This window comes from Diadema antillarum, unplaced genomic scaffold (assembly GCF_040938485.1).
Source record: "Diadema antillarum isolate AM-2024a unplaced genomic scaffold, OU_Dant_1.0 scf00000045, whole genome shotgun sequence".
NCBI lineage: Eukaryota > Metazoa > Echinodermata > Echinoidea > Diadematoida > Diadematidae > Diadema > Diadema antillarum.
In genome coordinates, this window is record NW_027270934.1 from 430251 (window position 1) to 496546 (window position 66296).

At 39.0% G+C, this 66296-nt stretch overlaps 1 protein-coding gene across 1 annotated transcript; it reads left to right on the forward strand.

Annotated features, from left to right (window-relative positions):
* Positions 1-3376: 3376 nt before the first annotated feature.
* LOC139714853 (zinc finger protein 704-like) lies at positions 3377-59309 on the forward strand. The gene is given in 9 exon segments (XM_071626503.1): positions 3377-4097; positions 8067-8188; positions 23241-23393; positions 24308-24480; positions 41588-41688; positions 50137-50497; positions 52596-52654; positions 52656-52695; positions 53670-59309. Coding segments are annotated over 9 exon segments (1683 nt in total). The 5' UTR covers positions 3377-3609; the 3' UTR covers positions 53856-59309.
* The last annotated feature ends 6987 nt before the right edge of the window (positions 59310-66296 follow it).

The following is a 66296-nucleotide window of genomic DNA, read 5'->3' on the forward strand; positions in this document are numbered from 1 at the left end:
ATGTCACCTTGGAGCTATACGTCACGCCAGGTATAGGCCTGTTGTACCAGGGAAGTGGACTCTCTTTCACTTCCCTGGTTGAAATACATGTTTGTACTTGGCTGAGAATGTGAGGCCAATAGCCCCTGTGTTTGCATCACTCCTACCGCCACGCTCTACATGGATGATGAAATCATAAAATCGTGCCCAGTCGGGGAATTTTAAGTCCACACCCATGGCGGGGATTTTCTCTCCTACCATGCACAGTGTTTGCGACACATGGCTCGGCCCGGCGATAACATGCAGTCTATTCGTGATATCACTATCAGTGTGCTGTATAGCTCCATGGTGAGATATAATTCCTTGTGGATATATGATGTCATTAATATTTCCCTTCTTGTGAACAACACATTACTGTTCGCGCTAAACTGAAAATTTACAAATAATGCGTAATATTCACATGCTGATAGATACTTGTCTCCCCCTCCCCCTCCCCATTTCGAGAAACAAAAACACAGATTTGTCACTGGTCGCCCTACAATAATGGTCCCTTTTACGTTTAAAAAAGCTTTATTGCAAGAAAGATAAAAAAATCTAATCATAATATCATACTAAATAGTGTAAGAAAGGCATTTTGTTTTTCCTTTTTGCGGTGAGAGGATTTCAACATCCGAATGACACTTTTTGTTTTGTTTTGGGTTTCCGGATGGCCACTCAGATGACGTCACGTAACGTGTTCAGTTTTTGGATTCAGACGATAAATCAATTGCTTTCGACGAATAACCTATAGACATATCCGAAAGCCATCCCCATTCATGAAAACGATATGGTGGGTTCAGTACTCATCTGTAATGTTCGACAGCAGAGCTTGCGTCGGTTTCCCGGGAAGCATTACGTAACACCCGGCGCGTCTTTATTTACCTCTCTCTCTGCGATCGCCTCATACCTGCTAGTCTCAATTTCTAAACTTATTTATCCTAACGAAATCATTATCTTGGCTGAGAGATCAGATACTACTTATCAAGTTAAAGGTAAAGATATCTTTTTGTTTGTTTGAGGATGACAAACACAACAAACATGTTTATAAATTGTAGCCTAAGTTCATGAAACAAAGGAAAGCAGGGGAACGATTTACACTTGAACACAAAAATAGCATTCGTCATTCATTTCGTAGGTTTTCGCACTGTTTTTTTACTGTTTAGCACCGCACCCACTCCACGCTCAACCCCCTCTCCCGCCCCCATACACACAAAAAAATGAAAAACGAGAAAGAAAGTCTGAAAAGGAGAGATGGGAGAAAGGGTCGCAACAGGTAGACTAGAGGGAGAGGGGAGGATAGAAAGAGGAAAAATACAGTGAAATGGTCGTTCGTTGAGAGTTTTTTGGCACGATCCCAAATAATAAACCGAACCATAATAACACTGGCCTGGTGCAGCACGATTTTTTCCCTTTATGGTGTTTGTGGAGATTATCTCCTTCGCCTCTCCGCCCTCTGGTATTCCCTCGTTCCCCGCCATGTGGTCGCTCGCTCCCTTCTCTGCGCTCGTGTTTCACTTACGCGCAGAAAAGGGCTTGGCAACTGGCGAAGACCGGCGTACCAGCCGGTTTTCAGAGGGGGGAGTCGGATCAGGTGGAACTAACCTCCAACGGAACAGCGCTCTGACCTCGTAAATACCAAATCGAGAGACAAAACTCCTCCAGCTTAGGCATGTGTCACGCGCAAGTGGGATGACAACAATCGTTCGTCGCAAAAGGAGTATCTGATTTATGTCCCCGCAACATGTTTCGCTCTCTTCTATTGTTATCCTGCCCATCTTACACTGTGTTCATAAATGATATCATGCGAAAGAAGTGAACATATAACTATATACCTCGAGGACTAAAAAAAGTGACAAGAGTTGCAATTCCCTTCACTTTCGCCCTAGGCGCTTTACACATGGGTCAGTAAGAACCTTTATTTACATGCATCAATCTCACTCTAAATGTAGTGCAGGTTTTCATGCCACACGAATTTATTGCAGAGTCTCGACCATTTCTCATCATAGGTTAGTGTTACTATAAATAGTATACTAACAGCAAGAAATAACGAAGGAGAAATGCATTCTCTCTAAATCGTTAATTCACTGAGATGCTGTAAATCACTTTTTTATTGTTGCAGATATCAGCAGATGTGAGGTGTAATTATGAGCTGGTACAGTACATCATACAAATTTGACCAATGCGCAAAATATTTGTCAGTCACCCTCTACGAGTTCCTCAACCCCGATGTCATGTTCAGCTTGATAGACACTGGTCTGGCGTACAAAGTGACTATAATAAAGCACTCACATTCCAACACAAAATCTGAAAGAAAGAAAACACAGCAGAAAATGATTTGCAGATACAGAGAGCCTTGATAATAGGCTATATCTATAGGCTCAATACACACTGTACGACATTGGGACGTGGTGTTCGTCGCTCGCTGCACGCACCTAGGCACGAAAGACACGTGCCAATTACCGCAGTCCGTGTGAGCATCGGGAATGGGGTTTCCTTCCATACCCATATACACCCAGTGACCCATCCCAACAACTGGAAGCTCCTGTTGCGGCTTACGAATGTCATATGTCCACACGTAGTAAACAGAAATATGTATCGACACGTTCGAAATAATCACGTGCATGTACATTCAATCATTCATGATTAACACGATATCGTGATGGCCAAACCTTAAAGCAGTTTATATATTTTGCGACGCACCCAGCACGTGCTCTCTTTGTTGTCATGTTTTGTTTTGTGTTTTTGGTTTTGATTTTATTCGCTGCGGGGCCTTGATACTTATGAAGATCTTCTGCATGTTGTGTCTAAAGCAAACTACCGTATGGATTTGGATTGGATGTGTCTATCTTTTGGCATCAGATTGCAGAAGAAACGATTGGATCGGGGATTGGATTTGGCTTTCACAATATCCCATCCTGAGAAACTAGTAACTACATTACTACTGACCGTCACGTGTTAACCAAGATGAAAGTAATAAGAGGAATACGGAGAAAGAACTAATGTTTATTGTTATGCTTGCGAAGAAGACAAATTGTATTATAGCATAAGTACCGCAGGAGCAATACAGCCATGCAATGAATGTGAATCTCCACGCATGGTGGATAAGCTATCAAGCACATACATGTACATACACACTGTGGCTCACTCACAGAATGGACAGGGAGAGAGAGAGAGGGAGAAAGAGAAGGGTTGGCAGAGACTCATTGTAAACAAATACCCTGGCGAGTCCGTGAGTGCGAGATTTGCCAATCAAAAACCTCAACCAATCAAATGAGGGGTGCGTCATCATCAACCAATCGGAACAGGAGTATTATCTCCGCGGTAGGACTTACTAACCAAGCGTATAAGACCACGCCCACTATCTCATTGAGGGATCAAAACATATTACCGCATGTTTTGAAGACAGGCCATGCTTCTCGCTGTTAGTAAAGAAATAAGTTCGCGTTGGAAGAAGAGCACCAGAGACTTGAATGCATGTAGTTAGAGAGAAAGACGGGTATTTTCGACGTCCATGTCAGTGGGATAGCACCGTCTAATTACCTTTCAAAACACAGTTTGTTAACGGTGTAAAGTTTGATTTTGGAAAACAAGATGCACGCGAAGCGAAATTCAAAGCGTTCCATTATCGGTACCCGTGTTGGTGCCATGAGACCGGACGGACATTACTATCCCGGAATAATTCGAAACATGAAGTCTCCCCGGGCAGGCGAAACTCTGCCTCTGGTCGAGGTCGCCTTCGAAGACGGCATTCACAACTGCACTTCAGACAGCATCATTGGGCCGGGGTTTCGCTCCATGTCGTCGACACACCTGAAATTCAACCAGCCGGTCTTCGTCACGGTGAGTGGCCGAGAGGTCCGGGCCATCGTACAGAAGCATCTGAAGCAGACCAATGAAGTTCTGCTCAAAACCTTAGACGTGGCCGAGACCATTTTCAAGCACAAGATCGAGGATGTCCGGCTCCTGGAAAGCAGAAAGTTGCCCAGGAGTATGGAGCAAGGAACCGACTTCAGCAAGCTCGTCGACATGTCTTCAGAAGCTAAGAAAAGACCCGTTTCCACAAACATTGAAGTTCCAAGGTAATTTATTTTTGGAATAAATTTATACGTAAATTTACATATAGACTAAAGTTTATGATATTTACCTCCTTTTCGTCAGAACGTAGTGATGATGAAATATCTCTATCTCTTTCTCTAATTTAGAACTCACATTCAAATTTGCTCGAAGCAAGTAGTATAGCTGCTAGGCAATGCAATGTCGATATAAAACTTATAGGAGGGTAAAACTTAAATTACATCTATGAAATCTGTGAGATGAAAGTTTACTATGTGCCAGTCTCCGTTTTGAGTATGCGGAGATGCAAGATGCGGCTTTGGAAATATTTAGTTATTGAATCATAGACTCGAGCGTGTAAGATTTACCTTTAACAGTCGAGATTCCTGTCAATACAACACTGTACTTCTAAAGCTGTGTAAATTTTAAATTTACAGGTGTGTGAGTGTCGTTTATATATGTATCGTTTGTTCAGTTCAATCCATGTAAAGTTTAAACTACCGTCATAAACAAACGAACATTAAATGAGAAGGGTCATCACTTCAAATACAACCAATTTACATGCTGTTCCACATCTGAATTAACTGCAACGCATTTTATAGCTTGTGATGCATTATTTGTAGTATTATGTTTCAGGGAATTTTTTATCTATTTGAATCCTGCAGTTCACCTGCTGAACAGATTACTGAGGCCACGCCATTCATATTTTAACCATAACCGAAGCGCTCAACTTGCTATGAATCCAAGAAGCGTGCTACTGGTGCACCGCAAAAGATAAACATGTACAGTCTGTGCTCCCTGTCGCGGGCCCCCTCATTCATAGATCGTAAACAATATTGACAAGAAAGGAAGGGAGAGGTAGGGAAGGCAGAGGAGGAGTTACGGAATACATCGTATGTGCATGTTATCTTCGGGCATGCTTGATTGCGTGAAAGTACAGTGGTTTAAGGAGAAAGAAAACATTTAAATGCATGGCTGAATGAGGGAAGGAAGGCACGGTAATGAAAAAGAAAGCGTAAAACAGGGCGAGTTTGGCAAGCAACTGGCCGTTTCCTGGCCGATGACAACATCACACCCATCTCAGTCCTTCATTATTAGCTTGGCATTGGTTTCAAGCAAGTGAACATAATAAATAGTATAACAGTCTCATTTTGTATGGCTGTTTAGGGTTGTTTTATGGTTTTAACATGGAGCCGTTGTAGCTCCATTTGTTTAGCCTTCTGCTCAGTTTACACGAGCACACAATGATAGAGGGATGTGGAAGCACTGATTTAGATGTTAATGGTTATCATCAACGTCTTAAAACTGCAATAGACCTGCCATTGTTGGTAATAAAGTGCAAAATGTCAATTGTATTATTGAGCGTATTTCTTTCAAAGGAGACGTGAACTTCCTGGAGTCGAAATGTTTAAGACGTTTCTTGTCGGAGAACTTGACAGCTTCATTATCGTATAGAAATAGAAATTTGACTGTGTCATCACTAACCTCATTCCAAAGTCGGGAAATGGACAAAGTCGCCAGCAAACGAGCATTGTTTGTCCCTCAGCCCTCTGTTCGGCCATGGAGCTAGTAGCTCCATGGTTCGGCGTAGGCTAAACTATTGGGTCCGACAACAACAAACGAAGACGATTGCGAAATCTGCTTGTTGGAAATCACCGGCCGGCTGGCCGGCCGGCAAAATGCGCACATCAAAATATAAATGTGCTGTGAGATTTTCACTCTCGGCTTGCAATGAAATGCCTACTGAAATTCGAGATGAATGTCTTAATGGGATTAGAATTTCACCACTGTATGTTTGTGAAACGTTATTCGCTTGGAACCATTTTGCTATTGATGTTGTTTCGTCTCGTTAATATGGCCAGGAGCGGATTTTTGGGGGTGTTTGCAATGAGGCAAAGGAGCCAGTCAAAATGAAAAGAATTTGAGAACAGGCCGAATCTGGAGATGTCGCAGTTTGATTAATCGCTGGCTTCGTGCCAACCGGCAAAGTTCCTTTAGGAATGTTCCTCACACACACTAATCATCGCCAATTCACCCGGTTTTTTTTCTTCTGTGTGTGTGTGTGTGTGTGTGTGTGTGTATGTGTCAAACATGCTCATCTTGGCGCTTTATAACTCAGCAAGTCGGTCATGCTATAGGGGTGTATTTTGCTTTGAAGTACAAAGGGGCAAGGTTGTTTTCTTGCTTGTGGCCTTTACGAGTAGCTGGCGAAGCGCTAGCGGATAAGATGTGATAACAAAAACAACGAATGCAATGCATTGCCTATGAATAACTTTGAACATAAAAGTCAATCCAAGTTGGCAGCCCAAAATTAGCTTGTCTTGATCTGACCTTACAATGGATTGATCGACATTATCATTTGGTATAAAATCATGTTTCGCTTTTATTCCTCTTAAAGGTCTCCCTCGTGATGTGTTAAAAGAATTTAATGAATCTATGAGTAATAATTGCTAATTGCCAACGGCAGTACGATGTTATAATACTCAGTATACTTATTAAGCAAAATAATAACTGTTTACGATCGCCGTCATCTGTATTGCCTTACATTACGGCCATAGATACACTTGGCCCTGACCTGACATGGAATATCCAACGATCTTTTCATCGCACCTTCGTTTTGCAGACAATATAGGAAAGTATCTTAAAAAAGAAACAAATTGTTGTGATTTGCTTGTGATGTACAAAACAAAGCGAAAATTGTTATGAATACACTGGTCGTAAGATACCGAGACTCGAGAGGCGAGATGTGGCCGCAGCGACCATGATTTTGTTTTTCTCCCTCTCGGGAAACTCACTGTCTCGAGATCGAAATCACACATACAACCATTATATATACACAAACACCCTCACGAGAAAAACTCTGCATAGTGTTCCGTAATGTGGGTTGTTTATGAGTTGAATCGATGAAGTGACTGCGCCCCAAATGGTCTACGTGTGTTTTCCCCACCACGTGGTCTTTGTTTACCTTTGTGAGAATTTTTTTTCCTCTCACCTCCCTGGTATGACGAAGTGCTTGCTATTGCGCGCGCATTGATTTCATAGCGCGATTACGCAGCAAGCAGCGGCCGACTCGTGGCTCAAGTCGCAACAACAAGGCGGTCTCTTCGTGAATTATGTGCGCTATTTGATCTGGGCAGTAAGCACGCAATTTTCCTGTCTTTGATGTCGCAATTTTAGAGTCTCTCGATGTCGATACGTAGTATTCTGTTGATTCCGTCCGGAGAAAGCAAACAAAGAGTTTACTAGTACAGTATTTGCGATCTTTGGCCAGTTGGCGAAGCCCGGTTATGACGACAAACAGTTAAGAAATGGAGGATTGTAATGCAACAATGTAGATATTGATTGGTATCCATATAGCAAAAGTTTAAGGTTTGATATCAGAATCGCCCTTCGCTGATTGCGTTAACTGAGTTGAGAATTACGGTGTATTCTTGATAAGGGCCTATACCACTGAGAGAATGCCTACTACCGTAGTAAATTTAGGTCTGTTTGTGGCTTCAGTAATGTCATGATATGGAGCACTGGAATCCTGAAATAGAGAATATTTATATTAAGTGTGAGGATCTGGGCTTATATGGCAGTGTTTTTCAGAAGTGAGGAAATATGTGTGTGTGATAATTCTACAGATCTAGAGAATGGAGATCTTTTGGGCATTTTTGTTTTTTAAATTTAAGACTTCAGGGCTTAATACCGTAGGCCTACAATATTTGTGAGTAAACTTGGTCTTAAAGGGGTAAACTTAGGCCCCTTGTAAGTTGTAAATGGTATCATGTAGGGGCTGAGTTTACCCACAAATATGGTACCCTGTAATTGATAGACACATCTCAATGGTTCATACATTTGTCTGTGTGTGTGTGTGTATGTGTGTGTGTGTGTGTGAGTGTGAGAGAGAGAGAGAGAGGGAGAGAAAGAGCTAGGAAAGGTCAATGACAGGGTGGATCAGACAAGACCTTTAGATTTACTAAGTGGGTGATCATCTTCTTTCCTGTCCACAGTGCCAAATCACAGAAGGTGCAAGAGACAGAGCCCCCAATGGATGACGTCATGGCAGCCATGGTCTTGACGAGTCTGTGTGGAACAGGAAGTCCCCTTGTCCACCGAGAGAGAAACCCATCAGGTGAGTAGGAGGAATGATGATGCTGATGATGGTGTTAGTGAGTTGGGATAACATGGAGACCATGAGCTTCAGGATGAGTTGGGTGTGATAGTCTGCATTTTAGACCCTTCTCTTATAATGATGCTAGTGAATCCATAGTGATGACGAGAGTTGTGATAATCATGACTGAAACATGAAAGGCTAATGACGATTTGATATAAACACTACAAATGAAAGGGACGTGTTCTTGACACATTTTCTATACTGTAAAAGTGGAAATTTTCGTGGTGTTGAAATTTTCGCGCGTTTCGTGCAACCAGAAACTAGCGCGAAAATAAAAGCACGCGGATATTTTTGCTTGCCATAATGTTCCTGTGCTTGATGTCTTGATTCCGCGGAATTAAAAACACGCGAAACTCTTCTCACCCGGCCAAGCGCGAAAAATTAGTCGCGCGAAAATATCCACTTTTACAGTATCAGGTGTTCCTCTGGCCTGTGAATGTGATGCTGAACATCTTGACATGGCTAAGGCGGTGAATCTTGACAATGAACTTTGAGTGGAAGTGTGTATGAAGGGAACATAAAACAATTCACACAAAATTTAATTGATAATGTGAACCCAGTAGTGAATATTTTGCCTCCTAAATTTTCAAAAACATATCTCACACACACAAGGCTTGTGTGGCAAAATTTAGGTTTATTGTTGATTGCAATCCTCTCCAATGATTTCAAAAATTCACTTTGAAACATTTCATCTGGCATGATGAAAGTGAGCAGATACTATTTGTTCCTGTCTGCCTTATCACCAAGACATACGTACTGGTATGTATGCATTGTGCCTGCTGAAAAACAACACACTACTCCCTCACATATTGGTTGGTACACAAGGCATCTTCATTTTCCTGATCTCTGTTTGTTTAAATCAAGCACACATGACACAAAAGCTTGCCAGGAAGTGCGTGGTTTCCCCATTCAAGTGCTATCAGTATCACAATGAAGATAGCGCTGAGCCTTGACAGCTTTGGGTCAAGGCTAAAGTTCTGGTATTAAACTTTTAAGAGCCCCTTGATATTATTTAAGTGCACCTCAAGAATCATCAGAAGAGCTGTTGAGAAACTGTAGTATTGGGACAATAACTTGGCAAAATGTAGTGGACAGGGACCGTTTTCATGGGGTAAACAAATGCTGAACACTGCAGCATGTTGTCATAATCAGCTTGAAGTCACAGTCACAGGCAATCAAGCCCCTACAGTGTGTACTCTGAAATCTGAGGCATATTGTCTGGCTGTAGAAAATCCACAATATTCTTGCTCATAACTTCGAGACTTGCCGATAAAAATTTCAGTCCCTTTAAGTCTCTTGCTTCCTTCAAGCACAATATTTGCTCTCTTTCGTTTGTTTTTCCTCATACGTGTTGGTAAGGAGCAGAGTGCACGATAACTCTACTCTGACAGTGAGCAAATACTGCTTGGCCAGTCAATGCTCAAGTAGTGGTACAATCTGTCCTGCACTGGGTGACAAATAAGCAAAGGATTTGTTGAATTGGGCAATGAACTTTGATTGGAAAAATGGGCCACCTGCTGCCAGAACTTGACAGGAATTACGGGATTCCATGCTGAGGGAAGCACTTCAACAGATTACTGTAAGAGGTTGGTTCTACACTGTGAAGTCCTGTTGTTAGGGCAGCACAGTTTCAGACAAAAATATTTCTCTGATTATGAGTGTTTTCCCTTTCTTCTTTATTAATGTATTGTAGAAAGCTTTTGATCTAATCCAAGATACGCATACGTCACAAGTAGTGATTGAAATTTGTCTATTTCAAAACAGTTTCTGTACTTGAAAGCACATAAGGATAGTAAGAGTCATGAACAGAAAAAAAAAAAAATCCCCAGTGCTTTATTTTTCTCTCTGATGAACTGAGTGTAACCTTGATAAAGCATACATACTCTTCTCATGACTCATGCAGCATTGCAGACATGCATTTTCGTCAACACCAGCGAGAGGCTACTCGTATTTGGAATAACTTTATTGGTTTTGATAGCTGAGATATATGCATTGATTATAACCCATCCGTGACTCTAAAGTTGAATGCGTCGGGTCATTCAAGGCAACTGTAACTGTGAACTAGGCTATCCAGACAGACAAATCTGTTTCATCTTGACCGCCTGTGTCAAGCGAGCAAGGGTTCAGGTACCGATACCTAGTGTTAGAAAAGAACTGAAAGCTGATGAACCGCTTGGCTCTAGCTGGATGATTGTATGCAAATAGGAATCAATCAGTACGAAGGGAGAGAGACTAGCCTCACGTCCAGGCTGTGGGTTTTTTTTTTTATTTCACGGATCAGTAATCTTGGGACAATTTGATACATCCATGCACCAATCAAAGGGAAGACCATCTTTACTTGGTCTAACCATTGAAACGACTGGACCTCCCTACCCTAAGAGTAAGACTGATGCCATGACATACTGATATGGTAGGGGTGGGGGTACAGGTGTGGGGAGAGATAAACAACAGCTGCCTTATCACAGAAAAATTGTATACTTGTTCATGGCTTGGGCTTGTCTTGCAGTTCGTATTAAAGACCTGATGTTCAAATGATAGCATGGGGAGATCATGCAATGGGAAGCTGGCCCAACTTGGATATATTTGGAAATCCGGTAGCATATTATGAACAACTTTATCACTGATCTCCATATACACAAGTTTAGTAGGTACACACACAGCCAATCTTGACTGGAGTTGAAAGTTACTGATGGGAGTACACGTCGATGCACATGGATTATTTGCTATAAAAGAGCAATTCTATTCCAGCAGGCTTGCTTTAGTCGTAGTTTTCAAATGAACCACATTGATTCAATGGGGAACCCTTCTCTCCCACACCTACTGGGTCTTCAACTTTTTTTTTTCTTTTTTTTTGCTAGAGAATTTAGAGTGTATCTGAATTTTAGTATTTTGTGAATGAAATTATCATGGTTTGATAAAAAAAAGATATAGCAGTGTTGGTCGGCTTAAGAGCTACATGTTGTTATGGACAGTTTCTTTTGAAATTGAGTTTGAAATTGAGTTTTGAGTTTGCCAAATTTGTACATAGTACTGTAATGAAGTACACTGTTATGCATATATATCCTGCATTTAAAGAAACTTGTGTACATCTACCATAGAAATGTATGAATACACAGGTAACTTGAAAGTGCTTGTGAATAGAGCAGTCGTTCAAAGAAGTGCATCTTTTGTAGTTTGTAGATTGTATGCGATTTGTGGAAGTATCTATGAACAAAGAGCCTTACTATGTACAACCATTGTACAATTCCTCCCCATTGAAGTAATGCTTAAAGACTTTTATTTAGCAAACCTTAATTGATATTTATCATTAAACTTTTCTCAGCAGTGCCATTAGTAGAGGTGTCCCTACCACACATTCAGTAATTAGTGGCATGCATACATATGGAACCCTGTGCATGCAAACTTGCTCAGAGGGTACAATCAATATCTAATCTGGCTTATCTCGGCCCCGAACAATAGAAGGAACGTGACTGTCTGCACATGGCATCATCAAACCACTACAGCTCCTTTTTTCTTTTCTTTTCTTTTTTGTCTTGGTTGTCGTGTGAACCCAATTGATCATGGAAACTGAAATCTGTCAACATCAGTTGCTGACTGAGTAAACAGAAGTTAATGTGGTTTAATATCTCTCCTATAACCTCCATAAAATTTTGACTCGCACAGTTTATTACATGTTGAGCAAACATACAAAGATAACAACAAAGAGAGTATTGATAACACGTCAATTACATTCAGCCACAGCAAAGAAACAAAACAAAAACATGCCAATGGAAGAACTTCCAGTTGTCTATATCCACAGGATTTAAGTCAGCCATATCTGTTCCATTACCAAGGATGTAGTCATTGTATTTTGTGTGTGTATGTGTGTGTGTAATCCCCCAAATTACGATCATTATTGTTTGATGGCAGTATAAACTAGGCAGTAAATGTGTTTCCCCATAGAGAACCTTGCAACAAAGAGGGCAGTATATAAATGCTGAAGTAGATTGTCTGAAAATTTGTTCACTGTGTATGGCTGTATGGCTACCACAGGAAATGACAAATCGAAGCAGTGCAAAGTCCATGAAACTGTCACTGTGTGTCTACTTTGAAAAGACACAGACTTGATGGTCCAATGACTGATTTAAACTGTCAATTGAAAGCAGGGAAAGTAAGTCCTTTTGTGGCTTTCTTGTTCATTGAATACTGTATACTGTATAGCATGCATAGATTTAGGGCCTATAATTTCCCAGTTTTATATACTCCGCAGGTATGTGTTCATAAGCGTGCGATGTGGTGCAAGCAGGAGGCCTATTATTTTTTTATTTTTTTATTTTTATTTTTTAATGTAATAGGCATCCTCTTTTATATCCGCTCTCTCAATATTCAAAGTTGGCAAACCAAAGTTCATCTAAAGCTGCAGATTGGTATCAGATGTCAGAATCTTGCCCTCACAAGCTCATTTAATGTACAATGTACAGTATATGGCATATTGAGGCAGGAAAGATATACTGTAATTTAGTCTCCCTTCAGAAGAATTATTATCTAGAGATGAGGCATTACAAAATGATCGTTTTGTATGTCAAGATGTCTGCCTCATTGAAAATGTTCCAGATTTAATATTAAACTCACACTCCTGACTCATTTTATTCTCAAATAAACAATGAATTTTGACTGCAAAAAATCAGAGGGGATTATAAATGACAAGGCAAGTTGGCAAACTTCTTTTTACCGCTCCTCCCCCCCCCCCCTCGAAAAAAAAAGAAAACCCACAGACAAACAAAACACAACAAAAGCAGTACTTTTCACATTCAGACATTTTGAATCTGAGAGATTGTCTTCTGATCATATAGAGACCATTCAAACAGTCTTTGGCCTTGCTAATATTGACCTCAAACACGTCTTGACCAGCGGTAAAGCCCATCCTCAGGAAATCCATAAAAACCCTTGGACAGGGAAATCAATAACTCTCGATAGGACTATAATGCTGATCTGTCATTATAATCAGTGTCGGTTAATGAGAAGGCCTTGTGTGAAAAAAAAAAGCAATTTGTGTCATCTCTGCCCTATGCATTTATTTTGAGACTAGGCTATTGACCCTTTTATTGTGTTTGTCCTCTCTTCTAATTGTGAGTATAACAAAGGAGATGAACATACCACTGTATGTTTATATTCTTTTTCTAAGGATACTGCTTCTTGAAAACAGATCATTTGAAATAATTGTGAAATCATGATTTGCTGAACACACCCTTGGGCAGCTAAAGCTATCTGAGCGGTGCCAGACACCAGGAAACCAGAAATGTAAATGCTTGCAGAATTTATCTGTGCATATTTACTTTTTAAAGTCAAGTGGTTTTCAGATTAATTCCCCTGTAAGCTGTCACTGAAACTGTCCAGCAGTGACAAAGGTCTTACAATTCTGTCAGGTGAAATTGCAAAATTGTAAGTATCAGTAAAACTGGTGCATTAATAGCAAAACAACTGGTAGTTATATGGTAAAGTTGTCTTGCTTAAAAGTGTGCTTGATTCAAGAGATTTTGGGGATATTTCTGCAATGCTTGTGTCTTTACAAGTTGGCTACGATGACCGAGTAGTGAAGCTCTACACAGGCAGGCATATGCCTCGGTTGTGAGAGCCAAAATTTGCCGGTGTTGTTCACTGCTTTCTACAAGGATTTGGCAAGGTCAGGATCAGCTGTTTGCATCTGACCCAGAATGCTCTCTGTTTGCTGGCAGGCAGTTTGTTGGTTGACATCTTTTTGTGGCTTAAATATTCCTTTTATGGGGTCACCTTCAAGGAAGCAGGAAGAGGTCAGCTTTCTAAGCTGTCCAGTAGTAAAGCAACTCACCAAGTTCAGCTTGATAGTCTGGTCAAGAATTGTTTGCACTAGAGTAAGCCACAGTCTCAGTTACAGACCCTCAATTCTAACCCAAGTGTATGTGGTTTTTTTTTTTTTGGTTTTTTTTTTTTTTTATACCAACTCATCCCTACTTGTGTTAGGCTAAGCCGTGAGTGAGAATAGACTATCCATTGCCTTGGTGTAAGTATTTGATCAAAGTCAAAAACAAAAACAAAAAACTACCAAACTACCAAAGAAAAGTAATAAAACAAACAAACAAAAAACAAACAAACAAAAACTAACAAACAAACATTGCTCAAACAACCGATCCATGGTGTGTCCTGGAAGAGGAATTTTGTACTTTGAAAATGGGTATATAGTGAGTTTACATAGAAGACATTGCACTCATTAATCATACCTGTGAGAATTTGTGTAAATTTTGGTACATGAACAGTTTTAGTCACATTATGTCTAATTGTCTAATTGCGGGGACAAGTTATTTTTAGAATGAACTATATCCGTGCAAATGAGTCTTCTACAAAACGATATAGTGCTTTACTGAAAGTGCAAGAAATGTACTTGAACCTGAGTGGGGCTGGAATGATAAAGGTGTGTCCCTGATAGTGTGCTTGGTGTATACAGTGTTGTTGGCAGAGAATGCCATGTTGCCATGCCTGTCCCATCTGTTCATTCCCTTTCCGTTTTCCTCTTGGCTGGTGGAGTTCTATGATACAGCAGCCAGACAAGCTGCAGGAAAGTGATACAGCAGTGAAGGCTTCGTGCTGCTGGGCAAAGGTGTGATTGCATCGTGGGCTTGTTGTCTCTTGCCAGTCATTGCCAAGTTTCTTCTCACTTTTGCCCTTTTATGCAGATGTTTCTGCCTGTTTTACCATTTGTCACCAGCCTTTTTACATCGTTCAGGAAGCTCATGACTCCAGCCCACATGTTAGGCCTATTTTCCCCACACAGAGTTTCAAAGCTATCATCGCAGCATCGTAGGGCTCTCCTAAAGTCAAATTGCGCTGCTTACATACCAACATCCTGTGTGGTTTGTTTTATCACAGAGGTATCCATGTTCCAAGTGAAATGTGGAGGCAATTCTCTGAGGAACCTACCAATCATTTTCTTTTGATAACCTTTAGCAAAATGTTAAAAACTACTTCAAGCATTTGTAAATTTTGAAGGGATATAGGCCTACAGACTACCAGCTGCTGCCGGCAGGAATGTTTGAACTGAAGACTTTTTACCAGCACTCTTGATGTGTAATTCTCTCTATCTTGACAGAAAAGCGGGAGAAATGTGGAGATGTCTGCACATATGGACTTGTTACTTAGTCCCAGAAAAAAAAAAATGAAATAATATACAACAAAGTGATTAAAAGTTGAGAAGAAAGCTACTCATGTCAGTCCAACCCTTGACACCTTGATTTTTTATCCCAAGAAGGTGTCCAATGAGATGTCTTACATTGTTATGGAGCATGCAAAAACCACAGAGCAAAGAAAGACAGAAAAGTCTGTTTACACCGAGTGTCTGAATGTAAGGCTAATACCTCCAACTAGCTATTGACTTTGTGTGAGTTCAACTTGTTCTTCAGGTTGGTATAGCCGGTTGGCTGAAGTGTGTCTTCAATTTCGTTTCGTTTCTTTCTGTTTTGTATTTATATTCGCTGAGCTGAATATTTCTTCATCTCCCGCCCTTCCATGTAGTGTTTTCTTGGTTTTCTTTTTCCTCCCCCTCCCCCTTTTTAGAAAGGGGGGGGGGGTGTCTAGTCTGAAGGGTCAGCCTTGGGCTGACCTTCCAAATCTGTAATGGAATTGGGTTAAATCCAATTTAGGGCTATCAGAATGTAAGCATTTCAGGAGAAAAAAATGGAACAAGATTTTCAGCTCTGTGTATCGTGATACTGAGTCCCTTTTCCCCCTTCAAGTCAAGGTACCTGTGTGACTGAAAATCACTTGTATACAGTTGCAGTCGAACCAATTAATGGAAACAAAGGTGTAATTATGGAAAACAGAATAGATGCCAATGTATTCATCTCCCACAGATTCCTTTCTTTGTGGGAGACATAATATAATCTCTTATTGAATTTCCTGCGTAGGGCCTATATGTACCAAGGCCTACAGTCTGCTCATGGATGAACTACAGTGATGTTAATAAGTAGCAAGAACTTTTATGTTTGCTGACCAGTGTGGTACATTGTGACCAAAAATTTGTAATGTCAGTGTTAATTGATATGAAGTAAGCTGCCACTTGCTGTAGCAGTCCATATTGCACACAAAAGATGCACACACACATGCATACACGTACTGGGCATATAGACATTTAGGCACGCACAGATCATGTTGGAATGCTAATGGCTGATGCCATCAGTGTGTTGTTGATGAACAAACAGTCCGATTGATTGACCTGTCAACTAATCAAGAGGTCAATTTGTGGTGGGCCATCTGGGTTATCATCCTCATGCATGACAGAGCTTGCTTTGTTAATGATTGTTATTCCTCACCTAGGAATTGTCTTCATTGAAGCGATATCACATTTTACTAATAGCACTCAGAGCTTCAGCCATGTACAATGCAGCACACTGCGTTCGAATCTAAACTGAACAAAGTGATATGCAATAGCCATAAGGTGAAATGTTCATTGTTTTATGACTGGCAGTTATTGAGGTTTCAGTGAACTCTGTGTTGACATGCTGTAACATGTGAGAGCAAGAGAAGCTTTTTGGTGTTGTAGCACTAAAGAAATAAGAATTGCTTTATATATCCCATATATAATGGGCGGGTCCACATATGTGGAAAGGATGTGTGAGTTTATTACATTGTTTGTGTGTGTATGCATCTGCCATGTGTGTGAGTTTGTAAGATCAAAATGAGAGGTATGTATAAAGCATTAAAGCTAGAAGAAATATTTGGGTATCATTGTTCATAGCCGTAGGGCACAGCTGTGGATTTATATCAAGCAGCATGCACCGATATTCTTGCTTTGTCATGTTTGTGATGTACGATGCATAGCCGCTAGGTACCATGGTGCATGGTCATGTGACTAATGCGCAAATGTAGGACGCTCGCATCAGGGGTCATGAGACATCACATGGGTTGAGCGTTAATGGTACAACTCAAACTGCAAGTGCGAACTTGCCACAGACGCGCAATTTTTGATGAAGGAATATTTTATAGGGAGTTTTATCATGTTACTCCGATCCGATGATGTTATTAATTCATCACAATCACCATCAACAGTTGCTACAGCTACAATTATTGTACCACTACAACTTGATTGCTACTGCTGCTACATGTACAGTGTACCACTACCACTACCACTACAAAGTTCTCTTGTAGGAGTATGAAATGAGTTTTTCATACTTGTACAGTATATAGTATAGGCCTATGTACAATGTAAGGTTTAAACCAATATGTGTCTTTTCATCAGGGTGTTGAATGAACTGTAAACTGAGTTTACCAGCTTATACCATTTTTCAGCGTGCCATCATCTGTGCAGCACAGACTTACAACATTTGTTTGTAAACAAACTGTGCAGAGTGCAGCTTTAAAAGTGAAGGTTGTCACCCAAGCAGAACAAAAGTGCATTTTCAAGGAAAAATCCTTTATTATCAATGCAAGGATCCAGTGCTTCTTGCGGTCAGTAAAGAGCCTGATGTAAATATGAGAGAAGGTTGTGATGGTGAGGCTATTTTGAAGACCTGCAGGGCCAGAATTTCTCAGAAAGCACTTCCAGTGATCAATACATGAGTAAAATCCTGTTGCTGGTCACATGACTAGGGTGCGTTTTGCCGGCAGCGAGGAACCCTGTTTGTGTACGTTCAGTATCGGTGTGAATGAGCTCAGTTAGTCAGTCATGAAGAAAGGTTGTCCAGCAGAGCGAGATCCAGAGGTTGTCTTATTCAAAGCCATTGAGGTCAGAAAGCTCCTTTGATTATTTATTGTTGGGTTAACCATTGATTAGCAGTACAAAAGCATTCATCTCATTACCACGGGGTTCCTTTCTCCGTATCCAGCTCCATTTAGCTCCTTACCAATCAATACAGTTTTCTCCTCTTTGTTCCCCTGCCTTCTTTTTCCAAGAGATCCCTATCAGCCGCAGGTTTGCTTGGTGACATTTATCTTGCCTCTAATGCTTTTTATAACAGATTTGGAATTGATCTGTCCTTGGAAGCCTGAGAGAGAATAAAAGGCAGGCATGATTATAACTTCAGTTATGATAATTACATTGTTATGAAACATCCTGTGGTGTGATTCAAAAGAAGAGAACCTAATTCAGATCATATAACTCTTCAATATTAAAGACATGAAATTATTTTTTTACCACCTTTAGGAAAGTTAAGCCATTATAAAAAAGTCAGAGAAACTTCTGTATCAAGTCAACAGATAACACAATTCTTCATTATGGTTGTCAAAAGACAATCCATTCATAATCTTCCGTATTACGTCAAAAATATCATATCAGTATGCTGCTTTGAGACTTGGAATTTTCCTTCAAAGAAGCAAGAAACATACCAATGTGTAATAATCTGCTCAATACAATAAATCTGGAAATGAATGTAAATATTACACCATGTGACTGGATGGCACTATTCCTTGTCACCTGACTTGCTGTCATGTAATCCTTCTAAGTGGCTTGTCTGTTGACATCAAATCATGATTTGACTGACTTCATTCAAGCAACTCTCTTGCCTTGTGTACATAGGCCTACGTCTTGTCTGAAATAGTTTACCATAAATACTGAATCAACTTGATGGATTTAACTGCTTAAAACTTAATTAACAGGGAAGATCTGCACAATATCTTGTGCAACATTCACAAAGTTATGTTGGTAGTCTATCATAAATTTATGCAGTTTTCAGCAAGATTTTAGGCATTGTCAACTATGGATGGCAATCAAAATGTAGCAGCACACACATGGGTTCTCCAAAACGCCATCCAACAAGAGAAACAGCCAAAACAGCTGGGATGAAGACTAGAGCTCTTTATGAGACACATCAGTTATTGAGGTCAGTAAAAGGCAAAAGGGAATTGATAATGATATGGGCACTTCTTATGTGCAGTAGTTTGGCCTTGATGGAAAACTCTAGCTACCTTGGGAAGTTGATCGCAGTAGGTGAAGAGTATGTAGAGAAGCTGTTAGAGGTCAAATATGGTCGTAGGCAGTGGTCTTGTGTGGGGACTGGCTTCTAATAGGGTACTATTAATGATATATGATAACATATATTTAATGATAAAATTTTAAAAAGAATTAGGCGTATCTAAATTGTCAAAGTTGGTACCTCTTTGCATGAATAGTTGTGTTTGCACTTAACAAATTTTATAGAAAAGCAGACCTAACTGCCAAAAAAAAAAAAAAAAACGAACTCCCTAGGATATGAAATAATCAGAGGAGATGCAAATTAACCAGAAAAAAAAATCTTCCAATAATGCTTCAAATAGCCCCCTCCCCCCCCCCCCAAAAAAAGGAAAAAAATATGGAAGTACAGTCTTTCTCTAGACTGCATAAGAAAGGTATTCTCCATTAATGTGTTTCTCATCAAGTCTTTGTGTGCTTTTAGTGTTGATTAGCATAGAAAACTTGATAACGTTGTACACATTGCCCAAAGTTCCTGGCACGGAGGGGGTTAATTCCATTCATAGTCAGGGGTACATGTATTTCACTGTTGTCACAGCTGATAGAAAGGATAGAGGAACATGAAACCAAACAAACATTCTCAGTGTTAGAAAATCTCTCATGATACTTTGCAGTTTAATGAGACATGGTATCCTCATTGTAGCTTACCTCTGATGATGATGACCTTTTTGTGCCAGATTTCAGAAGACTTGAGAACTCTACTTTTTGTCAAGTCAAGGTATATTGGCCAGTGCCTTTGTGCCTTTAACTGAACTTGAATGTACTTGTGAGAAGCACATCAACAGGTCTGTAAAAGCAGACTATCCCAGGAGGTTTTGAGTGGATAGTGAGGCTGTGGTTCTGCTCAGATTGAGAAATCAATATCGTTCTCCATGTGGTTACCCACAGAAAAGCTCCTTCATGGCGGTTTCTGTATTTCTCTGAACACCTTTAGGGGTGAGATTGCATCAAATTTCGTTTTCTTCGTGTGTATTTTTGTTTAAATATTATTTTTTTAACCCCTTTACAACATGCAGGCTATTGCTTAATTGAATATGACCATTGATCTAGCCTGACTTTTTAAAGCCTTTTGCCTGTTTTCCTATACCCAAGACTTCAGTGATTAGGGGATATTTTTGTTTCATTCACCATACATCTGGACAGCATGGTTAAGCCCTTATGATGCTCCAAATTAAAGGGACTGACAGTACTGGTTTAGGTAGGAATTCATGTTTTAAACAATCCTAAGTGAGATAATGAAAAGCCTCTTATGAAATATGAAAGAGCATGTAATTTTAAGAAGGATTCAATGTTTATTTGATGAAAATTGGTTTTCAAATGGCTGAGATATCCAAAAAAGTGCTAATAATAAAAGGCGACATGCCACAACTTTATTAGGATCTCTTTGTTTCACCTTGTTTTTGGATATCTCAACCATTTCAAAACCGATTTTCATCGAATAAACTTTTGATACCCCTTAGAACTGCATGCTCTTTGACATCTCATAGAGTGGTTTCTGGATATCTCGCAAAACGTTAAAAGATAAATCTACACCTCGACCAGAACTGTACACACCCTTTAAGCACATTTGAATGAACATCTGTTGAGAGCTGCTGATTTATGGTAGAAAGTAAACACATGCACTCTGAATTATCCTTCCCTAAAATATTATTACTTTGTTTTTAAGGATTTGAAGTTTTTGTTACACAAGTTTTCAATTAAACATAAAGTCAAGTGATAATATACGGTCTGTACTAGTGTTGTAGTTCACAACATCAAGATGCATGTTGCTATTGGAAGTAACTTTCTCCAAACTAATTCCACTGATTTTTTTTTTTCATAATAGTAATTTGTTCAAGTAGGTCTACACTTTGAGCTTTTAGTAAAAAAAAATAAAATGAACCACTAGCTTGTGTCAGTATGATGCCACCTGCTCCTAAATTTGGAAACCAAGATGGTGACTGTAAACCATATCTTGTTTACATCTAGAGAGAAACAGCAGATTTTGTGCAGTTTCAGACTCCAGTTGGAAGCGTCTGAAGGAGTTGGCAAAGCACAAAATAAAGAATCCTCAAATCCCTCCCCCTTCTTAGCCTTGACCTTTCTGTGGTTGCCTGGCTACTCATTCTAGTGGTCAGTTTACCATGCCTACAATTCTCACTCGGGACATGTGAGTGGGATTCACACTGATACGAATTTAAAGTGAGATGCAAATCGCGAGATTTGCATTGCGATCCAAATCTGAAGATTTAGACCAGTGTGGTCATAAAAGTCTCACTGAAAAGTGCCATCAGCATTGTGATCTAAATGCCAAGAAATCTTGTATTTATTTCAGAATTATCACCATATTTTGAGAAATAGTGAATAATTTGCACCGTGGCAAGTGTGTGAATGCTGGAGCAAAAATGATCTCAAGATTTCCTTTATCCCATCATTTGAAACACACATCACAACAGTGCACAAACACAAGGACCAGGGTCACCATTTTTGGTAGATTCATCAACAATTATTTTGATTGGAAAGGGCACTTAGCGATATATTTCTGTCCATCTGAACAGGCGCAAAGAAAACAAAAATCTTCGCATGTGGATCACAATTAACATGCCACTATTTAGTGTGTGTGAATGGCATGGTTGACCACCAATACTGAACTTCAGCTTGTAAGTTGTGTAAAAGAATTCTTCTCCACAAATTGGTGGTTGCTAAATCTTTGACTGCTACCTCTGATCATGGAGGTGAAATATTTCCATCTCCCTGCTCTGATTATTCATTTGTCCTTGCTGTCACAGTTTGGATGTAATTTCAATCATAAATTTTATCTCAAGTTTTATTGATGGGGGTGAAGAAGGATCTAGACAATGTAGGCACTGATAGTTACGATGTAAATTGAAGTACCCTGGTATAGAAATTTTATTTCCTTGGACAGAGAAGCAGGAGTTTAAAAGAGAGAAATATATAAGGATGATAAGGGAGAGAAGGAGAGATATTAGAGTGACCAGAGGGGATATACAGAAGTGGAAGATGCCAAATGATATATTAGGAAGGATGGCTGTTATAGAGGAAGAGAATTGTGTCTGAGATGTAATAACAGAATTGAGATGACCTAAAAGAAGATGTTTGATTTCCTCACTGGGACAAAAACGTGCTTGGGGAAAATTGTGAGATGTTTGGTTGGTAGGTAGAAAGAGAGAAAGGAACACTGGCCGCTGGTCAGTTGCGTGACAAATCTCTCTCAAACTACACCAAGGGCCGATGTAATTTGAGCTTGTGGTCATCTGTAGGCGCTCAACAGGCCTTACTTTTTGATGCATGGATGTGGAGTGACCATTGGTCTGGTCAAGCCAAGACACAAATAGGCTTCTTGATGATGTCCAGGGTCCTGGCAAGAGATGAATGAATCATGGACCCACATGGCAGACATCTTCTTTTCTTTATTGTGGTATAAACAGAAGAAAGAGAGATGGGAGGAGAGAATGGCAGGGAGGGGAGGGATGAGGGGCGAATGGTGTCAGCTCTGTGAATCTGGGACAGATTAACCCCTTGATGGTCAGATGGTTGTTCTGTTCCAAGAGAATTGTGGAACAAAGGAACGAGGCTGTGCACAAAGGCACTTGTGATGGCATGAAGGAGAGAGTGATAATTACTGGGGGAGGGGAGGGGACAGGAGGGAAGAGAGAAGTGTGTGATGATGTCATGCCCTTCAGTTTATTCTCATTAACATGAAGATGATGAGCATTGACTCCTAGTGTTCTCTTTGTGAGTAAAATTGCTGTTGTGATTGGTTTGATCCTCTGTATGAAGATCTCTACATCAAGAAGAAACCAAATTTCACCTACCTTGAAATGTGATGTGATGCATTATAATTCCAGTGCATTGTATTTTGATGTTAATGTGATGCCTTCATTGTATTAGTGCACTGCATTATTACATCTAGTCATGATTCAATATGTTTGTCCCACAGTGGATTTTCTGATAAACAATAATGGTGATGAAAGTTTCCAGTAGTCATGAAGCCTACTGAATATTCTAAAACAATGAATTGAAATTGTTCCATTTTTCCATCTCTCTCTCTTACAGGTGACAGTGTGATTAGTCTTGGTCCTATGAGTCCTGCAAGCTCCCTCAGCTCAGGTTATGGGAATGTGTCCCCCAGCCCATCCCCTTCCACCCTGCAACATTTCACATGGGATATTGCATCGAGAAACACGCCCAGTCCAGCTTCCTCCAGCAGTAAGTTGGTCATCTCAAGCTGTTACAGAAATGAGTGTATACTGTACAACAGTGAATCTTTGCATGCACAATGCTTATGCAAATTTTGTTAGGAGCCAAGAGTCACAGTTCAATCATTAAAAAAAGAAAAAAAAGTATTGTTTGAATGCCAGTGGAAATTTGCGACAGTTCTTGCTGCAAGAAAGGCAATCAGCTCCAATTTAGCAAGTTCCATGTAACGAATGTGTCTGGTTTTACCGTTTATTACTTCACTATATACATGGTATCTCTTCAACCCTTTTGCGGTAACCAGGGATATCACGTGTGATACCCTTATATGTTGAAAAAAAATGGTATGTGTGCAACTGCCCATTCATGAATAGAATCAGTCAGTAACCTTAACTGGAGTTAGATGTCTTTTGTTCAGACACCAGTTGCAATGGTTTTAATGTTTCCAAATTTCATGAAAGCATTCTACTTTGAAAAAAAAGGGCAAAAAAAAAAAAACCCCGAATATACTTTTATTGCTGTATCTCTGTAAAGCTCATGAATTCATGAAGTCCTGGGGGGTGTTTCATAAAGCTGTTCGTAAAGTTACGAACGACTTACGAGCGACTGGTGATCAGTTCTTGTGATGAATTATGGAAATTCTGATAAGTATAGCACATCAGAACTGATCACCAGTCGCTCGTAAGTCGTTCGTAACTTTACGAACAGCTTTATGAAACACCCCCCTGTTCTCATGTATTCAAGGGAATGTGAAAACTTCTATAGACTTTCACAGATTATATAAAGTGATTCATTTATGCTGGTACAATGAATGGTAAAATGTTCAAGTTCATTTGAGAGATGCATCAATTATACCGTGATGAGAGAATCCTAGTTGGCTGCTGTAAGGACTTTGTTGTAACCTTACGTCTGTTTTCTGCTGTCAGGTGACATGGAGAACTCACCTCACCCCAATCCCAACCTGCACACTGCTCAGGGATCGGCTACATCCTCCGTGCTCTTCAGCTCCTCCGTCGACGAGGGAATCGACATCAGCGGTGGCAGCCTGCCGTTCTCTCTAGAGGAAGTTGCACCATGCAGTCCGACCAAGAAATTTAAGGTGAGAGACATTCCCAACTGGCAAAGCAGTAGCTTAGGTTAATTGCATGCTGAATTAATGACACAGTCCAAGAAGTGACATTGGGAATCCCGTGCAGTACTGGCAAATTACTCTATCTTTCTGTTTGTGGCTTTAAAATCAAAATTTTATGTATGTAAATACAATTGAAACTTAATTTGTGCAAAGTGAAGAATTGTACATGTTGCCATTCTACTTTATCAAAAAAAAGTGTGATGTTTTTACAAATGCAATGAAACTGAGAGCCACATGCACAAACTCACGAGATCTCTAAATTTTGCTTCTAAGGTACGGCTCTCTCTACCTCTTGCTATTTGGAACCAAGAACAGGATATAAACAAAAGAGTACAGGCAAAGTATATATCGTGCTATCCCCCGAATGTTGGGTTATTACCCTATCGCTTGATGAAAAAGCCGCAAACCAAACTCTCAGGTTGAGTTGCAATATAAGTAGCAACCCTCTGATTAAGGAAATGAAGTGCATTTAAACATCACTCAGTTGAATGAACTGTGAAGATGGAAATTCAAATTGTAAATCAAATGTAATTTCCACGTGTTCAGTCTTATTTTCTGGCTGTCCGGAAGCAGTCTCCTTACCTCCCCCCCCCCTTTAAAAAAGCTAAAAAGAAAAAACACAGACAAACAATAGGTAGGAGAGGAGGGAGTGAGCTGAAGAGAAATAAACACTGCCATCCATCATGCGGTTTCCTGGCTGATGAGTAAATATTGAGGGGCAAAGAACTTGTGACAACTCAAAGGCAGATGCTCGGAGATGAATGTTTCAGCAGAAACAGTGTCGGGTGCTGTCTGCTGGATGTTCACCCATCTCCTTGCGGTCATTACCACTTCTGTCGTCTCCCATGCCTTCTTGTCATGTTTCCTTTCTGGTTATATCAAATCTTCTTCTCTTCCTCTGTTAAAAAAGAAAGAAAGAAAAAAAAAATCCCTTCGTGCAGCTAGCTGCATTGTACCATGTAGCTACTAGCTCCATGATTGTACAAAGCTTGTCATTAGAACTGCGGTTTTCCGGGGCAGTTGTTTGGATTGTTCCCTCCCCCTCTTTCCCCCATAGCTCTTTGGATGTGAATGGAAACATGCTACAGTGAGCACACAGCGCCTATAACGGTGGTGCACCTTGCCAGAACCTTGAATAGGGTCAGTAGGATTTATATTCCCTTCTATTTTAGCCAAGGTAAACAAACAGGAGCCACCACAAAGTGAGTCTTCAGAAATGAGTGGTGACGTTTGAGGTACCCTGGGCATAGATGTCTCCTGGGTTTCCTAGAGACCACATGGCCATTGTCACAAGTATGTCAAAAGTGAAAGTCTTACTGTTTAGCATCACTGTCAAGACCATTGGAGGCCTGATTGGCAACTATGTTGGTAGTAAAAAGGACACGATGATCCTCACAGGTTTAAAGACAACCTAGTTTGCCAAGTTCATGTGTCCCTAATAGAATCTGATATAGATTTGATGCCGTCAGTGATATCATGTGATGACACATAGTTTCAGTTGAGATTCTATCATGTCAGACATTCTGTATAAATGCAGAGCTCTTCACAGGATAAGTTCAGATTATTTTGTTTAAATGCTTGTATTGGCTTGCAAGGTGCTACTCAGTTGGTTGCAAAGTGGTCTGGGCAAAAATTGGCATAAGTTACTTGAGAAGGAGAGGCAGCAAGATGTCATATTTCCTGCACACTACATTATTCAGTGTCCTCGGACTGTTCCATTTTTTGTTATCATAGGTGATGCCCTAAGATCAAAGTATGTTGGATGAGTCAATACATCCATGCTTTTTGCGGTTGATTCTGTTTGCTGTGAGCAAATTGTTAACACAAGTGTCCTGTTGGGTGCCCTCCCTGCTCTTTAGGCATGACTATTGAAAGTATTTTAAAAAAAAGAAAAGAAAAGAAAAAAGATGATACTACATTTGCTCCTGCACAATTGCTCCAGTCTTATTTTCTCCAAGGAATTAGGGTTAGGGTTGTGATAAGGTTTTAGTTTTGGTTGATGTGAGGACTAGGATTAGGGTTGTGTTTGTGAGTAGATTTATGCGTGACTTAGCGTATAACCTAGATATTTCATGGGAGCAATTGTTGCAGGAGCAAGTGTCATGGAACAAAAAAAAAATCTTGTCATGTACAGGGACATTTTCTCTATATGTCTATATTGCTGAAAATCAGAGTATTGAATAAAAACAAAGTGCAATAACAGTTTTCCTCTGTAAGGATTTTGTCATGGTATGATGACACTTTCCCATGCAAATTATTCATATGATTAATGAATTACTGAATTATTTCTGAAATATAACCACCAGGATTGATTGAAAGCACAGTATATAGGCCCTATATCCTAGGCTCTGATTGAAAGAGTTCTAACAAAAAGGTATGCCTAAAGGCACAACTGCAACTATAGCATTATGATAAAAGAAAAATGGCTTACATACACCAAGACCCTGAAACCATGCATCTGAAAGAAGCAAACAAACTTGCTTGGGTAGTGACACAATGACATGATTTTTTTTGTTCTTTTTTTAAGTGTACCTATATGAATACAATAGTGGTATTTTTCTCACCATGGACCGTTCTCTGTTTCCAAATAAGAATGATTTTGAGTTTATATTCCTTAATCTGCATTTCCCTCGCCTTCCAGAGGCAAACAGCAAATGAATTTTGTTTTCTTGGCTGTAATGGACTAGAATTGTATTTTTCCCCATTTCTTCTTCCAATCCATCCTGTGCCAAGCTTGTAACGTAACTCTGCCCGACCTCCCTCCACTTTCTGTCAGGGCTGGTTAGGCTGCAACAAGTTTAGCACTGGAAAATTGTAGGGCGCTGTTTTCTGTCAGGGGTCAGGGGTCATGCGACAGGGGTGGAGAGAGACGTGGGGTGGAGAGCTATTTCTGAACTTCAAATCTTCACTGCAGGGAGTATCAAGTGACTCTCTCCACTCTAGATGCAAGTTGAAAAGTTCCCCCCCCCCCCTCTCTAATATCACCTTAAGAATCTGATGTAAAGGAGAAAAACTCTGGAATGCATTGCTCTTCTCACAGTCATTGATAACCTGATGAGACAAATGTGCAATATTAGCAGTAATTTATACCATATCTGTTTTGCAGGCATGGGAAATTTATCTGTTTAATGACTTGGCACAAACTGGTCTTCCTTTCACTGTCTTCTGGGGTTCAATATGCTAATACTTCTACTTCTGTCAGAAGTTAATGGCATCAGAAACTTATCCTCACAACATGTGATTTGATCTCTTGGCTGCCTTGCATCTTTTTACCCATAGGCCCTACTGCCTCTGCTCTGGGGGTTTTATCCCACATGTCATTTTGACCTTTAATGTGACTGTAACATGTCAAGACTTTAAAGTTTGCAATGCATGGGGGATAACTCTGTCCTTCAGAAGGTGTGATGGTTTTCTCCGTTCAACTCATAGGCCTACATTCTCACCTCAGTTTTGATCACTCCTGATCTTGTGAAAGTATGATGCACCCTGTCACTGTAGGATATCCCCCACACAGGTGCTATGCATTCTCCCTTTAGCAGCTGTGTGTACTGGATAATAGAACCCTGTTCCCTTTCTGGATAAAGAGGTATAAGGTGTATTCTATTAACCAGCCTTTTATTGATAAGCTACATGTTTTTGATAGCAAGAAAAGTTGCTGTGTGCTTGTGTTTATACCCAACCTCCTGTCCACAAGGACATGAAACTTGCTGGAATTTGCAATAGAAATTGTGCTTGGAAGAAATGGGGCATCCACACAATAAGTAGCAGATAATTCCTACCATTAAGAGGAAAGCATGTAGGGTCCTATTGTTACCAGTGAATTGCTAACTTTTGCCCGGTCTTTTTTGTGGGATGGATTTTGTGCCGCCGCTGTGTACCACGTGACTTCCACAGAGCACAGGATGCCGGAGAACCGGTAGGTTGGCTTGCCAAAAGACCCTGGGGTTTTTACAGTATGTTTGTGGGGGGAGGGGTGGGTGATTGTATAGCCTTAATTTTGCAGACCTGACAGTCTGTTGCAACTGTATCTTGCATTCAATATGGCAAGCTGGCTTTATTACTTTAATTGTAGATGAAGAACTTTTTCCAAGATTTCTGCTAGACCTGTCATGTTTTCTCTGCATAGTTTCCAGTCTCTTCTAGGATGTTGAGTAACTATTTTTACACTTTTGCCAAGGCTTGGTTGCTGCTAAGGAAAGGTTGGCTATTATTGTGGGTGAATCAATGAATTCATATTCCTATTTTGCTTTACTGCCAATGGAGATAGGATGATTTTTACTTTATTTTCTCTTCTTTTTTTCCAGGAGCAGCATACAGTAGTAATTACCAAGACTGAACTTCTTGGTCTGAAGAAAAAAGACTAGTTTATTTCCTGGGTATAATCTTGCTGGTGGTCTTTGTGGGGATGAGGCACCATGCAAACAAGCCGGTTTAGGCTGGTTGGCCAATCACAGCGCAAGAAATGCTTGCAAGCTTGCCACACCCCTGCAATGCCCACTATTTCCTTTTCTGCTTTGAGCCTGGCGTAGTCTGAAACTATACAGACCCCTTTTCCGTTTAGTAACACTGGGACATTTCAATTACTGTAGATTGCAATACATGTACGTGTTTTCAGTTCTCATAGCTCATTAACTGCTGTCTGAATACTGAGATAAAACATGATGAGAAGCTCATATTGGACATATTCTGGTGTTGCATTAACACAGTCACTGCAGTTCATATGATAACCATTGTATCTGTGTATGTCTTGTAGTGTTTTTAAAGTCAGCCGACATCTACTCTGACTGTAATAAACCAATGTGTAAAGATGAAGAGAATGAAATCAAGAGTTCCAAGGCTACTATGTGTCCATGAGGAACCTGAGAAACCTAACTCCATGCTGAAGAGAAGAGTAGACCTTGGTACATGGATATGATTTTTACCAGCCTGATGTAAAAGAGAAACATACTTTTGAAAAGGTTGTATGAAATGTAGGCGAATTTAAAATGGATTAGATGGAGCATTTTTGTAGAGCCAATGCTTTGCCTACTTTGGTTAATGATATATTCCAGATAAATTATTTCTGTATCTCTCTAGGTAATGTGATCATTGGCAATAGAGCAGCAAACGCTACTATGTCGTATATGAAGCTGTCCTTCCAGGCTTGCTGAAGTACAGATGTTCAGAATTTGTAGTGTGAGCCTGGACGCTTTGTCCTGATAAGACTATTACTTCCCAGGGACCCAGGATTGTGTTTGTAAATCTATACACTGGAGTGTGGTGGTATTGTACGTGTGTGTGCGCAGTGATATGGGTGTGTTTGATGTTTATGATGTGCTGCTGGTTTTTCGGGACTACCCTTGTGCATTGTGTGTGTGTGCATGTGTGTGTGTGTACGCACTCTTATGTGTATGCGTACATGATATGGGCTCATAGATGCATGCTTGAGATGGGGGGGGGGGGGGAGGGAGGAGTGGGTTGAGATAGCCAACCATATGGGCTTTGTTTGATGTGTATTATATGACCCATGTAGCTACAAACTGGAATTTGAATTGGGACATTTGTGCAATAATGGAAAAAGCAGATGAACAGGGGTCTTTTCCATTAATTTTCTGTCAAATTTTCTTTTAGGTTTTGTTTTCTTTAAACATTTTCCCCATAACTGTAAAACGAGGAATGTACATGTGCATTTTAATTTTGCAAATTTCACGAGAGCCAAGATTCGCAAAATTAAAATGTACGCAAAGGCTCTTGTCCACACTATATGCATTGAATGCTAGAGGCATTATGCAAAAATTTCATGCCGTGAAAAAGGCCAACGGTTCCAATTTGCAAAAATGTCATGCCACTAAAATTCCATGTTTTACAGTATTGGGTTAATTAGAGGTTGCATAGATTACTGTACATACTCTATATTGATGATCAAATCTATAGCTTTGTTTGATATACTGTGTGGGTTTTTTTCCAAAAGAGAACTAGAGTTGAGATATTATGACAATACATTACTTCTTTACCATTTGAAGGAATCAAACACATGCAAATAATCTTCCAAATCTCTCTGACATGCTTAAAGGAGTGTAGATCCCACTCTCTCAATTATATTTCATGTGATGATGGAAATGATGGCGGCAGATAGATGTAGGATATTATACATGTACATTTGGTTCATTTTGCTAAGTGAATTGGCAATCAGATAGATGATTTGCACAGACCTATACCATCAATGGGAATGCATACAGAGAGGGAATAACAGTTGAATGGGGGAAAAAGAGTCTGACTGAGATCTGACAATTAATGAATCTATCTGCTCTTTAAGCAGGCTTGCACATATCATCCAACCCTATGTGGATGTTTCAATCATGACTCTGGGCTGCAAGCTGTGAAAACCATCTCCGTGTCCTGCAAAACAACGGGAGTGCTCTTTCAGTGTGTGCCAGCGAGCCGGTTGGCAAGGGTATACACATGGTCGATCAAGCTCAGCAAAACAACTGGGCATAGAGCCTAGTCACCTATATCCAGGGACCATAGTGGTATATGCAGCACACATGGCTGGTTGGGCAGGACATGGGGGAATTGGCACATTCTTCTATCGTAAATCTAAAATGGCAGGGTTATGAGATCAGGCACCAGATTTTGTTTCCAGCAAGCTATGAGAGGCATGTTTAGCCTCACTCCCAATACCAGAAGGCTTTGTCATATATTATTGTGAAATCTTTCTTTTTTCTCTCATATCTCTCACTCTTTCCCTTCAAGAGAGCATGATCAGAGTGTGTATGAACTATTCATCTCAAAATAGATTGGGGTTTACTTTTGGGAAACTGGTATCTGTCAGAAATGGCTCTGTTTTGTTTTGTATGCATGAAAAATCTATTGGCATGTGATTACTAGCCCTGGTCTACAATCTGACAAGTTTGAAGTCCTGTCACAGGATCCAACAAAGAACAGATAAAGTCCCCATGGTCTGGTTGTGGAGCATGAAAGAGCTTTTTAGGAGTTCCTCTTTTGCCTGAAGATAAAAGCAGCATGAAGGAGGAGGCCTTGAGCTCTGTTATTATTTTGTGGAAACAAAGATGAGTTCTATTAAAGTATTCCATTCCTTTGCTAGGATGAGCAGATCTTCCTGTCCTTTGTAAAATATTTGTCTCTTTTATGGCTTTAGCTTTATCTTTCTGTTACACTGCTTCTGTCATGCAGCTGCGCTCTGTGGTAGAAAAATCTTCAGCTTCACAAATTAGTTGCTGTATTTGAGTGAAAGTTGAAGTGTGTTCATTACTAATCACTTCATGCTTTGCAATCCATTCTCTCTCTTTTATCTAATTTACTGGTATGCATTCATCACTTAATATGAATTCATTACTACAATTGTATGACAACTTGTAGAAAGGAAATTGGTATAAAAACATATGCTCTGAGCTGGAAATGAATATACAGCGTACAAGAAAATGTGACGGCAAGCACCATTGTTGCAAATTTTCAGTGGTGTTGAATTGCAAGTCCTTTGTTTATCTATCATCAGTGTCAAATATTGAACTAATGTATGCCTTTCCTTGGGAAGGCAACCAAACCAATAAAAGATGAAGTCAAGACCAAGTGTAACCAAAATCCACCACTCAGGGCAGGGCAGGGCATGGTAGGTATCATTTGAACAGCACATGGTTATTCCTCAGGAGGGATATAGTTTACTAAACATCAATCCAGTCTAGTTCTTGCTGACAATAGGCAGAAGAGAAAAACATGAAAACATGTGTACTGTATGTTCAGAGGATCAGGGAGGAACATTATAGGTACCTATAGCTTGTAGGCCCTAACAGGACAGAGTGAAGTGAAAGAGTGGTTGACTATGAGCTTTACTCAAACTTGTTGGTAGAGTGTGATCAATAGCATGGTAAATATGGCCCTGGTGTTCCAACAAAGGACCACCATAGTATGTATGTTTTGTAGGCTGGGGGAGAATGTAGGGCCTACCCAGCTGTACGCCTGTAGTGCACAGATGCACTGTTCACATGTAAAGTGATTAAATGGCGATATGTGAAAATTGATCAGAAATTGTGAACTAAAAAATTGTGATGATTGTGATGCTGATTGTCTTTAGTTGGCATGTGGAAGAAGTTCACTGCCAAATGTTACATAAATGTGATATAACTGAGTTTTATCATAATATCATATAAGGTTTTTTTTTAATACACTAAATTTTCAGAATACACATGAAATTGTTTCTCACTTGATACAGTTTATTAATAAACTTTTTTGCTTCATAGACACGGTTTCTCTTGAAAAACCTAATTTGATTTTTGAAAAACCTAGTTCAATTTATGGAACATTTGGCTTACGCTATGGCAAGCCAAATGTTCCATAAAGGTGATAAAAATGAGTTTATCAGTCAATGAATGAAGTTTACCATGTGAAAAACTAAGATAATCACACTAATTTTTTTTTTTGCTTTTTTTTTGCTTGTTAAATTAAGTTTATCAACAAAAAACTAAGTTTTCTGCTCAATAGACAGAGTTCCTCTAAACTGTGTTTTTGCAATAAGTTAAGTTTTAATGCTCGATAAAGCAGTTTTGATTAATGGGACATTTGGCTTGCCATGTATGTCAGCCTGTTTTATTCTCCTTATTCCATCTATTGTGTTGATCTCGGGGTCAACGCCAATGTATGTGTGTACTTTTTACCATAAATCAATGCAATGGGTGTTAAGTTGATATCCTTGAAAGAGAATATCCAAACATCATTTGGAGCTCTTTAGCAGTTGAATGTCCATCGTTTGCAGATTTTATTTCTTGTTTACATGTATGTCACATGTTTTGTGGGAAGCATGTGACAGTGATAAGTGATTTATATCTGTATGCCCAGGCTTAAGAGAGCAAACTGTGAATGTAGTTCTACTTACAGCTAACTGCTGCCAAGTTTGGCAGATGTCTGGGCTTGCTATTTAGACACAATACTTATCATTTAGTCTACTCTCCAGCCTACACGGTATCACTTTGCCTTTTTGACTGTGTCAAGTTTGCAGTCATAAAGAGAGCTATAATACACCTTTCCCCATCTCTACCTCTGTAATATATCCAACTTTATGTTTCTGCCCCATATATTTTAGTTGCTATACATCAGGGGAAAAGATGCAATAAGGAGTGTCCAAGGCAGTATTAATATACATTGCATAAAAGGAAGGACAAAGTAAACAACGTTGTTTGGGAAGACAGACTTGAATGCAGTAATAGGTTCTAAAGATTGGCGAGAAATCAGCCTTGTTTACCTCTTTCTGCTATTAAAGTACAAGTAATTCATTGCATGTTATCAGTTCAGTAGATATTTATTTCTATTGAAAAAGTCTGGCTCTTCTTCTATTATTCTGATCTGAATAATTGGTGGGACCCAACTTTTATTAGAATCGCCTTGTTTTACTTTGTTTTGGGGATATCTCATCCATTTCAAAACCAATTTTCATTAAATAAGCTTGGAATTCCTCTTAGAATTTAGTGTTCTTTCATATTGTGCAAGAAGTTTCTCATTATCTCACAAACAAGTTGGAAACGTAAAGCCCCATCTCAACCAAAACTATATCATCCTTTTAAAGTTAACCTGTGAAATTTGTGGGATGAAAGTGGGGCTGGGCATAAGCAAATTTTTTTTTTTTCAGGAAAAAAGGCCTTATGCTGCTTTTTGAAGGCCAAAAGAAACAAGTGGCAAATTGACCAAATCTGGGTTAACTAATCATTTCTTTTTGGAAGAAACCAAGCTCGGTTTAAAAAGCCAGAGATGTTATCAAGTCAAAACAATATTGCACTCTAGGGATATATTTTGTGAGGGGAGACAGATAGTTTGCTGATTCTGAGATGTCACAAATTTTCATTTGCCTCCTTTTTTATGGCAGTGTTTTACATGTAAGTGATTGGTTAGACAGAATGAATACCGACGGTAACACAGGTTGCGGGAGGGGCTTGGCATAATGACAATGTACGTGTCCTTTTCTGTCTGATCAACATGAAGCTTGTATAGCCATGACAGCAGGCTGAGGTGAACCAAGCAACCTACTTTATTTCCCTTTCTCTCGCTCTCTCCTCAGCCCTAAGTATAGACCCTTTGATAGCATTGTGCTCAACCATCATATCAGAATTAATCTGCATGATATGTGCAGTGTGCAAACAAGGGTGTGTGAGTTCTCTCATGAACTGAAAGCAATTGTGCATGCTCCAAAATCGGGGCCAAATCTCAACCAATGCTTTTTGCATCTGCACAGCCAGCCAAATATGTCTTTCACCATTTTCTAGCATTTTTTTTTCTTTTGAGTGAATGTCTTACTTTTCAGCTGTAGTATATTTTGGTCAGAGTGGAGGGAAATACGCTTAGTCTGCACCATTCAGGGTCATTGTTGCATTTAAAAAAAAACATGAAATGCAATGTCGTTTTCAGATGAGGATTCAAATCAACTGTTTTGATAATTCTATGAGTTATGGCGTCTAGACTTAATGTGTAATTCCCGTACATCCACCTTGACCTTCTGTAGTGGCATGTACTATGAGATTTTGAATAGTGGTCACTACTTACCGAACAAAAGACATTTGCTTTAAAAAGGTAAACTTTCTGTATGTGAATACATTCAATAGTGTAAGGACAGAAATTTTATTTCATTGCATAGAATGAAATAGAGCAGTGATGATAAAGCTGACTTTTTGTTGTCAAATATTGAACATTTCAACCTGTGAACTTAAAGGAAAATATTGTCACATGATGCTGACCTCATTTGCACACTACCCATCAGCATGCCTTCAGACATAGTTTGAGTTTTCCTCTAACATAGTAACAACTGTGTGTCTACTGCATCGTGATAATACATGGTGTGCTAGATTTAGTTTATTTTGAGGAAGTTAGAGACTACATGTATTTCTCCTGTGACTGGGAGGCATTTCAGCCATGACGTACAGGCAAGTTTTGATATTCAAGTACTTCTCATGCATCAGTTTTTTGATGAAGTTATTGTCGTCTCTTTTAGCCTTCTCACTCTCCAAGGATGTATCATTTGTGATATTTGATAGTGTGAGTAAGTGACTTGGTTTGTGATATCAGAAACTACATGTTCTTTTGGGCAAGGTACGGTACTATGTCTGCACACTATGAAATGACTAGACATAGTTCTAGCTATGAAGTTACAGCTGTTAGTATGCAAGACTATATACTGGCCTGGGTTTACTAAACTGAAACTGTCCTGGGTTTCTGTTTTGTTTTATTTGTATTCGTCAGACTTGTAGTAAATGACAGAAAGAACAGAGGCACAGTGTAGAAATACTTGCGGCAGCATCTTCCATGGATCTGATTTTGATATTTAGTGAATTTATCTTCATTTTTGCAATCAGTGAGATAGTGCGCATAAATTCGTGGTCTCCTTCTCTTACTGTCTCACCCACCCACTGCAAATGAGGATGTAGTATGTGTGGCAATTTACGGAACAAGGCTCCAAATGGTGTACAAATGATTTGTGCTACACTTCCCTGGATGCAGCTATTTTTGTTCTCAGACAAACTTTGCCTTTCTGCTGTTTCCATTCAGAACGGGAATCAAGTCTTTTCAACATGCTTCAGTGACCCAGCGCTACTTGTCCTTCCATGGAGCGGCATCTCACCTAATTTTAGAAGCTGTCTATGAAAAGTCCAATTGTCTCCTTTGAATGATGGATTTCGACTGCTTGAAATCCATGTTTACTGACATTCTATCTGGAACCAGCTGTAGTCTTACTCGATCAGTTAGTATAGTAATTTTTTGCCTGAAACCCACAGACTTCTTCATGGCTTCCATTAAAACAAATGTTGTAGAGATGTTGGTTCTTGCAGATCATTCTTTGCCAGGTTTGTGATGAACTAGAAGCACATAGTGATTATGTTTGAAGTTGATCTGATGCCCAGACTGGGAGATTTCAGTTATCTTTGCACATGAAGGGTCTGGCTCAGAGACTAATATAAATTGCCTCGCAAAGGAGTATACCGGTACTGGTGGGTGCTTTGTGCTGCATGGATAATAAACCATTTTTATTTTTTTTTGCGGCGGACTTTGAACTTGAATCAATTAAATAGGAATCGCCTTTGTATCTTTTCACCGTCATTCGTGCATTTCACGTTTACTTTGATGCTGGATGGTATCATGTAATTTTCATGTTCTCAATGCTCTAGCAGGTCATAGCCCAGGCTTTTCTCAGTGCATCAGAACTAATTAATGAAGACAATAGCTCTCTTGACAGCCGTCTATGGAGTGAATAGTATGGCAAATAAATGGCAGTTTTGTGATGAGCTCAGCCAGTTTCAGCTGGCAAAGCAAGTTGAGAGAGAACACTTTCAGTAATGGAATGATCAAGGGAAGCTTTGTACATTGTCTCCATGTACACCAACTGGTACTAGTTGAATGACTACTGTGGCAGAATGAAATATCTTGTCATCCATCTCAAGTCAAACTGTGATGAGTGTTTGTAAGAAAGACTGAAAATCAATTTTGCAAACTGATGTATGTAATGGCAAAGAGATGAGCTGAAATCATACATTGTAGGCACCTTTTTGAGTTGCCTATGGAATACCATGTTGACTTACTGTCAACATTCAGTCAGTCCTACTGTAGTGTCACTCTTGTAGTTTTCCAAATTTGCTTTATGAATATATTCTTGGCTCAGTTGCATATGTTTGCACTTCAATTTCATAAATTATGAATTGATATTAAGGGTGCATGTTCCAGGTGTACTTGATTTTGCTCTTGATATCACCATTCACTGGCATTTGTTTTGCTGCCTTCATGTAGTACTGTCTATTATTTCTTTGGATAGGCCTATAATTCTAAAAGTCCTTTCGATAAAATAACATCAATTTAATGATCAGTTTGTTATTTTGTACTGGTGTAGGTAAGTGAAACGTATGAGACATCAGTGCAAATGGCTTTGAACACCAAATGTTTTTGTAAATCTCCCATTTTCATGTATCATTTGTCCATGGCTACTGCATCAAGATATCCATAAATTATTATATGAGATAGGTATGAGTCGGTTAAGATTTGTATCCTTTATCATACCCAGAATTTTAAGGAGCATTTAATTCACTAAAGAAGAACCCAGACTTAACGGGAACCCCAAACCAAAGAGCAATGTGGATTGAGTGAAAGCAGCAACATTAGTAGAACACATCAGTAAAAGTTTGAGGAAAAACGGAGAATGGATACTAAAGTTATGAATTTTTACAGTTTTGGTGTTGGAATCGCTACATGAAGAGACTACTAGAGGTTATGACATCATGTGTGAACAACAATATAAAGAAAATATAAAGGGAATACCACAAAAATTCATTTTTCATGAAAATTACACATTCCATCAACTTGATACTGACATATGTTAAGGGTAGCAATTATTCCCCCTGCTTTCTGAAAGTGGATAGTTGAGTGCTCTTTCATTATGCTAGAAAAGTGAATTTTTGTGGAATTCCCCTTATATTTTCTTTATTGTTATCCACACATACATCATAATCTCTAGTAGTCTCCTCATCTAGTGGTTCCAAAACCAAAACTTTAAAAATTCATAACTTATGCATCGATTGTTTGATTTTCCTCAAACTTTCACCAATGTGTTGTACTAATGTTGCTGCTTTCACTCAATCCACGTTTCTCTTTTGGTTTGGGTTTCCTTTAATGAAGGCCTGGCAGTTACAAATCTTGGATAGTCATTTAGCCGTTTGCCTCTGTTCATCATATCTTTACCCACAAAGAAAAAAGAAGAAATATAGACAGCAAAGAAGAATCTTCGGCATTAAGGCAATCAAATATGGCACAAGTACGGGTATATCACCTCCATGTTTTCCTAGTATCTTTCCGCATTTTTATATTATGATGGGATGAAAATTAGTACAGATGTTCACACTGTGTTTTGTTGTTGTTGTTGTTTTATGTGTCTGTGTTATCATACAGCTGTACCTGCAAACCTAGGGGATATTGCATTTCACTCCAAGGGAACACACTAGAAGCAGCTTTTATATACGAGCTGGAGTTTATTGAAGTTAACATGTTTCTTTTTTGTTATTATCCTGGAGAAAAAAAAGTGACGTAAACAAAGTGATAAAACTGCAGAAGCTCAACATAATTTCTCTTAAATTCAAAATAGTACCTGTTGCATATGCCTAGGTTTTCTTTATTCTATGAAGGTGAAGTACCATTATATTTTTCTATAGTGAAATTGCACACCTGCTTTGAGGGTTACCTGATGCTTGATAGAGAAGGACTCTGAAATTATGTAGCTGGAGTTATGTGTTTATACTGATTCTTGTGTATCATAAGCTTGTTTTGCTGTAGCTTTAATATGGCCTTTAGCCTTGGGAAGCACATTGTATGTTGAAGTGCTTGTGAATGATAAGTTGAGTGACATTCCCTCCTACATATATCTAATATCTCTTTGTTGCACAATTTGTATATTGGGATCAAAAACACATTCTGCTGTGACTTGGGTGAAATTGACCTTGATTAATGGCAAGCAATGTGACCTTGCCTCCCTTCCCTTGTTGCCGTAGTATTTGAGGCCTGCCCTTGTCATGAACGATTGAAATGATTCTGATTTTATCTGTTGGATGGAGAAAAGTAAATTACATCAGGTGAAAAACTCTTCTGTGTGGTACATGACATTCATTGACTTCAGGCAGAGATGCTATTCATTCAATAAGAATGTTCACTCTTATGTTCCCTTTTTTATGATCTGTTGATTAATTTTGACACTTTACGAGTCATGAGAGGTTGGAATTTTCCTGCAATAATAGGTCATGAGAGGTTTTAACCCATTGAGGACGGACTGATTTTGCTACAACACGCATTTACCATAGACACCTGCCCGAGTGTACGCGGGGACTCGTTCTCAACGGGTTGATATTCCTGTAATAATAATGCATTCGATGCTTCAGTGACAGTCTCTGAATAGGGTCTGGGAGAGAAGACTAGCATGTTCCCCCCTGAAAATTGAGGCATGGGTGTACATAGGAAGCATTCATGTCATATCATGTGGCATAGATGAGAAATGAGGTAAAGCTTTAGCTATCTGGGCAGGGTGCCAGAGGACAGGGGATAACATGGGGGAGTGGTCGGTAGATAGATAAATAGATGGAAAGAGAAGGGGAAAAGAAGAAAAGGAAACTTAGAGCTATGATTATTGCAGACCCCTCAGGGTGAGAATGCAAAGAGCGCAGAGCATGCTGTAGATTCTTGACTCAACCCAGCCATGTCGTACAGAGCTGTGGTCATGATTGTATCTACATGTGCATGCACATATTACTTCTATGTTGTAAACATATGCGATTTACATTCATCTTTATCTATAGCTTTAGGCAGGTTTATTAATCTACTTTGAAGATTCATGAATAATTTTTATATTATCTGAAGGCTTAATCAACAAGATATAATTCATCTAAAATTTGTGTCAATACCGGTTGAAATGTAGTTTAGGTTGGGATACACTGTATGGTCGGCAAACCTGAAGCAGAATATCAGTTTGTCAGGAGAATGTCCATTAAATGCATTAGAAATCAGATTTATTATAAGCCCCTGGAGGGATTACCATGCAGCCTAAAATGGCATAGCCGTTGTACATATTCCCGTCACTATAGAGAGAGTTGATGAACCAGTCTGTTCATTATAGTTCATTATGTCAGGTTGATGGGGCTGGTAGAATGCATTGGCTGATGGAGATTATACATAATGCAGGAGGCATAGAAATGTGCAGCAAGGCATTTTTTACTAATGAGGAAATAACCACATACTGTATATTGAACCACCCCTGTATTATCAAGTGGTGCTAGCTTTTTGTTGTAGTTGACACTTACGATTGGTTTTGAAAGGGCTAAACACACTGTGTATTCACTGAGCAGACACGAGCCGACAAGGAGGGGGATCGAAAGTGAAAGCATGGGGGAAGCGAACTCGTTATTATGATAAACACAGCTGATGTCATCATAGGCCCCAAGGGAATGGATGATGGGCCGTCAAGGCAGTCTGCATATTCAGAATGAGCAAGTGATTTGGCTTTGATTTTGTCATAGGCTATTTGACATCATGATAGGTACCAGTTTTTATTTCCTCAAAGTTCTTTGTCTTCTTTGTACCTGTAACTCATATTTGGGGTTTTATAGGAAGCACGAGTTTAAGGTTAGCAGTAATTGACTGTTTGTCCTACGTATTTACGAGATAAGAATGGTAGACAAGGATATGAAAAGAACCTACAGTAGTTTATTTTTGATTGAAGAAAGAGCGATAACAGGATAATGGGTTTTTTTTAATTCATTTAAATCATAAGCGCATTTGAAAATGATACTGGAAATGCACATCATGATGACACACCAAATGCTGAAAGTGTATATGCGAGACATTCTCCTGTTTCAACTCACTTTGTGTGAAGATATTCATGAGCTTGGCTGTATGTTGTTTCAGCGTCATGCTCAGCTGCATAGAGCATATTACCATGCTAGAATGCCCCCAGACGTGATTAATGACAAACATTGGCTGGCAAAGTGTGAGAAAAAAATATATCAAAATATTATTTTCATCTTTGTTGAGTCTCCCTTGGGGGACATTCATTTGGAGGGAGGAATGGAGAGAATGGAAAGTGGGGGGGGGGGGGGGTAGTTTCTTCCTGCTAGTTTTATAGTTTGTTTTGTCTTTTAATGATGGTTTGAGCCCATCAACTCTTTTCTTTGCAGCAAAAGGTGATGGGGCATACTGTGCGATTTCTCTTTTGGCCTTGCATGATAGTCCAACAATCACATTATTTCTCAGGTGTTCATGTCTGGCCTCTATCACCCTGAATGTTTTGGTTTTTTTTTTTCTTATTGTCATCAAGCAGAATTTTCTGTAAGAGCACCTGAATTGATAGAAGTAGGGCCTACATGTCCAGAATGTGAATGAAACGTCTACTTCTCCTTGTAGTTTCACGTCAATCGACCAAATTTCACAACATTATTCTCTACAGTGAGACCAGCTCTTTGTGGATTTATTTATCTATTTTTTTTTAAAGATGTCACTAAAAGAAATGCATTATCTGTCTTCCAAACACCAATGTGGTTACATTTTATACTGTGTTCTCTTCCTTCTCCAGCCTTCAGTGAAGACGTCCTACAAGTGTACGTGGCAGCGCTGTGGGAAGACACTGTCCACTGTTCAGGGAATTGAACGACACATCAGAACGATTCATCTCAGGTATGGTCGCCCTCTGTCAAACCCAGGGTAGATAGTGGAAATACAGAGACTAAAGCTAGTTAAAAGAACATACTTGACAATAAAATGGAATGACTGATAATAAATATAAACTCGGAGTTTGTCCATTCATGGTGGAATTTCAGAATCAGTTGTTAGTAGAGAAAAATAAAGAGAATAAGTTCAAAAATTCAAGGCTTCGCAATGATAGGATTTGGGATATTGCTGTTAGGGGTTGTGTCACATATGGTACATTATTTAAGTGTTCTTTTTCATGGAAAAATAATAAGTGAGGCTAGTAAAATGAACGGATTCTCCCCTTGCTCTACATTTTAAAAAAGTCCTTGTGCTAGTCATTTGTGTTACAGGCAAACAGTGATGGTTTACTTGTCAACAATAACAAAATCGGGGCCCGTTTCATATAACTTATCAGTGACAAGTTGTGATAATTGTTATAAGCTACGGAAATCCTTGCATCTGATTGGCTGAGAGCAAATTTGTCACAGAAATGTGGCAGTTGTCACTGATAACAAGTTTTATGAAACGGTGAATGACTCTACCATTTCATTTCAAATGGGTGAGAGTTATGTCTGCATGTGAGGACAATAAAGATTAACTTTTGAGAACAGTGCCTAAAGCAAGAGGTGAGGATAGCAAATAATGAAATTGTAGACAGTCAATCATGTCGACAACGAATGAGACAAGGCACATCCCCTCTCCTTTCCCTTTCATCCTCATAAGCACAGTAGCATGCTGAAATTACATTACATGTTCGTGCTTGTCAAAGGTCTTGGTAATACAGCATATGTATCACTCTTTGACAAATAGGCCTAATTGTATCATGGATTTTACAATTCCTCTATAGAAAAGTCAGGCTGACATGTATGTCTGTTTTTCTCTATGATTACACAACAAATATTCAGAATGACTCTCAAACAACCTACTGGGAACCTTGTACTGAGTGTGGTTATGTGTTTGCAAGCTTTTCACGACCTGTAAATTGTTGCAATTATTTACCCACCGACCCGCTTCTGCCATCTCGAGAATAGATGACAAAGTATTTTTGTTTTAGTTTCAGTTGTTAATTTTTTTGGGCACAATGAGTGTCTTTCACCAGGAGTGGGAGATATTCTTCTATTGTGTTTGTTGTTTGCACACATGTGTTCTATGTGAGCTTAGTTAAAGGGCTGACCAATCTTTACTTGTGACATGATATGAAGTGTGAATTCTCTCAAAACAAAACAGTTCTCTCTCTTACAGTATTTAGAAGTTGGAGTTAGCATTATATTGACTAATCTAACATGTCTGTGTGGCGTAAATGCAGATTTCAATACAAGACACTTGCCCCCTTTCCACCCCTTGTCAAAACTGAGAACCGAGTACCATGAAAGGTATCAATTTCACATACATTTTTTTTTTTTTTTTTGCTATTAGCCTTTAAGATAATCATCAACCAGCATTTATCAGATATAGAGTCTATGGTGCATTTTAGGTGGTAATAAATCATTCAAGGGCAGAGAAATAAGCTGGTAAACAAAGAGATGTGAATTTTACTGCCATTTGCCCTGCATCATGAATTACTGACAAATGTCTCAAATTTCCTTTAACAAATCATAGGTGGCCCCATACCATAAAAAGCTTTTAGTTTGTATGCACTTGGACAAAGATAGTGAGCTGCTGATTGGGTGAAAAAGCTTTCCTTGATGATCGCGGAGACCTTTAAATGAAATAATATTTTTATGAAATCATGTCGGTAAATTGAGGAGACGTTAGATTGGAAAGCATTAATTTTGATTCCCCGCTGATTGAATTGGCGAGCACTCTTTGTGCTCTGAAATACACAGTGCTGCTGCCCATTTTTAGTCCCAGGATTTGGTCATCTCCATGGCAACCACATCATCATAATTTCCCTATCCTAGTATCTGATCAGGGTAGCAGCTAATAACATAATTGCAATATGTATCCAGGCGGGGATGTCACATTTAGGGCTGACTAATGCTTTCCAGGGTACCCAAGTAAGTCTCTTGGCATTGCGATAAGCTATTGTAAATTAAGTGCTTAAATGTAGATTATTTTTCCAAGAGAGGAATATTTAGTTTGATTCCTTTGTTATTGGGGGTATTTGGGACAAAGAAAAGACTCAGCTCAGAGTACAGAATATTAAAGTATTGTTTACCTCAGTTTGTAGGCCTACTCGTTTCTGTGACAGTGATCTTTCTTTTCCCTTTTGTGTTAGTTGATATTTCTTCAGAGGGCTCCTCATGTATCTAATGTACACCCTGATTCTCATGAATGTAATTCCAGAAATATATTTCTCCCCCTCTCTCTCTCAACAACTATCTAGCTATCTGCCTCATGTACTGTTTCTTTCCCTGTCGATTTCCTGTTGTATCGCATCTTTTTTTTTAGGCCTTCTCTTCTTCGTGGCCCCTCCTCCTGCTGTGCTCTCCTCCCAAAAGGAAACTCTGTATTAGCCTATATAGTGTCAATGAACTTACGCTGCTAGCCTGCATTAACACAGGCATAATTTGTCCCAGGTCTGTGGCAAGCACAGTTATCAGCATACCTAATCATTTGCCTTCTACCCACTGGCTTGCATTAGAGTAGTCTTGATGTCTTGATGTCTCAGACCCAGTTTTGATTTTGGAAGCAAAGAATGATTATAGGCTTACTACATTAAAACCAGAAGTTTTTGCATGTATTTTAATTTCACAAAATTTTGTGAGAGCCAAGATTTCGCTAAAGTAAAAGTAAAATGAAAGTTCTTGTCTTCATTATGCATTGAATGACTGTGACAATTCGCAAAAAATTCATGCTGCGAAAAAAGGCCATCGGCTCTAATTTGCGAAAACTTCATGCCACAAATATTTCTTGCTTCAAAGTGAAGGGCATTGCAGAAGCATTTTTAGTGATAATCTGTATTAAGTCACAGTGTAGATGTACAAAAATGTGTAAATTATTTCAAAGGGAAGTTAATAAGTGGGTTTGGTTTAGGGTGTAATATTTCCCTGATGTCTTCACTGCAAACATACGTACATTGCCAGAGCATCCATCTTCATTATGCATTGAGCTCTAAAAGTCTCATTGCCTATGTATGGAATAGTGCAGGTAAACTGTTTTATGAGTAAGATATCACCACAGCCAAGTTGGAAATGAAAACATATATTCAGTGATGATTTCTTAGACGGCCCATTCTTACCTATGACAACTAAGCTAAGTACAATACCAACAGTCTGACCTGTTAGCTGGAAACTTCAAATGCACCAAGTGACGTCTCATGTTCACCAGGAGTTTGTTGTACTACAGTTATCTAGGTAGATCAGATGAGAGTTTTCTGTGAGGAGGATTACCAGTATGAATACATAGACAAACTGCACTATGGTGTGTGATTTTTCTAGCTGTTTTTGAGGTGCCACTCGATGGCACTCAGAAACTTTCATAGTAGTGGATAAGCTGGCACGTTTCCCAAAATCATTTATTTTCCACTGTCAGTTTAAATAGCCCTCAGCAGCCATGCAAAGGTCACCATGAAAATGATTCTACATCACGAGTATAATTTATTTTACTCTATGGAAATAATGCCTGAATGAAAGCTGTGTATATACCTGAAGTATTAAAGTTCATTTAATTTATAGATGCAAGGCAGTATTGCAACACCTGTTGATAGTCATCAATGTAGGGCCCTAATAATTGTTAATTTATTATCATAGCATGTTTCTCATATCTTCCATTTTTCTATGGGGCTAGGTCTCCTGGTAATGAAAAGAATCATTGAGAATTAGAGTCAGCACCTAATGCTGAGAGTAGTTTTGCTACAAAGAGATGAGAGATCTAACTGAGCTGAAACAAAATAACAGGAGGATTAGTTTTGAGACAGGCCAGCTGGTAATCCAAGGAAATGTGTAAACATGATTAGCAGCAAATGGAGCTGGCATTATGATATTGCATAGACCTTGAATATCAATTCACCTGAGGCTTTAGTGGTCACAATCTAGGGCTATTAGAGTCATTCCTGGCTCCACAGCAGTGCTTTGCAATTACGTCATACATACAACACACACAATCACCATCACATGTTTTTGCCTCACAATACAGTGATTAGTTCAGGGCGTCTTTTTGCAGGCGCAATGTACATAATAATTAGCAACTTCTACATTTTGATTAGCTTGAGTACTTGCTCATTATTGAGGATATCATCCCAAATGCCTTAGAATTGGGAAGCATAGCATGTTGTGTGCAAGGAAAATCTCCTTCCAAAATTCTGTCAGCTTTGCAAAATACACCTGCTGTTGTTACACAGTGTGCATTTCTTGTATTTCATAGTTGACGTAATTTTAGCTGCATGCTTTCAGATTACAACACTTTGCAATAAAGAGGCATTAAAGATTATTATTGATGAGAAAATGCAAATAGAATGTTGACAAAAGATTTGCACTGCCCCCAGTATGAAAATTTGTGTCTTCACCACCGCAGAAACAAGTGCTGCAAGCAGTGTTATGCTTCCTCTGCATGTTCATTCTCATGTCGTTGAGGAGGACGAAAAACTTCTTTTATTTAAAAAAAAGGACTGTAAAGGAGTACATGCTTTGTCATTCTGATAGGAGCATTACCCGCACAACTTCCTCTAAAAATTATACTGTAAAGCATGAAATTTTTCATGGCATGAATTTTCTGGAATTGGAGCCAGTGGCCTTATTTGCGGCATGAAATTTTTGTAAAATACCACCGGCATTCATTGTGTATAGTGCAGACAAAAACTTGTTACCATCACTGGACTGCTTGACAATAGCTTGTGTACAATGACCAAAAACAAGGTATAATGATATGGAAATTCATCATTTTTTTTTCATGTCTTTCTGTGTAAAATTTCCATATAAAAAGTGACCCCTTTTAACTTAAGGTAACATTTTTTTTCAAAATTTCAGAATGTTTTATATCACATGAAAAAGAAGGAATACCAGGTCTCTTGCTTGTAGGTCAGTATGAAGAATGAAGATAAACCTCTATTCTCATCTCCCGTAATTAGTATACGTAATATAAAAAAAAGGAGAGAGATATAAAGAAATACAAAAACAAAGATGCATTATATTTGTTGGATGGAACTTTCCCACAGTAGCAGCTTGCCCTGAAGAAGCAGTGGCCATTCTAGCCCAGTGTGATGTTGAGATGAGCTCTGGTGGAATTATTGTCAGCCATGTCTGTTTTGATGTCAGACATCTCTGTTTGCTGTTCCATCGATGCACACGGTAATGAATTTGAAGGCCATTGACCAGAGAGATTGGAAAATTCATCAGGCAATATTGGTTGTGGTTCAAGGATGGAAGGATGGATGGTCTTTTTACTATGGAGACTCTATTGGATGGAATGTCCGCTTGGTAGTTGGCTGACCCGAGGAGTAATGGATGAAAATCATAACTGAGAGTGGATTTCTCATCATATTGACAGGGAGCATATCTCACATGGCGGTGTCGTTTTGAAGGTTCGCCAAGAAACATTGTCCACTACTCTCCATATGATCCCAGAGTGCATTGTCGCTTGCTTCATATTTCTGTATTGTATCCACTGCAACTATGCAAGGGGCAGAGGAATCAAAATTTTCCAAAAGCAAACTAAGATGTTAAAACTGCTGGTACAACCATACATGATTCAGGTAAATCTAGCACTTGTCTAAGCCATCATATCTAGGGGATTCTGTCCTTTCGCTATTTAAGGTTTTTTGACATTTTATGATGATGAATTAGGGTTGTTTTGTGCATTGCGTATTTGATAATGCTTTCAGGGAAAAAGACAAGATCTCTCTAACATGTTAATAGGGTCAGCGCAGATGAAGTTACCGCTCTACTGTTTCTCTATAAATATCCCAGCAGTGAGAAGATGTATTTGCTGGAATTGTAGGTAGTTAGTCTTTGTGTCAGGAGTCCAATACTTCTTACAGTAGCTAGTGTCGTACATTACGATGCGTAGGGGTATAGTCATGTAAAAGAGCTCTATTCCAAGTGAGTACTGTTTGTGAAACTGAATTGCAAAGCTTTTAATGATAGTGTATCTGTCATTCTTGCCGGGTGGAGATTAATTGGATGGAGAAAAATTACAATTACATGCCCTCGGATTACTGTCCAGTCCTTCCTGAAAGCAGCCGCTTATCAAATGTGATGAGGAATATGAGCAAGAAGAATGGGTCTGTGAGGTGTAGACCATCTTTGTGGGGATTTGTTGTCCTGGGGCTGGAGTAGTGGTGAATTGCATTCCCTGGTTGTGTTTACAAGCCAGGCCGTTGAACTCACTCCTGGGCTCTCTTTACACTGCCTGACTGTTGTTGTTTTGGTTGTAGTTGCTCTGTTTAGCAAGACTGAAAGATCCAGGGGAAGTGGCCATATGTTAGAGTTGTGAGGGCCAATTTGGACTGCATGTGTTTCTGCTTACTTCAATTACACTGTTGGGTTTAACTGGTAAACTTTGTTCGTTAAAGTGCTTGTCGGAGCATGGAATGTATCCGCCATATTGACCTATGCTTCGGTTTCTCTCTTCAGTCGCTCATATTCCTCTGTCAATAGCATAGCATTTCTTGTCGTAACAGGGCTGTTTATTCTCTCTGTAAAAGAACATTTCTTAACTTCTCATCAAGGTAGGGTAATCTGAACGATGATAATTTGTAAAAATGTGAACTTCACAGTGTCCTGTATTATGTTTAATTTTGATGTATCACATAGATGGGGTTTGGTATTAATGAAGATTGATTCTGTTGGGTTCTTTCATATATCCTAGATGTTGCTAAACAAAGAATTTAAGTAAAGAAAACATTGAAATATGCAAACTGACAGTATTTTCTCTTTTAGCTTCATATGATGCTGCTTTATCTAATTTGAGCTATGGGTTTTTGTTCCCTTCATGAGAAAGGCAGAGGATTGTAAATCTTTGTAGTCTCAAGCAATCCAAACGGGCTTGGGTCATACTGCTGTGATTTCATCTGCTTGATATTCAAGTACCGGTATTATGGACAGGTTGAATCAGATGGCATCACAACTGCATGCTAAATAGACATAACAGTTGTGAAAACAGTGGATTTGGGTGAACTTCAAGCAGTTTGTTTTCATCACAACCTGCAACACTCCTGTCCTCTTTGTCAGACTTCATGTTAACCCGTTGAGGTCGAGTCCTGAGTATACGTGTAATACTAGGCAGGGGTCTATGGGAAATATGTATTGTAGCAAAATTAGCCCATCCTCAACAGGTTAATGTTTTCTCACACCATGAAGTGAATGTTGCCTCCAATTAGGGAATGTTTAAAGGCATGCCTCCCCTCTCCCCACCCCACCCCCCCCCCCCCCCACATCAGCCTATAGGCCAATGCAGTGCCTCAACCCTCAGCCGGCTACAGAACAAATATGGCCTTGACCCAGGCTAATTATCAGCTCTCTTTTATCATTCATCTCATCAAAGGGATTTTTCTCCCTAGTCTCCTTTTATCTCTGCCTCTGGGTCAGAGAACCGCATTCAGGATTTATCTCTGCTTCACTCACTGGTGTGTAACACCGCAGGACTCCCTCTACATAATGAGAGGTCAATTTACATACTACGTGCACAATGCCGCTCTTCAGAGTTGAAGAGTGTGGGAGGTGATTATACTGTGTAATTACTTGTTCTTATGTGAGAGTGTTATGGAACCATCTGCCAGATGAAAGCCTGATTATGATAGCTTTCAATTCAAGATAGAGAGACAAAAAAGATGTAATCACTCTGCCTAGCGATGCTGAGGTTTCCGAAAAGATTACAGTCTCTGTGATCTCATCAGCTCGGCAGGATGCCAAGGCAACGGATTTCAGCATTCGGTTCAAATAATTTAACCTGTTGCATTGACTCTTTGTCGTGAGGGTCATGACATGAAGATGAAATTAAAATTACAACACACAGCTGCAAGGATATTAACATGATTAAAATATTTTTCATGCCCTCTGAGCACTGAGACAGTGGCAAAGGATATTACAAATACTCGATAATTAATATTATTATCATTATTGATGTTGTGGAACCCGGCCATTTTTATCAAAGATGTGTGGTGTTATCACATGATTAGGATTTTCCAAGGAGCTGCTGCGTCATATGTGGTGCTGAAGTCATGGTACATGCAGGTTCCATCAGCCTGTCAGCATTTCACAGCATACTACTTACTTGGAAAAAAAAAACAGTGGAGACTGAAATACATATATCTCTTTATTCAGGACTATGGAAGGTGTTACTTCGTCAGTCATTCTTTCTTTATCTGATATTTGGGGGTCCCATAAAACTCAGCTTTTTTTTATGCTCTTCTAGGATGGGTTTTGATATACTACATTATGCTGAAAGGTCATTTTGGTGAAAGATTATTGTGATTTGCCAGATACCATTTTATGACTGTGATGTGAGCCATAAAGTTGATGATTTCTCCTCTCTTTTGTCTTGATGTCACTCCAGGAAGAAAGAGGGAGAGGAGTACAGTGATCATGAGGAAGAATTCTATTACACCGAAATCGACACGACTGTAGAGTCCGTCTCAGACACTCTGGCCAACATGTTCACGTCATCTCCACCCCCAACGTACTTCAACTTTGACCACAGTCGCCTGCCCCACCCCCATCCTGATGGCTTGGCAGGAGAGAGACACATGGAGGTTGAACCACCAACCTCCTCATCGTTACCCGTCTCGACGACGACATCACACAAGAGTCGGGCGAGGGGTAGGAATCTGTCTGGATCCAGCGACACCAGCAGTGTCACGTCTGGCGTGGAGTCTCCGCTCACTGTCGGCTCTGTGCCAAACCAGGCAATCACCATGGTAACTATCTGAAAATATCTGAACCTCCGCCCCCTCACGCTGTTGTTTGGCAGATATCAGGGGTCAGAGGGGGATATCAGATTAACCGCATCTCTTCAAGAAATGTGAGACTAAAAATAAGATGTCACATCTACATCTCGTATCACATGAGGCTGTTGATGCAACTGGCTGTGTTTAATAGCAACAGGAAAAAATGTTCAGAATATGAACCTCCTATTGAGACAAAGCATAACTGAAGTACTGTAGTTCCAGCCCAGGCAACATAAATCAAAACATAGTATGGAGCTGCATTTAGACATAACATGCAAAGGTCATTATTTCTTTTTTGTTTTCTTGTAAGGTTTGCCAAGGAGATAAGGAGACCAATACAGTATCTTGCTTTGCCTTTTTATTTATCTGTAATAGAGATGTGCTGTATTTACCTGAATAAAGTATTACCATGGAGAAAAACATGGTGGTGTAGTTTTCACTTCCTGTGTAGAGCTATACAGCTTCTTGGGGGTTAATTGATTGGTTTAATGGCTGTCTACATTACGTGAAAATTCCGGTAATCATGTCCTGTAATGACTCTATTGTAATGCATAAACACAAACATTTATACCACTCTTGGTAAGTTCTGAGGAGAACATAAACTTGAAGTAAAATAACTATAACTAACAGGTGAAGGACCTGGACCATAGCTTGGACTTATAAGCTGAAGGTAATCTGCAGGTCTTGGCTGATGGCAAGCTAAAGGGTACAAGTGTCCTACTTTTTGAGAAAAGTTCAAATACAATCTGTGACTAACACACAGTAGGGTGACTAATCAAAGTCAGTCCCCCAATAGAACACACTAGTGCTACATGTCAAAACAAGTGTGTGTGCTTATTGCATCTACAATTACTTCTCATTTGCCAATTTATGTAAGGGATGTAGAATAGTCATCTTTTTGAAGTTTTCTGGGCTTTTGTTTTTTTTTCTGGGAATATGCTTGACTGGATAGAGTTTGGGCTTATTACATGCCAAAGAAGTTTCTGTCTCAGACTAACATTGTAGGCTGCCAAGTAGGTTGCTCCTTGCTTCCTGCTGGATAGTTTGTCACGGAAGCAGAGGCATACTGTATCCCAGAGTCTTTGAGCCTGTTTTGTTATGTGAGCCAAGTTTTTGTCTAGCCTCCACACCCTAGACCCCATTCTGTACAAGTGGTTGTGGCAAATCCATTCTTACAGTGTGTAGCTTGCATTGTTTGTGACTGGAATGAGCAAGACTATGATATTTTGATAGGCATGCAAGAAGAAAAAAGAATATTATAGTGAAGCATGTTTATGTAAAATTAGAAATTAGCAACAAGTGTTTTGAAGCCCACAGCTGTACCCCTCTTCAACAAAGCTTGGTGTTGAAAACTTTGTTTAGTCTTACATCGTAGCCTGTCATAGCTTGGCAATTGATGGCAAGCTATAAAAGTCAACAGTGACATATGTTCAAACATTCTAGAGTGCAGCTTCTTGCAAGAGAAAGATCAGAGTAAAAAACAAAAGATCAAAGTTATGAGTTCACCCAGATTTGTACTCTAAATGCAAACATAGCTATGGAAAGTTTGACAGGTTCAAGAGTAGAAGCGGTGGTGGTATTACAGTAACAGTTTTCCTCTCTGACAGTTGTAATAGTGACTTGGCCACAGACCTTTCACAGATTCCAACAGAACCTGTGTAAGGAGACAAGTTATCTCCAAATCTTAGGTTTTCTTTCTTCAGTTGAACACAATCATAGCATAGGTGTAGGTTGCTACAAGTAAAAAGGCTGTGGTAGGAAATCTGATACCTTGCATGTGGTGATTTACAAATGTATTAATCTTCGTAATTCTTTTCATCTCTTCTTGTCTCCCATTTGCTATCTGATCTATCTCATACTCCCCACCATCACATATTTCAATTCTTTCCCGGTATATCTACCTGTCTATCAATATATCTCTATCTATCTATCTATCTATCTATCTATCTATCTATCTATCTATCTATCTATCTATGTATCTATCTATCTATCTATCTATCTGTCTGTCTGTCTGTCTGTCTGTCTGTCTGTCTGTCTCTTCATCCATCCATCCTTCTGTCTATCCTAGATGGCGTCTCCAGTGACCATCCCAAGCAGCAGCCAGTACTCCTGGTCTCACGTGTCACCTCTCTTTCAGCTTTCCGTCTACCTCAACACACACATCCCAGGTGAGTCTGTACTACCATGAGCTTCTATCAGTGTCATCTCTACACCTAGATTCACTCCTGTTCTGTTAACCTGTTGACAACAGTTCTGAGTACAGTGCACTCCCGCTATCACAAACATGGTTATGACGAAATTCCGGTTACAATGAAGTAAAAATTCAGGTCACAACGTTACCCACACTATGTATTTTTATTGTTTATTTGTTCAGTAATAACGAAATTTTGATATGACGAAAGAAACTGCCTGTCCTGAGGACTTCGTTGTAACAGGAGTCCACTGTATAACAGGGCAGGTGTCCATGGGAAACTGTGTTGTAGCAAATTCAGCTTGTCCTGAATGGGTGAGACCTTTTGCTCTCGTAAAGAGAACATTTTTAAGCTCGTCACTCAGGGGTATATAGCAGTTATTGTTATTGCCCTGTGGTGTACTACATAGCACCCCATGCCTAGTAGTACTCCAGTGATTGCCCCTGGTTTTCAGAGGTTGTACAGAAGAGATACCGGTAGCTGTGTCTGACTTTGCTTGAACTATGGACTTTTAGTCATGGGCTCTGTGATTCTAACAGAGCACCAGCTGAGCCTTTGCAAGTGCAAGAGTGACTCTGCCCCTCTGTACATTGTTCTAGTAAAGTTTGTGGATGCCTTAGGTCTATTAAAGTCATAACAGAAGTTTTGTTTAGACACATGTCAGTGTAAGCAAACTAACTCCCCCAAAGGAGGAGAGGAAAGTGGAAGGTCATTTTTAGGACTGATCCTTTCAAAGATAACTTGGTGAGCAAATCTTGAATGTCATGGGAATTAAGTAACCTTCGTATTTGCCATTGGTTAAAGGTTTCAAGCAAATAACCCACTTTCAAGCACAACAGTGGTATGATTTTGCATTGATGGGGGAAAAGTAATTTTGATGAGAGATCTTTTCTATGAATAACAGCTCAATTTTCTTCTCCTTTTTTGTTGTCTGTATTCCACCATTGTAGGCATCACATAACGGAATTCGCCAGAAGACCAGCACAGCACACCACAAATCGGTTCACCACAGTGCTGCCGGGCAACCCAAGATCCGCTCTGAAGGCAAGAAGTGCAGAAAGGTGTACGGAATGGACAACAAAGACATGTGGTGCACTCAGTGTAGGTGGAAAAAGGCGTGTGTGAGGTTCACGTAAAGTACTCGCCGCTCAAATACACAGAATGGATGCACAGCCTTCAGCAGATGATAGTTTGTTTTCTCACATCAGATCTGTGTGTGTGTCTCATACACTGTTGGTCACTCTTGTTCTTGCTCACTGACTGGTTTTCTTGCTTCCACATGAAGTGTAAATAAGAAAAATATAAATAAATATATATATATAAATACATATATATATATATATGTTGAACCTTGCATCATGTTATACAAATATCATGTTATGAAGCAGAACACTGACTTACTTGCAACATGGAAGTTTTTTTGTAAGGTTTCAGTTGAGATCAAGAAAGCTTTAGATACTTTAATTGTCAAGCACTGCTAGAATGATGCTTTGTTGCATATCGGTGGAAAATGAAGGATATTGATATATGTCTGTACTAAAGCTCAAATTTCTGGACCTTTATGCTGGCCAGTTTGTATAGTGTGTAACGTAAGCTGCGTAAGAGCATATAGAATTCACAAGGTAACAACTACTGTACAAGCAAATCCTTAGTGAGGTCTGTTGTGTGAGACACGTTATATCATCTTGTCATTCTTTCTTTCATTTTGGTTCATTCTCTGTGTAGAAAGAACTCAATATTATCAATCAATGCAACATAAAAGCAATGCATTTCAGCTTGGTGAAACAACTTAATTTTTTTTTTTCTTTTTTTAAAGACAGTGCATGTGTATAGGTAGTACTATTTTTATTGTGTAAAATTACTCAAATAGGTTGAACATGTAATTGTACAGCTGGATTAAAGGTTATACTCCTCTTTTATTTGTTATGCTGGAGAAGTGAAATTTGTTTGAGTCCTGGCTCACTTTTGCAAATACTTCATGCAAATCTTGGTGAAATCCTGCTTTTTCAAGCATATCTGCAGAAAATATGTTATGCTTTGCATTTTGTCACAAGCAATTCAAGGATTACACATGCTTTACTACTCATCTACATGCTGACATTGCACGATTGGATATAGTAGACAACAAGTTCCATAGAAAATGAAAAGCTGTAATTTCTTGGGTTTTTTATTCAGAAGTCTTCTGTTCTAATTTTGGTTTCTTATCCTTCATGTATGATCATGTACTTTCTAAAGAGTATTGAGTTTCAAGTGTTCTTGTTTTATTTGTTGAACTTTCTTGATAGAAAAAAAAGAAACAGGATATAATGTAAACTCTATTTTGATGTGTAGCATGTACTATTTCCACTTTTTTTTCTCTTTTTTCTTTCCAATTTTTCAGAACTTTGCTACCACACATAATATGATGGATTTTAGCAATTATAGCTAGTGCCTTAAACTTAGCCACTTATCACCAGTCTCTTGTGGTTCCATCTGTAGAAAAATGAAGCTGGAGAGTCAATGTGTCATGTGGCACAGAAATGGTCAAGTGAGAGAGAAACACTGCCCAGTAGAGAATGCCGGGTCAGCTCAACATGGCTGGTGGACATGAAGGGACAGGTGTATTGGATACAGAGAGAGTGCACAGTAGACTGTGACTCTATAAGAGGAATTCAAACAAAGATGGCTACTCGTAGACTATACGAATCACATGGTTTCTGATGTGTGGGAGTGGTCAGAGTACAAACATTGTGAGAAGAGGGGAAAAATGAACTTTTTTGTCTTTGAAAATTACACTAAATATCACTATCATCGTTGGCCGATTGTATCTCTGTATGATTGGTAATAATATGTGAAGCAGAGACCACATGGGTTGACATATGATGTACCATGTGCTGGCTGTCAGGGATGTGTGTTAATGCTTGACTGTACTAGGTATTTCTTTCTGGACTTCTGATTTCTAGTTTGAATGTTTTACTTTGTATTGCATACAACCATTTTTTGGGGGCGCACAGAAGATTAAAAAAAAACACTCAGGAATTTTTTGAATCATTTTCAGTGAACTCAGAATGCAAAGCAGAGACATGTTTTATACCGGCATTGTAAAAACAAATCAGAAAGAAAACCCATTTCATTGGAAAACAAAAATGGCTTTCATAATGTTAGAAGACATGTACATAGTATACATGTTGTACAAAGAAGTGGAGGTTGGAATGCAGAGATGTAACGCATTCCTCAGGAAACATTCAGCTGGTTGAGGTGTAAAGGTTACTGTGCAGGGTGAGAGAAGACGAGTTTCATTGTGATATATCAGCAAGACTGGTACCATATCTCTCTCTCTCACCCACAGCTGTAATGGATGAAGAGTGGTTTGCACCTTATGCAAGCGATGGACATCATCGAGGGTCGAAAGTGTGGTCAGGAGTATGGGAGTTGGTGAATCTTTTGTTATACATACTGCCTGTAGATAGCCTCTTTAAGCATGATATCTCTGAGATGATTACATATTTTGTGGAAGTTTCTCAAGTCGGTGGTTAGAATGTTGATTCTTCAGTGGGTAATATATGGTGTTAATTTTTGGCATACTTGATGTGAGAAGTGTGTGTGACAGGCTGTTACGAGGGAAAGAGGTATGGGTGGCTGAAACTCTACGCACAAAGGATGTCACACCTGTATTAAACTGCTGCTGGCCTCACATTAGGGTCATGTGCCCTTTTGACAGTAGAGGTGTTTGATATTGAATGAAGTGTGCCACAGTGAAGCTGTCAAAGCTTCTGTGCTGGATCACTCAAACTTGTTCTGGAAGCGAGAAAAGAGATGGCCAGCATGCTAGAAATGAGGTGCGCACAGGGGGAAGGTGCATTTTTCAGGGGGAAGGAACATTTTCCAATTGCTGTCGGGTTCATTTGAATTGCAATGTCTGCAATTATATTACACTGCAATAACTGCAGTTATCACAGTAACCACTAGAGTGCTTTCTAGCTGTTTCCATGGTAACTGCAATCATTGTAGCTTATAGGGTTGTTAACCTCTGTATCATATGGGCCCCTGATGTTTGTTGTTCCCTAAGGAACATGTTTAGCAATACTCAGAACAGGGGGATCTATTAAAATACTCTCTGACTGGATAATAAGTTTCTGATCCTGTGAGTCAGTCCAGATTGTATGGTTGTCTTTGAGAAAACACAAGGGATCTGTCCAAAAAGCAGTGCAGAAGGCTGTAACTTGACCTCATTTTGTAGGAAGACCACCTTGCCAATAGCTGCTTGAAACTGTGTGGCAGTGCAGTATCCATCCTTTGTGTGGGGGAGATTTTGGAAAGATTCTTGAGGTGACTTAAAAAGCAGGTAACAGAATGGGTGTGAAACTGCAGTGGAAATGAAACACAGGGAGTGAAGCCTTGAAAGGTGGCTGGCTGAAATGAAACCAACTCAGAATCTTGAGAATATTGTTTCTTTTTCCGTTTTGCAACATTTTGACTTCAGAACACATATCAGTTTCAAGCCGCTGAAAATGTTTTTCTGCAGGTTCATGTTGATAAATGTATACACCTTTGCAGTTGAGTCTTGCTTGTACATAGTGATTTTCCCCAGCTCATGAAGTATCTAAGTTGTGCATATTGTGCCAACACGCATTCCAAACAAACCTAATAGTTTTAATCTCCAATCATCGCCAAACATGTCCAGTTGATGGTTGAATGGAAGATACCCAAAGCAACATACATTATATAGAGCAGCTGTGTAGATGTAATGGAGAAGAAGGCTTTTGTTCGTTGCCAACCTTACCACTGGCAGGTTGACAAGGTACTTATTTGAACCAGATTAAGGCATACACACAAATGAGAAATGAAATTATAAACCTGACACTGTAATCATTGTATCATTGTGTTGCAGTCTAGCTCAAGCAGCTCATTCTCATTCTGTATCTCAGCTCTCATTTAAACCCATGTAATATCCATGGAGAACAAGAACAACAAAAATGAATAAGATTGAGGCTGAGAAATGTGTCAGTCAGAGGCAGAGATCCTGGGTTCCTGTTCATTTTACCTTCTGCACCCCTTTCTCTCTCTCTTCACTTTGTGTAATCAAAAGTTGAAGGTCATTGTTAGTGCGTAATTACTCAAGCATTTCTTAGTTTTGCACCAGCTGTGTTTACAAACACACTGGAGTGAGTCCTACTTTCTCTGCTCACTGAAAAAGGGGGTAGAACTCTTTGCGGTTTTTGAGGTTGATGAAGCCATGATGATCTCAGCCTCTGTCATCTGTAACCAATATTCCTCTCAATTCTTCTGGTCTCAAACTCCCAAGGCCAGCTTGAACAAAGGAAGGACCCCTCCAATACAAACAGATAGGTGAGAACTGCTGCCTTCTAAGAAACGGGCAATCCAGGATGTGCCTAATTTCATGAGTTCTTAATTGATTTCAGTCGACTCTGAAATCTTGGTTAGTGTTTTCCTCTACTCCCTCGTTTCCCACGTAGTGACGCATGTTGGCTTGCGCCCAACCTGCTCATGAAATCTGATTTCCTCTGCGAATAGGGCAAACCTCTTCTCGTGAAAGAAACATCACATGCATATGAGCTCTATACAGCCACACGCACACAGAAGTAAAAAGAAACAAAACAGAAACAGAAAAAAGCCGAGGTGCTTGTTTTCAAATTGTCATCATCGTTGTTATGCCGGCAAATGTCAGGGAGTTGGCATGTGTTCAACTTCAGATGTGAGGGAAACTGTTCAGCTGATGTAGTGTCCAGCAGGCATATTAACTTGTTGAGGATGAGCTCATGTTGCTATAACACACATTTCCTATAGACACTCGCCCAAGTATACTTTGGGACTACCAGTAGTCTTCAACAGGTTTAAAGAGTGATATAAGTATCACATCTCTGTTCAACTAGGGATTGTTTTGGTTGTTTCTTAGATACCATTAAACTCACAATTATGTCAATCATGCTGAAAAAAATTGTCAGATTGAGAAATTCTGTGTGTAGGTTTGAGACTGTTTGATATGTTCATCCTCGATTCTTTGTGGGCATCTCTCCTTCATAAATGTGCTGGACATTTTTAGTCACGAGTACAAAACTATTATTCACAGAGACCATGCAAGCCTCTGTCTTTGTTTGTATTGTAAATACATAATGAAATTGACTTTTCATGCATTTTGATGACAATACTGCTCTTCTTTAATGGTGCAATTACTTCCCAAGTGAAACTTTTGTATTGCTTAAAAAAGCAAGGTGTAACTTTTCTCTGTGGATTTGTTTTCCAGACACAAGTTACCAGGGTTTTTGTTTTCATCTCTACTGCTTCTTCACTGCATTATTTTTATTGCATTTTTTTAAAAGTTGCTTCAGCGTCCCCTTCAAATCAGTGTTCAATGTTAACGAGGTATCTAACCTGATGGTTTTGATATGAACAGACGATATATCATTTGTGTAGTATGAATTAGCCGGATATTTCCATAGCACACTGTGTTTACACCTAGGCTGTTTAACTCACAGCAGGGAGGTATATATGAACCCTTTGTTTAGAGTGCCTTGGTGTTTTAATTTGTTTAGAGTAACTTGGTGTTTTAACACATGAAGCTCCCATGTTGATGAATGTATTGATTTGCGTCCCCCCCCCCCCCCCTATGTTTGCCCAGGGGCTTTCCCTTTCCCTATGTCTGAGCTGTATGCTACAAATGGTTAATATCCTGTCTTCAAGAAACAATTCTTTTTATTACATTCATCTCTTTTTTCATTTACTGTAGACTTAGTCATATGCAGATACATTTCAGTTTTGAAAACAAAAGAACATTCCAACATGTCTGCCAGCTGGCTTTTAAAAGAGCATTTTTAATCCCATTTATATGGCCTTTTTTGAGAGCAATTTTTCCAAATTAAGTAACTCTTGGGTTTTTTATTTTTTTTTCTTTCGAAGCGTGTGAGTAGAATTGATTGCCACTACTATAAATGTATTCACAGCTGCATGTTTATGCACTCTGCTCAACAAAGTGTTAAGACTTTGCCCCAATGGAAAGCAAGCTCTTTTTCATTTTTGTCTTCAATTTGAATGTGTTTTAGTAGAGAGTCAGGATTGTTATTTTGTGCACTAGTAAAAGCAGATTCTTTTGATATTGACTGGTATATATTTAAAGGTGACAGGCAGTGACACAAAATATTTTCCCTTTCTCAGTGTGTGTGGTGCAGATCCATTTTTTTTCTTTTTCTGCGTAAGTAAAAGATCTCAAAAACTACAGTGAGCTGCATAGGAATTTTAATTACCTATGTGAATGCCATTATCTGTTCAGTCTAAGATTAATGATGCACAATTAACAGAAGAATATTGTCACTTTAAGTTGTAGTAAGTTAAAGTAGTACACCTTTTTTGTACGGCTGTAGATGCATGCTGTTTCTTTTACAAATATAAGTACTGTAAGACAGGATTGAGATGAAGAACACTCCTTACATCTGCCTCATAATATGCACCCAGTAGTGTTTGACTCTCTGGATGGTGAAAACATCTTGGTGAAGATCTTCCACAATCTCTGACATCAATGTAAGTGGTATGGACACTGACAAGAGTGTACTAGAAAGGATTTGCTTTCAGTTATTCACAGGAAGGCAAATATAGTTGTTTCTCAAACATGAGAAAATTTAGGAGACAGTGCAAAAAAACAACAATAATAAATCGAAGAGGAATTTGTGTTTGATGTATTCATGGCGACTTCAGGCACAGACCTGTGCTGTACTCTACTGATGAATTTTTCTGAGATATGTATAATGTTATACACAATGTAAATCTTCATTCTTTATTGTAAAGATGGTATCGCATCAAGACATGGAAAGTATGGAGTGAAACAAAGATCACATGGGTTTTATGTTGACATGTGTTCTCAATGAGTTTTTGTACAACACCTTTCCTTTTCACTCTACTAGATCTTGTAAGAAATTGGTTGAGATGTATCTTTGAAATTGTCTATACTTGTATGTTTATATTCATTGTAAAAAGTAAAACCTGACTTTTGAAGTCAATAATCTTGTCAATAAAAATGAAAAAAAAAAAATTCTTTCATTCAAAGTTTCTCCATTTGACGTACAAATGACTTCCTTGTTACTAGTACAGAACAAATACAGTTTTTATGATAACTCTCTATTATTATTTGATGTAATGTTAGAGGAATGATGAGAATTGATACTATATTTTGTGTTGATGAGACAAGTTGATGGAGTGTTGTCATGGAAATGGTTGCATGAATGGTAGTAAGCTGGTGGTGCTACATTGTTGTGACTTGTGATGGCATGTGATGGAGGTGGTTGTTGAGAAGATGTGGTGATGATTGTAGGCTTAGAAGTGGTAACCTGCAGGGACTTATTGACACTGAAGCCAGGGCCCTGTTGCATACAAAACAAAAAAGAAAAAAAGAAAAAAAAAAGAAAAATCAAACATGCTTAAGTCAGATGTCGGCCAATCAGTAATGAATATTCAACTACAAATGTTTGAGATTTTTGACTTCTATTAGATCTCACTTTTCTGCAACAGGGCCCATGATGGTTTTAATAATATGAGCTCCAAGATTAAAACAACTTCACAAGTGTTTCCTATCATGCAGAACATCAGACAGAATTGGTGACAGTTAACTGTGTCAACGTGAATATGATCTAATAGTTGCTGATGTGAATCAGTTTTGATAGAACACAACACCTGGTAATTCATGATTATCATTTTTATTTACCAAAATTCCTCTTTAGTCATAAAAAAGATGAAGGGGGATGACTTCGCTACTCTGAAGGTACTACTTGTAAAGAGACAGGACCATAAAAACAGTGCATGAAGCACAAGATAACACTCATGGAAGAGATCAACACCATATGAAAGTCTTCTTAGGTTTCTCAAGGGGAAAGTATTTATTCACTGGGGGAAATACATGTACACGTACTTCATTAGCTCTTGGTAACAATTTTGAAGGTGATTTATTTATTTTTTTTTACAGCAGCATGATGTACACCTTGCATGACATATTATATTCTGAGGTCAATTCATAGTAATCCTATTCTATTGCCTTCTACTTACATATGGCTGATGTAGAGTTTACTGTCCTTGATGTTTGATATTTAGAGTTTATTGAGAGATAGGAAGAGTTAGTGACATGGTGGTATATTGCCTGCTCAAAACATGTATTAATGAATCTATATCATACAAACACTGATCCAGCAGAATTTAAAGACACCATAATATGAATAAATGACTGCTCGTAAGCCAAAATTCTGTTGCCAAGGAGTTGTGCAGTTCCATTAAAAGTTGTGATCACATTACTGCATAGTACCTCTCTGACATGTCTGAAAAAAGGGCAACTTTCTGGTTATGATAACTTCCTGTGTAGATAAACTTGTAAAGAGTACCTCTCGTTATTTTCTTGCTTTAAAGCAACTATTGACATAGGCAAGAGAGAAAAGACAAGCAAACATAATTACAGACATTTTACTAGTGGACTAAAGAGAGGGGACTCGGTGTGGTATACTAACCAGGCATGTGATGTTTGCAGATTTAAAAAGAAAAATGAACACAGAACACCACCAACCATGCTATAGGACTCCCTGGTATAAAAAGTAATTATTATCCCTGGAAACTTGGCAACTTCATCAAGGACGTTGGGGGGGGGGGGGGGGGGTTGTACTCGTAAGGGCACTGTACTTCCCTTGTTTCCTTTTAAACTCAATTAATGCAAACTTATACATTGACAAGCTATTCATAAACAGCAAAAAAAAAAAAATGCTGTATTTCGCATCTGTGTATGTTTTGCTTGCTGGTTGGTGAATGTCGAATATGAACGTTGATGGAACTACAGAGTGGGATGGGGTTGGGTTACAGGGTTTACCCCCTCCCCCTTCGGGCTCCCAAGTGAAAATGTGATGTGCATAGAAAACGGCATCTGTGCAGACCCACACAGTATGATATTGTTACCATTTTGTTACAGCACATGTTAGTGTGAACATAATTATCATAAGAGCGAGTCGTTATGTTGTGGTTTGGCAAGCACACTGTAAAGATGGAGCAAGAAATTCTATTTAAGTGTAGGCCTGCTGCTAACTATGGCCTGAGGGGTTAAATAATGGTGAATAAACAACAGCAGAATGTTTCACAGACTCTCTCCACAACTTTTAGGGACTTTGAAAAGTGATCATTTATGTGTGCTCACTCATGCATGACTCAACAGCTCACTCATTTTCACACAGAAGTTAGTTTAATAAGCGTAGGAATATACCTCTGCTACATTATTTTGCTAAACACCTACTCATTCAAAAGTTAGGCCATTTTGATTGAAGGGAAATAAAACCTGAATTTGATACTTGTAGATTGAGTAAATGCAGCGAAATTCGTAGAAGACAATGAAAGCTTGAAGAAAATCGGACAATTGTTCGAAAGTTATGAATTATAAAGTTTTTGTGCAGCCATCAATGGATGAGAAGACTACTATAGTTTGAAATGTTACATATTCTTTCTTTCTTTCTCATGCATTCATCTATTAACTATTTATTCGTCTCATTCAAACAGGGTTACCTCGTCAATAGTTGTACGCTGTTTTTCTTGGGGCCACTATCACAAAAACATGAAAATCACATGACTATAAAGCATCGATTAACACATCACATATAGCTTACATATAGAGAACGATAAAGGAAATGTAAAGACAATTCAACACAGTCATATTCTCACTTTTGTAGCATAATGAAAGAGCACTCGACTTTAATACATCTGCATGTCAGAGGGAAGAATGTTTCCATTGACATAAGTCTGTGTGTCAGTAACAATTCTGTCGAGGGAATGTGTATTTTTCATTAAATTTAAAAACAAAAAACAAAACGTTGAATTTTTTATAGACAAATGGGACTGACACGTCGGAGACTAAACTATGCTTACACGATTACTGTTTCTTTTTGATTTTCAATGACATCAAAACTAAAAACAGGGTAAGTAGATATACATTCTACTGTAGAAAAAAGATTTGTAGTTACCGTATATAGAAGGCTTTCGACGCAATTCATCAAAAGTAATGATGAAAGTTGATATGATCATCATTCACTCCAATTTATAAAATGAAGGTATGATCCCAGAGCTGTAGAAATCATGATGTGGTTGTTCATATAGGAAAGAGAAAAATATATATACCAAGAGTGAGACAAGAATGAAGTGGAAATAGAAGCACGATGGAAGGGTTTTGCCGATGGGTGAACAAAGGTGGTCTGTATAGACAGCACTGACAATAGCCTTGCGCGTTGAATCAATTTGACTGTAAATTGTCGCACTATTTGTATATCGTCCTTTTATCTTGCTTTCAGCTTCTCTTCCACCATTTTCTTCTTCTCCTCTTTCTTCCTCCTTTCCTTTTGTTCTTTATCTTGTCTCTGCCTATTTCCTTCCTGTTCTCTTCCTCTCTTTTTTCCCTTCTGACCTCCTTCCTTCCTTACCCGTCTCACTCACTTTTCGCTCCTTTTCATCTGTTCTGTCTTTACTATAATTATACTTCTCCTTGTATTTGTACCGCCGTTTCTGTGTGATCTGCTGTATTGGCAAATGATTAAATGAGCCAGTGGCGAAACTGAAAACTATCAAATTACATGTACCAGGTATATACGTAGTGCTGACTATAGGTTTACGTTGTGACAGCGATTGAATACTTAAATAAAGAACTCTCGATTTCATTCTGTGTGTAACCTATTAAGAACAAGTACTCTGAGATTCATCATTGTCAATTGCTATTGTCAAATTATTGATGTCATTATCGGCATTATTGTTAATAGATGTCCCGTTGAAATGGGCCGACTATAATCACTATTTTATCATCATTGTCTGTGTCCCACCTGACGGAGATGTGTACGTGTGTCGATGGCAATGCTACGATAATGATAATGGCAGGGCTCTCTGGTAGACCAGTGGAAACACTACGGAGGCTAAAACGTGTATGACTGAGTACTCAGTAAAATAATAATAATAATAATAATAATAATTGCATTTATATGGCGCTTCATACTGACGTTTCTAAGCGCACTTTGCTGCTCATACAAATAGACTAGAAAACACAATAACATTAACAAAATTAACATCAACAGTAACAAAAGAAGAAGAAAGAAAAGAAAAGAAAAGAAAAATACATGTGATACAATGGGACAATAAAAGTGGAATTTTGTACGTATTTAGCGCGACATGAAACTAGCGCGAAACTTAAAGCACGCGAATATTTTGCTTGTCATGATATCATGTAATTCCTTTTCATATTCTGATCCCACAGGATTAAAAACCTGGGAAAATCATCTTGCCTGGCCGAGCACGAAAAGATACTCGCATGAAAACTTCCACTTCTATAAACAGAATGACTACGGAATAAGACGATATTAACATTTACATCCGCCAGCGATAGGTGCATGAAACCTCCAGCCGACGGAGGTTATGTTTTCGTTTCCGTATAATGTCTGTCTGTTTGTATACGAGATAACTTGGAAACGGATGAACAAATTTTCACTTAACATCCAAATTGTATTCATAATGAGGTAAGAAAGAAACGATAAAAGTTTTGGATCATGAGGTCAAAGGTCAAAAGTCATGGGGTCATAAAGAACATAAAACAGCTTAATCTGAACTTATGAATGGAGGATCGGATTTTCACCAAATTTGCAGACTGTGTTTATCATACAGTAAAAAAAGAAGACATGGTTAAATTAGGGGTCATGAGGTCAAAGGTCAAAGATCATGGGATCATAAAGGACATAAGATAACCTTAATCTTCGGTAACTCAACAATGCATGATCAGATTTACACTTTCACTAAATGTATTGTGTAGATGTACATGTACCTTCAAGATACTGCTTACAAAATGGCGATATTTCAATCACGGCTGTTTTGGCGGAGGTCTGCTCTCTCGGAGTACTCTTGTTCTTGTCATGAACTGAGTTAAGTTTATTCATTTAACAACTAGACCTAAATGTAAAACAACAACAACAACAACAACAACAACAACCAAAAAAAAACAAAACAAACAAACAAAGAAACAAACAACCAACCCCAGTTTGTTTATTTTTTCCAGGAAGGTTGCGACATGAGGTATGCCGCACATCACGTGGAATAAAGTTTTATTTCATTTAGCAAATAAGTAAGGCCTTCATCGCAATATTCGTTTTTTAAAAACGTCTCTAACAAGTTAGAAAAACAAAACAAAAAGTGACATCGTTGGCATAAGTACAGAATTAACTTCTGGAAAACAGAATTGCATAGATAAACGTGAATAACATTTCTTACAAAGGCACTGGAGGTATGTATAAACAAACATGATAAATGTGATTATCGTGATCAATTTCTGAAGAAATTTGAAATTGCTATAGCTTAAAAGAATATGCACGATAACCGATAGGCTCTACCTGAAAAAAAAAATGATTAAAGCGCGCGGCACTACATAAGTACAAAACAGAGAATTCTCAACAGCGACGAAATGCCTCACGCTGAACTCATCATGCGTGAACAAAAGACGAGGAATGATTAAATGGCTCGATATTGCGTTTCGCTTTCGATGTAGCGAAGCGAGGGTTTCGATGTCTACGTTGTTATCAAGAAGACACCAATCTGGC